Source organism: Paramisgurnus dabryanus, chromosome 20, assembly GCF_030506205.2.
Source record: "Paramisgurnus dabryanus chromosome 20, PD_genome_1.1, whole genome shotgun sequence".
Classification (NCBI taxonomy): domain Eukaryota; kingdom Metazoa; phylum Chordata; class Actinopteri; order Cypriniformes; family Cobitidae; genus Paramisgurnus; species Paramisgurnus dabryanus.
The window spans coordinates 4,043,993-4,114,466 of NC_133356.1; the positions used below are offsets into that span (position 1 = coordinate 4,043,993).

At 35.8% G+C, this 70,474-nt stretch overlaps 4 protein-coding genes across 4 annotated transcripts; 1 reads left to right on the forward strand and 3 right to left on the reverse strand.

Moving 5' to 3' along the window:
* Window positions 1-23,869: 23,869 nt before the first annotated feature.
* Window positions 23,870-43,703, reverse strand: ipmka (inositol polyphosphate multikinase a). Its single transcript, XM_065296067.2, has 6 exons — window positions 42,611-43,703; window positions 40,423-40,508; window positions 40,189-40,285; window positions 34,938-35,110; window positions 27,568-27,649; window positions 23,870-25,939 (listed from the first exon to the last, which is right to left on the reverse strand). The coding sequence occupies exons 1-6, from the start codon at window positions 42,723-42,725 to the stop codon at window positions 25,461-25,463; spliced, it is 1,032 nt and encodes a 343-aa protein (XP_065152139.1). The 5' UTR covers window positions 42,726-43,703; the 3' UTR covers window positions 23,870-25,460.
* A 139-nt stretch (window positions 43,704-43,842) lies between these two features.
* Window positions 43,843-46,448, reverse strand: cisd1 (CDGSH iron sulfur domain 1). The gene is made up of 3 exons (XM_065296069.2): window positions 46,275-46,448; window positions 45,489-45,694; window positions 43,843-44,661 (listed from the first exon to the last, which is right to left on the reverse strand). Exons 1-3 carry the CDS (start codon window positions 46,300-46,302, stop codon window positions 44,572-44,574), a joined length of 324 nt encoding a protein of 107 aa, XP_065152141.1. The 5' UTR covers window positions 46,303-46,448; the 3' UTR covers window positions 43,843-44,571.
* Window positions 46,449-47,033: 585 nt separating this feature from the next.
* Window positions 47,034-56,565, forward strand: polr1b (RNA polymerase I subunit B). Its single transcript, XM_065296070.2, has 15 exons — window positions 47,034-47,243; window positions 47,344-47,511; window positions 47,769-47,915; window positions 48,004-48,136; window positions 48,204-48,340; window positions 48,450-48,673; window positions 50,398-50,569; window positions 51,729-51,897; window positions 51,996-52,277; window positions 52,386-52,519; window positions 54,173-54,343; window positions 54,485-54,641; window positions 54,814-55,010; window positions 55,092-55,342; window positions 55,627-56,565. Exons 1-15 carry the CDS (start codon window positions 47,070-47,072, stop codon window positions 56,507-56,509), a joined length of 3,399 nt encoding a protein of 1,132 aa, XP_065152142.1. The 5' UTR covers window positions 47,034-47,069; the 3' UTR covers window positions 56,510-56,565.
* Window positions 56,566-57,155: 590 nt separating this feature from the next.
* On the reverse strand, window positions 57,156-59,305 carry nanp (N-acetylneuraminic acid phosphatase). The gene is made up of 2 exons (XM_065296071.2): window positions 59,153-59,305; window positions 57,156-58,675 (listed from the first exon to the last, which is right to left on the reverse strand). The coding sequence occupies exons 1-2, from the start codon at window positions 59,240-59,242 to the stop codon at window positions 58,037-58,039; spliced, it is 729 nt and encodes a 242-aa protein (XP_065152143.1). The 5' UTR covers window positions 59,243-59,305; the 3' UTR covers window positions 57,156-58,036.
* Between the last annotated feature and the right edge of the window lie 11,169 nt (window positions 59,306-70,474).

Here is a 70,474-nt window from a genome sequence, read left to right on the forward strand (position 1 = left end):
ACAATTCACCTAAAATTAAATGAAAACAGTACAGTAAAGAGTTAAGCCATGCAGTGTTGAGGCCATATCGCTGGAAAAACAGTAAATTACATTAAATTAATTAATTAAATCAATTTAATATTTTTTTTCTACTATGTCAGAAAATGTCAGAAACCTCTGTGTGAAGAAGAACAAGTTAGATGTTGGTTTCTATGTATTGTGCACATACATAAAGTTAAGTATAATATATTGACGTGTCTGTTGCATTTTGTTAACGTATTTAAAATTATTTGACAGTATTGAGTATTAACACATAATTACATTTAAATGTAATGTTAACCCATAAAGCTAAGTAGTTTCTTAAGTTTGATAATTATTCTGCTATGTCATGTTTATGACAAATTTGTTACAAATTATAATGTATTGGTTCATGTCAAGTTGTCATAACAAAAACATTTCAAACAATGTCATCTTAAAATTTATTAAAAATGACATATTTGAACAAATGACACTTAATGACTGTTGTCATAATTGTGCATAAAATCTTCTTCATGTTCATGACACGTGTCATGTCATGATTATGAATGTGTCATGTCAATCTTATGAACACCCCTTCAAGTAAAGTGTTACTGATAAGGCTGACATGTCCGAGATTATCTTGGTGATTAAAGCTACAGCCACAGTAAATCAATTTGCTCTTTTTAATCCCAATATTTTGACCCGTCGTCTACGAGATGGTTTGATGTTTTTGAAAAATCAACGGAAACGAAAATGCAGTTTGTATTTATCGGTTGAATGTTGCCTTAGACGGCAAACTATATAGAAAGATTACATTACAGGTAAACAAACAAATATTGATTGTATGATAGCAATCACACACTGGCCTACAGTATTCTGGTATACATAATCTGCATATATTGAATAAACTAAACCATGCATGTTATGTTCCTGCTTTTGTTATGGAAATATTGGAGAGGTTCACTCTTTTATGAAAGATTTTTAAACTTATTTATTATGCTGGATTTTATTGATTCTTCCCGGTTAGCTAATCAAAGTATTCCTCATCATTTAGGTCTTTAGCAACAGTGCAAAAGAGCACAATACGTGGGCCATGACATCCTACACTGCCCATCTCAACATTGATTTATGCTAATTTCTTTTTGTGATATCTCATGACATCTCTCTGGCTTCCTCTACTTCAACATTTCTTAACTGGTGGGATGTGGATCAAAAATGGGTTAAAAGGATAATAAGAGCAAATAAAAAAAATGCAACACTAGTGTAAAATCAATGAATAGTTAGGGCAGAATAATAAACTGACTTCAGCTATCAACTATAAAAACTGAGATTTGTTGTTGTGGTGTACATTTGTAAAAAGTTAGCAAAATAAACAAGATGCCAAAACGGACAGGTTGTGTAATTTTCTTCCTCAAAAACTGGATCAAAACTTTATGGTGACCTGCATTTCTTAACTCATTGCCCGCCATTGACGAGTTATCTCGTCAAGTAAGAGAAAACATTTGCCTGAAAAAACGTGTTCCTGATGAGTTTTTATAGTAATCTGTAATACCGCAATTATCCACTAGATTATCCACTATTTTTATATTTATAAAAATATTATCTCAATAATCCCAATTTATAAAAAACTGAAGCAAAAAAATATATATTTATTAATTTTACACACTGTGTATGTTTTGATAATCGTTCTGAATCTGATCTGCAGGAAATGCAATTATTATTAATTATTAAGTTTGCGCATGCCTTGGCTCCAAACTGACGTTTTTACGTAACATGGCGGCGACCGTGGTCGGACATTTTTGGCTTCAATTCATTACAATGGTGGGAGGCGACGTCGCGTTGTCCATCTTTTTTTACAGTCTATGGGTTAGATCGTAACAAGGGCGTGGTGATCTTGAACCTGCTTACGTCACGAGTCATTTTTTGGACCCACCATCCAATAGGAAAATTCAACTGTAGTAGCCACCGTTCAACCTGAAGAGGGCAGCACTCAGACGTTTTTACACCATATATTGTAGTATTGAAACACTTATATCCAAATGTCAAAAAACTTACTAAAATCAATGAACAGCACTAATAAAGCCCCATTCTTACAGATCATTAACTAAAAAAAGTTGGTTTGGGGTTTAGTTACTCTTTAACTAAAAAAAGTTGGTTTAGGGTTTAGTTACTCTTTAAGGTTTTTTTTAGAGTTAATCAGTTTTAAAATTTTACTGCTGAAAGACCATTTTTTAAGTGCACGGTTTACGTCAATAACTATGCATTTGTCGCAATGAATACTAACACCCAATATATGCTAAAAACACTTTTAGCTAAAAAATTTAATTGTGTCATGTTATGTTAATCATTTTAGATTACAGATGCAGTTTGTGTAAACAAATACTGTGTTGGGTCATCACTTAAAGGAGACACATCATGAAAATCTGACTCATTCCCCTGTTTAAATTCTATAATTTGGTCCCCAGTGTGTCTATAAACCTAGAAAATTTGAAAAAGATCCACCAAGCACCTTTGTTTTGGTAAACGATTTTCTGCAAGCATGTGAAAAAAATAGGTCATTTTACAATTTGGCTCCTCTTGTGATGTCAGAAGGGGATAAAACCGCCCCTTAATCTGCACTATCCAACCACAGCACTGCCATTTAGTGCAAAGATCAACTCATTTGCATTTTAAAGGACACACCCAAAATGGCACATTTATGCTCACACCTACAAAGTGTCAATTTGAACATGTTATAATAAATTATCTATATGGTATTTTGAGCTACAATTTCACATACGTACTCTGAGGACACCAAAGATTTATTTGATATCTTCTAAAAAGTCCCCTTTAAAATTCCTTGCTATGAGCAAACTTATACAAACATTTGGCTTTAGTTGCACTCCTGAACATCGCCACGCTCACACTATAAACGGCTGGTGATTTCTGCAGCATCCGTCTCTTAACAGCCTTTAAAAATGTCATAAAATCCTTGGCTGATTCGACTCATTTCAACAGTACTCTCGTTACTCTATGTTAAGTAGGACACCCCGAGGCCTGACAATTTAATGTTGAAGTTTATTGGTTGCAGTAAAAGACAAGCGAACGCCTCGTACCCTTGTCATCTTTAGCGGAGGGCCCTTCTTGTTTGTGTAGATGTCTGTATAACTAAATCTTTTTTTTGTTTTCAGTGTTGTCTGTGACACCTGCGCAATGTGTCATTTACCAAATGCCAGCATCTCGTCTCCTGATGTTCAAATGACCTGCTTGTCTGGATCAGAGGACGGGTTATGAATCTTTTCTAGTGTTAGGTCATCATGACATAAATTGCACGATGACCTCGTCCGTCCGACGGCTTCGTCTCTCTTTCTGTCTCAATAACACAAGCTAAAACCCATGCCCAGTTTGGCCAGCTAGTCTACAAAATAAACAAACAGCTCAGTCTGACAAAACAAGTCTGAAATAAGCAATCCTAGTTGAAGATTTGTCGATCAGATTTATAAAACACATATACATTTAACAAGGCTAAACTGCACCTTGTGGGATTTTGTCTACTTTCTAAGCACCGCGGTAATTAAATATTTGCTTGGTTAAGTCTAAAGCTCACATGAATTTACTGTACCTTGATAATCTTCCTTGAAACCAGTTTACTCGAGAGGAACCTTCGTGCAAAAAAACTCACAGCTACCTTCGATTTCAGACTTAGTCCCTAAATAATTCAGTTGTGTGGAAAGTCTAAACAGCATCTGAATTCACACTGTGATCTACCCACAAACAAACACCAGATCAAAAACCACAAGCAATAAAGGGCTGCCCATTACAGAAACCGAAACATTGATCCAGGACACACAGCACAAAACAGACTTATCACTATCTGCATAAAAGAGCTTAACGGCATATTAAACCCTCATTTGTGAGGTAAACACACTCATCTGCTGAGATTATGACAACACCGATACTCAGTTTACAGAAATATTGCAAGACACAGAATTTATTTACTGCGATTGTTTTAGGTTAAGGCTAATATAATGGCAGATACCCCAGAGTTTTTGGTTTTATTTATTTATTATATATAAACACTTTGCAATCCTAAAAATGGGCTAAAAAATTCAATACTTCATAAAAAAAAGTATTATTTATTCTGTTGCATTTTTGACACTTTTTTAAAAATATATTTCGGAGATGTTTGCCCACACACATCTTATTCTGATAATTCTTTTAATCATTTTTGTAAACCTGTCATCATAATGCTTTATATTTCCACCGTTTAAAAAAACCTGAGGCCATACATTAAAGTAAATTTACCACGATTAACTGGGTTATAAATCTAGAACAACCCATCAATGGTAAAACAAATGTCAAGGTTATGTTTTACTCACATAAAGCAAAATCAGCTATCAAAACATGGTAACGTATAAAAAAGATTATGAACAATATTATAGTGCCTGCAAGGCAACACTGATATTCCTTATACATTTTGGAGACGTTTGTCTAACACTACATATTAAACTTTTCCAAATAATCCAGTGGAGATCACTTAAAGTACAGACCCTATTTAAATATTCATGCTTAAAAAAATAATATCATTGGATTTTAAATGCTTAATGGTCTTTTTGTGGTGTTGTTTTTCCTTCATATATTTATTTATTCTCATAAAGGTACTTTTGTGTCTATATACTCATTATATTATACTAGCTACTTTATTATATCTATAGCTGCTTTTCCATTTCCCTTCACATTGCACAAATTGACATCGGAATTTGAAAATACGGCAAATGGAAAAACGTCAATTTCGCAATAACTCCCATATATCACAAAAAAACGCCCGCATGAGGTAGCCAAACTGGAAACTATTTATTTGCATTTTAAGGGTCACCTGATAAAAGTCACATAATTATTATTTGAAGAGGACGCGGCATTAAAACCACAATTCAATACGTGCATGCTCCCAAGTAAAATAAGTTTTTCTTGGCATTAATGTTAATACTCTTACATCTCATCCGGTTAAAAATAGTATCTAGTGTGGTGGATGTGATATTAGTAAACCTACCAACATCATTCTACATGATGTGGAATGATGTGAGAAAAAAAGTTTCAGTCGCATATCATCAGTTAATGGAAACGACGTCATTTCACAATAGTCTTTTGTCAACATTTAGAAAATAACGTTTTGCACAAATCTGTAATGGAGATGAAGCTCACAGTGACCTGTACTTTGATTCTCGCATGCAGTCAACTGAAATTAAAACACAACATTTTGTTGACGCATAACCAAAGCCTACAAACAAACCTAAAACTTGCCAGACAATTTTTTTTATTTGTACACAGATACCTTTCGAATTCTTCATGATTCTCATTACAGAATATTTGTGTATATCCAGCCTGATCTTAAGTAAATTTATATACAGATTTTACAAATTGGCTAATTTGGATCGAATCGAACAAAAAGTTCTAATTAAAAACTAAGTGAAACTCCATCCCTAACCTTGTCCCTAAATGCAAAATTTCGGGGTGAAAGCTAATCGTACAAGAATGAATGAATGGGGTCGTACGAATCAATATGAATTCGCCACTTTGTAAAATAGGACCAAATTGCCATGAGATGTGTGGATATCATAACAGTGACATCTACATCATTGATTTGTGGCAGCACATATCCTGTCACTGAGACACATTAAAATGACTGATAATAATCTCTGGTCTCATCGAAAAGGTCATCATGAGTGTTTAGTGGAATGCTCTCGCAGACGTGTTGAATGTCACTGAACTTCTAAAGGTCTCATTAATCTTATAACACACAACATACTGGACGTATTAACACAAGACACCGTATGCATTCAGTACATGTATGGTTCCTACTTTTCCAAAACAGAATGCAAACTGCACAAAGCCTAAAATGCCATTAAACTGATGAAGAAATAGTGCGAGAAAGTGCTTCTACATTTTTGCAACCCAGCTAGAAAATACATCGACATGTTTAAATGCCATTTAACACCTTCTTTCTTTATCATTTGGCATTAAATTTAAAAAAACAAAATGTATAATTATGAATGCACTGGAGACAGTAAATATTGGACAGAAAACATGTTGGGTTATAAATAAACCTATGCTGGGTTGTTTTAATCATGGTTGTGTTAACAACAACCCAAAATGTGTTCTGTCCAATATTAACCCAGCATTAATCATGCTAGCTTAATGCTAAATCATTCTAACATCATGCTAGCTTCATGCTAACTCATGCTAGCTTAAAAATAAATTAATTAATATAATATGCTAGCTTTAGGCTAAATCATTCTGACATCATGCAAGCTTCATGCTAAATCATGCTAGCTTGAAAATACATCAATAAATAAATCATGCTAGCTTCATGCTAAATTATTCTAACATCATGCTAGCTTCATGCTAACTCATGTTAGCTTAAATATAAATTAATGAATTAATGATTTAATTAATCATGCTAGCTTTATGCTAAATTATTCTAACATCATGCTATCTTCATGCTAAATCATGCTAGCTTAAAAATAAATTAATTAATATAATATGCTAGCTTTAGGCTAAATCATTCTGACATCATGCTAGCTTCATGCTAAATCATGCTAGCTTGAAAATACATCAATAAATAAATCATGCTAGCTTTATGCTAAATTATTCTAACATCATGCTAGCTTCATGCTAACTCATGTTAGCTTAAATATAAATTAATGAATTAATGATTTAATTAATCATGCTAGCTTTATGCTAAATTATTCTAACATCATGATATCTTCATGCTAAATCATGCTAGCTTAAAAATAAATTAATTAATATATTATGCTAGCTTTAGGCTAAATCATTCTGACATCATGCTAGCTTCATGCTAAATCATGCTAGCTTGAAAATACATCAATAAATAAATCATGCTAGCTTCATGCTAAATTATTCTAACATCATGCTAGCTTCATGCTAACTCATGTTAGCTTAAATATAAATTAATGAATTAATGATTTAATTAATCATGCTAGCTTTATGCTAAATTATTCTAACATCATGATATCTTCATGCTAAATCATGCTAGCTTAAAAATAAATTAATTAATATATTATGCTAGCTTTAGGCTAAATCATTCTGACATCATGCTAGCTTCATGCTAACCTATGTTAGCTTAAATATAAATTAATGAATTAATTATTTAATTAATCATGCTAGCTTTATGCTAAATTATTCTAACATCATGATATCTTCATGCTAAATCATGCTAGCTTAAAAATAAATTAATTAATATATTATGCTAGCTTTAGGCTAAATCATTCTGACATCATGCTAGCTTCATGCTAAATCATGCTAGCTTGAAAATAAATAAATCATGCTAGCTTTATGCTAAATTATTCTAACATCATGCTAGCTTCATGCTAACTCATGTTAGCGTAAATATAAATTAATGAATTAATTATTTAATTAATCATGCTAGCTTTATGCTAAATTATTCTAACATCATGCTATCTTCATGCTAAATCATGCTATCTTAAAAATAAATAAATTAATATATTATGCTAGCATTAGGCTAAATCATTCTGACATCATGCTAGCTTCATCAGTGGCGGCTGGTGCTAAAAAAATTTGGGGGGGCGCAAACACACTAAAAATCAAACTTTTACTGTAGTAATGCAGTACTCTTAATAGCCATTTATCAAGTGATGAGTATCATTAGCATTTAATGCTGAAAATGTTACAGTTGAAATCAAACGTACGAAATAAATGTACTATGAATCTGTAATTAACTAATATCAAGGTAATCATTCACACGCACGCGCGCGCGCGCACGCACGCGCGCGCACACACACACACACAGAGCAACGAGAGAGAGAGAGAGAGAGAGAGAGAGAGAGAGAGAGAGGTTGCGATAGACATTTTCAATCTCCGTCATTTTTTTTTTGAAAAACAGCGTTGTAAAGAGTCCTTCGCAGTCATTTATTATCCGTCATTTTATGTTTTAATTATTTTCATTTTCGTTCACATGTCCATTTCTAATCATAAACTTACAAGACGAGCATACAAGTCAAATGTGTTTATTCATTTGTTTAGAGAACAGATAAACGGAGACGGTGCATCACTTTACCATCACACGAAGCAGATGAATTAATGTTTTTTTTTCTCACAGTGACAGCGGAGGCAATACAACACGGAGCTTTATGCTGAACAGGCAAATATGAACAAATCAAATAACAAAATACTACTGCGATTATAATATCAATAAACATGTAAACATCTTAATTAAACTAAACTCATCTGAAACCATCTTATGTAATAAACGCATGAAGGCAGATTAATGCAGACTCTTATCATTAGATTTTGTATCTTTACCTTAGACAGGCGTCTTGTTGCAGCGCTCCTGACCTGTAGTGTTTAACTTCAGCAGCCATGCGCAGACCAATCAGTGTATGACATCAAAATATTGCGAGAATATCTAGAAACCAGGGTGTCATTTGAGCAACACACTGCCACCAACTGGACATACATAGGAATTACATTCTCAAGTTGAGTTGTATGGGCATCTGCCAAAATGGCGCTCATATTTTCTTTATCCTGCTTAAATTTTCTCCGTCAAAGACTTTTCGTTTAACGCGACCGAATACACACAAAAAGAGACACTAAAGTTGCCTAATCACAGGCTCGTATATTTCTTTTTGCTTTTATAGCCATAGCACAAGCACATTTTTCCCTCACAACAGGGAGTACATACAGTCCATCAGCTCAATATGCACGGTTCGTGAAGTTTCCTTAAAAACAGTGGTTTTCTCGTGGGTGCTTTTTAAACTCTACAACACTGTACAACAACAAAACTAACAACAAAGTAGACCAAGCCACGAAATATACCGGATTATATGAGCAACACTCGCTCTCATTATGTTCACGCAACACAAGCTCAAACGCGCCACAAAAGTTCATGTCGTGACGTGCACGTCTATCACGCATTCAGACTTTAAAACAGCAAACAGGGAAAAAATAAAACTCAAGAAGACTTACATAATATCCAGCTAGCCAACTCCGTTTGCCATGAGAAGTGGTGGAGAACACAGACTGCCATCATTTGACTCCGTTGGTCGATCTAATCCAAGCTTCTTAATCCTTTATTTATTCATCAATTAAATACCTTGTAAAGGGTGATTTTGTAAGGATAAAAGCATATTTTCCTTCATCTCAAGATATTTCACTTGCTTTCACTGATCTGTACTGTAGCTATCAGTTAACACAGCAATCTCCAACGCGGTTATGAGACTCTTCGAACCATCCAATCACAGGAGGTAAAAAACATTAAAAGCAATATTGATTCGCTTTCAACATAAGTGGGAGTGTTTGGGACGCACAGTCCTGCGCCCCAGGGCGGATCCGAAACCAGCCACTTAGAGCTCAGCCTCAGGTCACATGTTTTTACCCTTTTTCCTGACCTACATAGACACTCATTAGGGGTGCGCCCCAGACACACAAACATGACACACACACAACGAACTCAGTTTTGATTTTTAATTGTTTTAAATAAATTATAACATGACTAACAGTGAAATAGTATAACTAAATGAATTTATTTTGTATTAATTTGCACTATTTATTTAACTTTTTGGTAACATGTTAAAGTAGCTTTCCTCTCTGGCCAGCTTTAAGGGGGCGGCGCCCCAGCGCCCCCTAGTGACCAGCCGCCACTGAGCTTCATGCTAAATCATGCTAGCTTGAAAATAAATCAATAAATAAATCATGCTAGCTTTATGCTAAATCATTCTAACATCATGCTAGCTTCATGCTAACTCATGTTAGCTTAAATATAAATTAATGAATTAATTATTTAATTAATCATGCTAGCTTTATGCTAAATTATTCTAACATCATGCTATCTTCATGCTAAATCATGCTAGCTTAAAAATAAATTAATTAATATATTATGCTAGCTTTAGGCTAAATCATTCTGACATCATGCTAGCTTCATGCTAAATCATGCTAGCTTGAAAATAAATCAATAAATAAATCATGTTAGCTTTATGCTAAATCATTCTAACATCATGCTAGCTTCATGCTAACTCATGTTAGCTTAAATATAAATTAATGAATTAATTATTTAATTAATCATGCTAGCTTTATGCTAAATTATTCTAACATCATGATTTCTTCATGCTAAATCATGCTAGCTTAAAAAATAAATAAATTAATATATTATGCTAGCTTTAGGCTAAATCATTCTGACATCATGCTTCATGCTTACTCATGATGGCTTAAATATAAATTAATTAATTAATTAATTAATTAATCATGCTAGCTTTATGCTAAATTATTCTAGCATCATGCTATCTTCATGCTAAATCATGCTAGCTTAAAAATAAATAAATTAATATATTATGCTAGCTTTAGGCTAAATCATTCTGACATCATGCTAGCTTCATGCTAAATCATTCTAACATCATGCTAGCTTGAAAATAAATCAATAAATAAATCATGCTAGCTTTATGCTAAATCATTCTAACATCATGCTAGCTTCATGCTAACTCATGTTAGCTTAAATATAAATTAATGAATTAATTATTTAATTAATCATGCTAGCTTTATGCTAAATTATTCTAACATCATGCTATCTTCATGCTAAATCATGCTAGCTTAAAAATAAATTGATTAATATATTATGCTAGCTTTAGGCTAAATCATTCTGACATCATGCTAGCTTCATGCTAAATCATGCTAGCTTGAAAATAAATCAATAAATAAATCATGCTAGCTTTATGCTAAATCATTCTAACATCATGCTAGCTTCATGCTAACTCATGTTAGCTTAAATATAAATTAATGAATTAATTATTTAATTAATCATGCTAGCTTTATGCTAAATTATTCTAACATCATGATTTCTTCATGCTAAATCATGCTAGCTTAAAAAATAAATAAATTAATATATTATGCTAGCTTTAGGCTAAATCATTCTGACATCATGCTAGCTTCATGCTTACTCATGTTAGCTTAAATATAAATTAATTAATTAATTAATTAATTAATCATGCTAGCTTTATGCTAAATTATTCTAACATCATGCTATCTTCATGCTAAATCATGCTAGCTTAAAAATAAATAAATTAATATATTATGCTAGCTTTAGGCTAAATCATTCTGACATCATGCTAGCTACATGCTAAATCATTCTAACATCATGATTTCTTCATGCTAAATCATGCTAGCTTAAAAAATAAATACATTAATATATTATGCTAGCTTTAGGCTAAATCATTCTGACATCATGCTAGCTTCATGCTTACTCATGTTAGCTTAAATATAAATTAATGAATTAATTAATTAATTAATCATGCTAGCTTTATGCTAAATTATTCTAACATCATGCTATCTTCATGCTAAATCATGCTAGCTTAAAAATAAATAAATTAATATATTATGCTAGCTTTAGGCTAAATCATTCTGACATCATGCTAGCTTCATGCTAAATCATTCTAACATCATGCTAGCTTCATGCTAACTCATGTTAGCTTAAATATAAATTAATGAATTAATTATTTAATTAATCATGCTAGCTTAATGCTAAATTATTCTAACATCATGATATCTTCATGTTAAATCATGCTAGCTTAAAAATAAATAAATTAATATATTATGCTAGCTTTAGGCTAAATCATTCTGACATCATGCTAGCTTCATGCTAAATCATGCTAGCTTGAAAATAAATCAATAAATAAATCATGCTAGCTTTATGCTAAATTATTCTAACATCATGCTAGCTTCATGCTAAATCATGCTAGCTTAAAAATAAATAAATAAATAGATCATGCTAGCTTCATGCTCAATCATTCTAACAATGCTAGCTTCATGTTAAATCATAATAACATCATGCTAAACAGAGGCGTCATGCCCATTCAAACTGAGGGGGCACTTGCCCCCTTGGTTTTTTGAGCCTCAAAATCAAAGAAGCGTCCATTAATCTGTTATTTGTCTTTTAATCTGTTTAATATGCACAATATTATTAATTATGTGCTGCATCCTTGTCACTTTTCGGAGATTTTCGCCGCTTTGATTGTGTTACATTACTTTATGCTGGCGGCAGGCGCTGCATTCAGTGCAGTCAATGATGTCATCAACGTCTGAGCGCGTTCACGAGCTCTTTGCTGTTGCTGCTGCATTTTGCTATCTGAGGAATTAAAACGTGGAAGAAACGTTCACAACATTTCCAAACCCCAGTACGGTAATGTGCAGCTAACCCCCCTCTGTGTATGGTTGTATGGTTTAAAATGTGACCGTCTCAACGTTATATTAGTAGAGATTTTAGATTCATCTTCTTGGTACAACGCCAAAGTTCGCCAAATTTCACGGGGACGCGGAATATCACACATGTTCACATGAGGTAAAGTTGAATGCAAAAATCAATTTCTCTAATAATTTTTATCTAAAATTATTTTGAATCATTATTGAACATTAAAATCAATCTGGCTATAACTTATGTAATTTTCGTTGTTTATAAACTTTATGGATTTAAAATTACATTAATTTTATAGGATTATGCAGTTGTTGTGCAAAATGTATTGACACAATTAAACAAGTCATTAAACAAAACGTGAATAAACAAAACATGCCGTTCCAGATGTAAATGCCAATATGTCATTATTCCGATTGAATAGTATTTGATATGAAAGTCAGTCAACACTTTTATTTTGGAAGTTTTTGTCATGAAGGCAGGAAGGCTCAAAATAGTGCCATGGAAAAGACTGAAAGCTTTATAATATTTCGTTTGATGTCCGTGTATGCATACATTTCTGTATCTGTGCACACTGTGCCCCCTTAAAAAAAATTGGTGCATGACGCCCCTGATGCTAAATCATGCTAGATTCATGTTAAATCATGTTAAACCATACTACCAGCTAGACTACTAAACTCAACTTTTTAAAACTAACAAGTTAAACCTGTTGAACTCTTGTCTAACTGTTTTATACGTTTAGGCCAGGATTTGTCAAGCCAACATAAAGTTATACAATCTTTAGCATTTAGTTTTCCATTACACCCCAAGAAAAAAGGTACTGTAATTGCATAATTTTTGCAGTCTGTGAAATGATGAAAGTTACAGATAAATTAGTACAAGTGGCTCAACCTTTTTTTAAACAACTTGTAATTTAATAAGGCAGTATACTAAAATCTGCAACAGGGCTCAAGCAGGTGGAACCAACCAAACCTGTTAGCAGAACGAAAAATAGCTAGCTTCCTGCGTTGATGTTGTGACAAAAAGTAACCGCCATGTTTTGGATGATAAATGTTATATTATTACCCTTTTTTAGTATACTTACCAGGAATATTATTACAGTTACTACTGCTCAACACTATGGACCAGTTCAACAGATGTAAACAACACTGGTCCAGAAGAACTTCCTGTTTCCGTTTTTTAACACTAGATAAACGTTGGGATAAAATAAACCAACAGAACATATAAACCTGAATTAACTGAAGTTAAACAAACATCTTAAAGATAATAATATATGTAAAATAAAAAAATAACTCTCACAAACTGTAACAGGAAGTGTTTCTGGACCAGTGTTGTTTACATCATTTGAACTGGTCTATTGATTACTTATATAACCATTAATGACAGATCAAAAATATATATGTCATAACTTTTTATAATAAATTTAGTAGTAACAGAGCAAAATTTATTCAAAAATGACAAAAACCTTCAAAAAGTATATGCAACATGGACTGTATTTGTATTTGGGGATTTTGGTGAAGAGGTGTTACAGGATTCAGACCTTCATCAATATACTGTAATGAATATTTCATCAAATGATGCTGCACAGGTCCAGTAAAACACAACCGCTCTAATCTATGTCAATGAAATCGTCTGAAGTTTTTAGACTTTCTGCTACATCCAAGACAAAGCTTTCACATGGGTTGAATCCTACAGGTCCAATTCATTGGCACATCTCTCTGTATCTCACAAACAATACACACATTCTCCCAAGTCCACTCCCCATGTCAATTAAACGACAAATAGATTTCATCTCCTTTCCTGCGGTTATATTGAATCATTTTGACCTTTCCATCCCATCCACAGTGATACTGTGTGATATGTTTATTTGCAGTCTTGCAGGGATCTCTAACAGTATGGGTTACTTCAGTACAAAAGAACAACAACACCAATGCCCTTTACAAACCGTGCGCAGGGATGCACACCACTCAACATGCTTTTGAAATTCAAATTCATTTGCTTGTATGAACTGGATGCACAATTGTAATTTAGGGAAATTAAGTGGAAGTCGTGTAAATTCTAATTACTTACTGCTAAAAGTGTGGATTTTAATTATACATGCATTTTTTAGTTCACTGTCAGAAAAATTACTGTAAAAAAATATGGCCCAAGCTGTCATTGGAGGCTAGGGCATTTAAAAAGTCCTATTTAGGTCCATTTACAGTATGTATACATTTGGTACCAACATGCACCTTTGAGGTACCTTTGACCATTTTTCGACAGTGTATAAAATACATTCATTCCTTCCTTCCTATTATTCAAATACCAACGTGCATATTTGTAAAAAGGGAACAATTTTTCATTTTGTAGTATAGCCAGAATGCAGATTACAAATAGAGAAAGTAATTAGTACGGCATGATAAACAAATATTTAAAATTATAATATAAAATATTAAAAGCATATGCAGGGCATTGTGTGTGTGTGTGTGACGTTCATGAGCCCCGAGCATACTGCTGCTTTAAAATTCTGCTTTCATACTCTTGGCCGGTTCGCTGATAACAGCTACTTTACAAACCCATCACATACACATGCACTGCTACACCTATCATCAGAGGACTTTCTATTGACTTAATCATTTTAATGCTAACCTAAAGATCATTTCTGTCCCCTAACCCTAAACCACACGCCCCAGGAAACTTTTTTCTGCATTACATTTGCATTAAAAGATTATTTAGTATGTAACAAGCCTTTGGAATAACAAATATATCATTTTAAATCTCCTACACCGTGAGGACATTTTTGTCACCATAATGTCCCAAAATAATAATACATACTGACTGAATCTGTGTCATTTTATAGTTATTAACTAAATGGATGCATACAGGACAAAGTTCAAAGCCTCATTTCATGCATTTTGATGAGGACACCTTCATATTTATTAATTTTTTGCACCTGTTCGGATATCTTGACCTCTGATCTTAAGAAAGAGACTAAAGGGCACTCATGCCGTAATTTTATTTCCTGCACCTCCTTGTCCTGCTTTCATTTATTTCACCTTGGTTTTCCTTGTTGTCATCGGCTTATTGAAAATAAGAAATGCTTCATGGTTATGCAGGTTATTACTCTCTCCTTGACCCTCATCTCTTTGGTGGTTATAAACAAAAAAGTTGTAATATTTAAATTTCTACATTCGTGAGATTGTCACCTCATGCCACAGTGCATACTTGTCTACTATCACTATAATGTAATTTGTTGTGAAACGATGTCTTCTTTTTTTTACCGACTCAAATACGGAAATAAAATAAATTGCACACATGGCACCTGTCATAGTTGACATTGCCAACTACTTGAATTAGCCTTTGTATATACAGGATAACAGTAAAATCAAGTCTACATAGTTGTCCCTGATCATTTCTATAAAGATCAGTTGTTAGTTTACTTAGAAAGGTAGTCATGGTGATCTACTAAAAATGCATTAACTAAGGTCAAGTAAAGTCAATGCTGGTTGCATCATTATTTAAGTTATTAAGTTATTAAGTTTTATACAACCACATTATTCACATCATGTTAAATCCATTAAGATTCCTTTTTGAGTGGCATCTAAATTCGGAGTCAGTGCTGTGATGACTGCCATGATGCATCTTTGACCTTTTTTGCTGATGTTTGTCCTTGAAAGCAATAATGTAATTACCTTCGAGGAACTGCAAATCGTGCGGCTTTTCTGCGCTAGCTGTAATATTGAGTCAACTGGTGAAACTTGTAGAGGAAATTCAAAGATTGTTGGAAACGTCAAGGCTGTTCTTGTAACACTACAAGTTACACTTCAGGAGTTTCTCTACAAAAAAAAAATGAAAACAGAGCAGAAAATACATGAATATTATTTAATCTGCATAATGAATAGGAATATTAATTAACTTAAGCAGCAACAGTGTAGCAGATGAATAAGACCTGGTGTTATTCAATCAGAGCTTTAGAAGGACATAAAATTTTTTTTAATGATTAATCTTTAAGAAAATAATGATGATACAAAACAACCCAGAAACTATTTCATTTACAATGTATTATATTTCCACACGTACAATGAAATTTATTTCTATAACTTTCCCATAACAAGAGCTACTAGAGGATACTACTGCATGTGCTTGGATCAACGCAATATCATGGCAGTTCATATCTATTTTATGAGGTGGCTAATTCGCATGAATTTGTACATTTTAATTAGCTGTCACCCCTGTGATGTTGGATTAAAGGTACTGCGTGTAGATTTTAGCGGCATTCAACGGTGAGGTTGCAAATTGTCTCCACCGGCTCAGTCCACCGTACACCCCTCTATTTTGAAATGCATAGAGAAGCTACGGTAGCTGCAACACAACAAAGATGAGACAATACAGATGGCATAAAATGACGACTTTGAAGTAAGGGGATATGTGGTGTGTGTAAATAAACAAAACAAATTTCTATGGTAATAAAAACTAGAGATGTGCATTTATGTCATTTTTTCATTTCGATTAATCCATAGGTCTGAAGAACGAGTACTCGATTAACTGGGGGCTGGGCAATCAAAGGGGCAGGGCGTACACGTCATGGTGAAAATCAAAATATTTTTATTAAAAACACTCAAATAAAACTTCATTTCGAAGAAACTATGACAGAACAATGAACACATACTAGATTTTTAATGAAATAAATGTTTTTAACAGAAACCTCTAACAGGAAAAGCTGCGTGATGAAGTGAAACTAAAGGGTTAATAAACACAAACCGAAGCGCTTTCTATATGACGCACTCTGCATAATATTAAGCCTTTATACAACATAAATGTACAACGTGCAACCTGCATAAAATGCAAGACTTCAACTAAGTTTTCAACAAAAAAAAGGAAGGTTTAACTCCCTTTGTGGGTGTGCATCATAAACAGCGCACTTTTAAACACATCCAGTCAAAGCTCAAGCTTCATAACATTAAGCAGCTTTAAGTGTTTTGCTATCATTTTAGCGTTTAGCTGTGTCGTGTCGTCCTCTTACCTCAGTCAAGATGTAATGTTAATGCTCGTATGGCTCTCTGGTATTTCTTTGATGTTTAAATATGAGATGATAACCCATTGAACTTTGGACGGCGCTGTACATTTTGCACCTGACTGACTTTATTTCCGAAAATCACGGCATCCTTTTAAACCATTGTGCCTCAGTGATGTGAGTTGTGGCCGGCTTCACGGGATCGGCGGGCTGCCGCGCATTGTGCGGATCGGCGGGTTGCTGCGGCGCGGTCCCAGGGAATTATCTGTTTGTTTTTGAATCACGCATGGTAATGTTACTGATGTCATACATCGGTATGCGTAGCTCGACACGACGTCAAACACGCATCTCCAGACCCAGTCTTTACTACCATGTGCTTGTAACGCTAACCAGACATCCAAATGCCGCCATATCCACAATAAATAAATAAATAAACCCACATGATCATCGTTTTCGTGATCGATCATCGATGCCACGTTCGAGTACTCGAGCAATCGAATAAAAACATAATGGTTCATTCTGTAATACACCCCTGAAAACATCTATATTAGAATTTCTGTCAATAGATCCTCCTGAAATTTACACACTGCACCTTTAAGGGGTGGGGTATCTTTATTGTATTTTTAATAAATATATGTTTTCGTATGATTCACTTTGTACAAATTCATACAAATTAGCCACCTTGTAAAATACATAAAAATTCATATGAAATGAAAGGTGTGTTTCCCGACAACAACTATGGTTGCAAGTTCTGTCGTTAACAATAGAGTTCAAAAGGGCTGTCACGGTTTTTGCAATTTGGCTGACGGTTAATTGCCTAATAAATTGTGATGATTATGCCGATAAATTGCCTGTTTAGGGATTTGACGATTATGACGTTTTATTGCATTGACATTTTAATTCTCAAAAATGTTTTGTTTGTTCATAAAATAATTTTCACATTGTTTTGATTATTTAAGTTAAATATTTTGCAAGGTTTACCTGGCAGTAAATATTAACACACATATCACACATTTAAAAGTAATTATTTAACTGAGAAACTGAAAATTCTTCATAAGAAATAAACACAATAAAGTGTCTGAAAAATAACTGAAAATAAAAATGCAATCAAACTAAACTGACTATAACAGAACAGGCCTTAAATAGTAGCCAATCCTACTAAGGTCATATAAGTACTGGACCACATGTCTGTAGTGGCTGCAAAAAAATTAAGTCCTTACAGATCCTTAAGAATAGCATCCTTCAATTCCCTAAATTTGGAATTGCTTTAGGAAATGTATGTTTTACCTGGCAGTTCATACTGCTTTCATACTGTATCGCGTTACACTGTTAAGAAGCGCCATCTGCTGCAGCTCCCCCTTGTGTTTTTAGAGAGATGTGCAATCATTGCGGTGATCTGAAATCATTGCGATGAGGTCAAACAATCGCAATGAGACGATTATTTAATCATTGTGACAGCCCTGGTAACAACGACCACAGTTAGCTAACAATGCTTTTGGAGAAGGCACCCCAGGTTGGTTTGGACACCATATACTTAAAAATAAGTTGAGTACGAAGAAAGCTCAGCGAAATAAAACGGCAACATAGTTCTGAGTAGAAAAGAAAGGAAATTTTCTTTTTTTATTCGAGCACACTTCACAGTAGACAGTGTGAAACCTCTTACAACCAGAAGCTACTGATAAAGGTCTGTCTGAAACATCTGAACTCAAAATGTTGAAGCTTTTTGATGGCTTCTGTTTAAAGTACAGCCAGATATAAAAATAAATTCTTCCATCTGACCCCAGCGGCATACAAATACTCAATACAACAAAAAACATTAAAGCTGCAATCTGTAATTATTGTCTCTCTATCGCCATCTCTGTTTGAAACAGAAATATATAAAACTACTATACATACATTATGTGGCTTGATGTCAAATGACTATATAGATTATTATTATTATTATTAACCAAAGAAACTTTCGGATTGTAGTTTTAAGGACATACATTACATTACTTTATTAAGCATCAACAACATCATAACTGATCTGCAGCAGTGGCTCCATTAGACAGTGCAGTCCCTGTAATATAAAATATATGAACACAGGGAAAAAATGCTTTTCAAGCAATTTCATTGGGGCTTGAAGGGGGCAATCCAGTTTACTGGCACATTTCCCCAACACTTTTCATAACTACACAATATTGTACAGAACTGAACAACGGACAATGGGTCAGAAAGAAAAAGTAAAGGTCGCATCGCTCTCTTTAACTGAACAAACAATTTAGCCTGATGTGTTAAAGCTCTCTAAGCCTCCTGTCATCTTTATATTAAATCTTCTTTTAATTCATTTCTGACGTTTCCTCCTGCGCTCGTGTTTGATCCGTGTGATCGATTCACTTCCATACAAATCACATGAACACTTCCATCTGATCAATACACACATAGAAACACACACGCACGCACACAAAACATACACAAACAAACACAGAAACACACACAGAAGCACACACACACACACACACACACACACACACATAATCATACACACAAGACAATCACAAACAAATCATACACACCAAAACAAACATGTACGAACACACACCAACACATAAAATGACATACACACACGAAGATCTGTACAGAAACATGCCTGCAAACACACAATCAAACATGCAAACACACACACAAACCTGTACAAACACAGAAACACGCATGCAAACACACAATCAAACATGCAAACACACACACAAACCTGTACAAACACAGAAACACGCATGCAAACACACAATCAAACATGCAAACACACACACAAACCTGTACAAACACAGAAACACGCATGCAAACACACAATCAAACATGCAAACACACACACAAACCTGTACAAACACAGAAACACGCATGCAAACACACAATCAAACATGCAAACACACACACAAACCTGTACAAACACAGAAACACGCAGGCAAACACACAATCAAACATGCAACCACACACACAAACGCACACACAAGCACACACATAATCACACATGCAAACACACAACCACACACACAACACAATCACAAAGAAATCATACACACCGAAACAAACATGTACAAACACACACCAACACAGACATAAAAATGACACAAACACACACGAAAATCTCTACAAACACAGAAACATGCATGCAAACACACAATCAAACATGCAAACAGACACACAAACCTGTACAAACACAGAAACACGCATGCAAACACACAATCAAACATGCAAACACACACACGAACGCACACACAAGCCCACACATAATCACACATGCAAACACACAATCACACACACAACACAATCACAAAGAAATCATACACACCGAAACCAACATGTACAAACACACACCAACACAGACATAAAATGACACAAACACACACGGAAATCTCTACGAACACAGAAACACGCATGCAAACACACACACAAACCTGTACAAACACAGAAACACGCATGCAAACACACACACAAACCTGTACAAACACAGAAACACGCATGCAAACACACAATCAAACATGCAAACACACACACACAACCAAACATGCAAACACACCCTATCACGCATGCAAACACACACACACACAACCAAACATGCAAACACACCCTATCACGCATGCAAACACACGCACACAATCACGCAAGCAAACACACACACACACAAACATGCAAACACACACACAACCAAACATGCAAACACACGTTATCACGCATGTAAACACATGCAAGCAAACACGCACACAATCACGCAAGCAAGCAAACACACACGCACAACCAAACATGCAAACACACCCTACCACGCATGCAAACACGCACACAATCATGCAAGCAAACACACAAACATGCAAACACACATACAACAAAACATGCAAAAACATGCAAGCAAACACGCACACAATCATGCAAGCAAACACACACACACACACACACACAAAACCAAACATGCAAACACACACAACCAAACATGCAAACACACCCTACCACGCATGCAAACACACGCAAGGAAACACGCACACAATCACGCAAGCAAACATGCAAACACAACCAAAAATGCAAACACGCACTACCACGCATGAACACACGCAGGCAAACACACACAATCACGCAAGCAAACACACACACACACACACACACAGACACACACACACACACAAAAACATGCAAACACACACAACCAAACACAAACACAACCAAAAATGCAAACACGCACTACCACACATGAACACACGCAGGCAAACACACACACAATCACGCAAGCAAACACACACACACACACACAAAAACATGCAAACACACACAACCAAACATGCAAACACACCTTATCACGCATGTAAACACATGCAAGCAAACACACACACACAATCACGCAAGCAAGCAAACACACACACACAACCAAACATGCAAACACACCCTACCACGCATGCAAACACATGCAAGCAAACACGCACACAATCACGCAAGCAAACACACAAACATGCAAACACACACACACACACACAATTAAACACAACACAATCTTATACACAAACAAATCACAATCAAACACAGAAACACACACACACAAACAAACTCACAAAAACACAACCACACAAAAACAAACATGTAAACACACAAAGAGACACACAGAGACCCAACATATGAAGAGTAAGGTAAAACCACAATGTTTTTTTATTCAAACACAACTCTACCTATATGTTCATCTTAACCAGACTCACAGATGTGTCAAAAGCAAAACCACCGAAATCTATTAAACCACAGTCAATCAACAAACAGAAACCTCATCACATACACTACACACGTCACGTGTCATTAAGTGCTTTAAGATTTTTACTTCATTTCTTACCCAAGTTTGATATGACTGACTGAACTCACCTCAGCGTCCTCTTCTCCCAGTCAATGCACGCTGATGAATAAGAAACACAGCGCCTCCAAGCGAAAAACAAGCGGAACTACACTCACACATAACAACCAATATCAAATCTCTGTTACACGTGTTATTTATTTGTTGTAAAGTGTGCATTGAGCGGATTATAAGTGTTAACAACACACAAATGAGGAAGCATTTAACATTTTGTCAATAATAGTAGTGAAAAAATAGTAGCCTACTGATGAAGACTGTAAGCAACATAGGAATAAAACAATATTGTTTTATAGCTGAGTAAAGTTTTAAAGCTCTCTAATGGATGCATTGAGCTTTAGATTGTCTTCGTGTGTTTGCTTGAAATATTGGTTTTGAGTCTCCAATTATATTTCAAATTACATTTAAATTATTTATAATGAAACATCCCTGCAGTTTACAGAGGACTGGAGGACAAAATGACACTGGAAATTGAAAAACACCACAGGACAGCAGCTAAATAGCTGTTTTTCCAAGAAATGATGCACTTCATTTCATTTACTTATTTCTTGCCTGTTCATGTTTTTTGACATTATTAATAACCGTTATGCAACAGAAAACATTATCCTCGATTGCTTAATCAATTTTAACTATTTAAACTTTCTTTCATTTTGGAGATCAATTGCAAATAAAGTAGTAATGATGAAAAACTTTATCTCTGGAGCATTGAAATGCTTCTGTTTCTCCTCTGGTATTTTACATCAACATCTTCTCAGTCTCTCATAAACTCTGCTTTATCATTGAATTGCAATGTTATTGTGGCCTTGCTGTGGTTGATCAACGCTCAAATGTTCATGGTTTTTGGTAGGTATTTGTATTGTAACCATATGTAAATAAATATAAAAATATTTATAAAAATATTTTAATTTAGCATTGTGATACAAACATACATCAACAGACAGGCTCCGGGAAAATTACTCTAATAATCATTTCAATCACTAAAGCAAACAATTTTGTGTTTAAAAGACGTCTAATCTAGCCCTGATGTTGAAGCTAAAAGTTTTTTTTTTGTTAGTAAAAATGTTATAGACATCTAACCATATCACTGTAAAAAGTTGCTGTAGTTATGCAGCTGTTTGCCAGTAACTTACTGTAGATTTAAATTGATGTTATTTACTGGCAACAAACTATAAAATAACAGCTTCATGCAAAGCATTCTGGGAACCAAAAATCCTCATTAACCTTTTTCTGTTTTTCCTTCAGATTTTGTTTCCCAGAATGCTTTGCACGATGCTGTTATTTTAGATTTATTCTGTAAAGATAATGACTTGTTAATGTTTAATTTTCATTTAATTTTAAACAAACACTGGTTGCCAGTAAACATAAATTTAAATCTACCGCAAGTTATTGGCAAACCCTTACCCTAACATTGAGCCCAAAAATAAATTAAACCAAACACTTTGTAATCACCGTTGACTTTGCTTAAATGATCAGATATCATAAATATCACAAATTTTGGCTAAAATGACACATAACCAAATTTAAGGTTTTTTTTTTTTGTAAAAGTGGGTTACTTATAGCTGCACTATATCCTGCTATAGTTCACCTAGATGGTGAATGACGGCTATTGCTCGCTGGGTTCTTAGATAAACTTTCAGTATTTCATATGATAGATTATTCCATGGATTTAATCCATATATTACGGATTAAAGGTGGTTGGGGGTGGTCTGGCTGCAGAGAGGCGCTTTATGGAAAATAACATAATTTTCTCTGAACCGAAAACCCACAGCAGCCATAAAATGCATTAGACAGACCCATGGTCCAGCTAGAATATTGAAATGTGTAAATGTGATGCTTTCCACCAAACTAAATTTATCCGCAGCTGGCCGGACACTCAAATCCATTACGGACAAAATATTGGAGATTTTATCTATAAAAAAAGTGCTTGTCCTATTTTTAAAAGCTGTGCATGGCACCAGCATACATGAACAATTGAGTTTTCTGCTGGTAATTTGTGCTAAGATCAGTTAAAGCTGTAGCAGCATTTTATTGCAATAGATGTAAATATTTTATATATTTGGTACATTTAAGAGAAATACAGTGAAAAACATTTCAATGGGATCTTCAGGTGTACTTAAAAAAGCAACAAGAAATCTAGATATTTTACACATCTGGTGTCAACATGATGCATCAGTCTGCATGTGGTTTAGTAAACTGCTTTATCTGCTTTATTTAGTGCAACATTTGATATATGAAAATACAGTTAACAAATCTTTATGTGCTTTACATGAACCACAGTATTTAGTAATAGCATTATGCTAACTTTATTAAAAATGTAAATGTAAAATATTTACTAGGATACTTTTAACTCTTTTCCTTGAGTTATCTCGTCAATTAAGAGAAATATTTCCCTGCCAATGACGCTTTCCTGGTAAGTTTTTACTGTAATCTGTAATTCTGTCCACTAGATGTCACTCTTACCCAATTTATAAAAAAAACTGAAGCAAAAAATAATTTTACAACATTTTAAACTCTGTGTATGTTTTGATCATCGTTCTGAATCTGATCCCTAACAAAATTCCTTTACAAAAAAGCAATTATTTCCGCTTTTTGCTCAAAAATTTGGTATTTTTAAAGAAACCTAACCATATTTATATAAAGAAAAAAAAGATAGAATAAAATGTTTTTTCCCGTTTTGTTTGTTTGTTTATTTTGAAAGCAGTCTGTTCTTTCATTTGATATATTTGTATGTTTATATATTTATAGAAAAAAAAATTTCCTGGAAGGCATTTTGTGAACCTTTTGTGAAAATCACAAAATAAAAATGCTGGCAGGCAAATAAAAAAAAAAGGCTGGTGGGAAATGAGTTAATAAAAATGAAAATTCATTCCTCACATTTTACTGTGATTTTTACTGTATAGTTTTTATGGTCCAACCTGACATTTTTGCTTAGTGGCTTTGCTTCGGCTTATAGTGGATATTTTTGGCAGTGAGAAAAGGTTAGCATTAATGTTAAAATCTAAGTAAAATTTAGGTTGAAATTTCTATTAGCTTTTTTGCATAAAGACACAGTGCTTTCATTGGTATTTCTTTTGGATAGGTCAGTAAGTGTTCTCAATTTGCTAATAACCTGATTTAAAGCAATAGTTTACCCTTTAATTGCTGTATTTATGTATTTTTTAAAAAGTTTTTAAGAATTCTAATAAAGTTTTTCAAGCAAAGATAATTTATAGTGATCCTTACCATCCCGCTTGATCTCACAGGAATTCGTATTTACCGAGATGGCAGTGTGAATCGTGCAAAAATGTACGATTATTAAAGAAAAAACAATAATGAAACCCCACCGCTAACCCTGCCTGTAATCCCACGTCACAGGGATGAAACCAAATCGAACAAAACGTACAAATGTGATCCTACGAATTAAGATGAATTAGGACATGTTAGTCCTTTAATATTTCCTCTAAGTTTGAGAGAAGGTTCCTCAGTCCGTACATGTAGCTCTCATCTGGACTGTCACTAATAAACACATGGGCGAAATCGATCATCTTCACCTCCACTCTTTTTTCCGGTTTCTGATGCTCCATACCAATGTCCTCACTTTCTCCACAAGTTCCATTGATGTTCCTCTCACTCTGGATGCCATGAAGATGATCAGTGTCGTATGGTTGACTGCATGGACGTCCTGATTGGGTTAAACTGGTATGGTTGCACTCTGACCCCTGCAAAAGCTCAATTCTCCTGTGTTTCGTTCCATTGACTCCGTGGGGAAAACCTTCATATACCAGCAGCAGAGAACTGGCATAGAAATGCATCTGAGTCTGGTTCTCAAACCAGCGGAGGATGCTTTGGATTTTAGAGATGATCAGGGAAATTGCATCTCTCCTTATGTCTTTACCATTATAGAAGAATCTAGACAACCCTGTGAAAAAGCAAAAAAACATAAATTTTTTCAACCATTTATTTTTAATGTTTTGTTTTTTTCAATTTACTCACAAATACCATTTCTAGCCATAGAATATTTTAGAGTTGAGTATACACAGGCAAAAGTAAAGTATGAACTATACTTAAAATATATGTAAATATATAGACTGTAAAAAATATGGATGTAGTGTCCGTGACATCACCCATAGGTTTGTGAAGAGCTTTTTTGAAGCCAGTAGTTGGGGCGCTTGCCATCCCCATCTTGGCTTTGTGTCACCGTGCATCATTCACGAATAACCGATAATGGTCAAAGAGGCGGGACGTGGGTGAAGCGGCTGGTTGCCACGCCCTTAATTATGCAAAACTTTAAGGTTCAATCAATTTAAACGGATGAGGAAATTGTCATGAAAGGCCAAATTAGCTAGACCAGAAATACATGCTGTACAAGGCTGTAAACACATTTATTTCTTTATGTAAAGTTGGGTACTTTAACATGGGGGACTATGGGGATTGACTCCCTTTTGTGAGCCAGCCTCTAGTGGCCAGTCGATAAATTGCAGTTAAAGTCATTTCCATTTTGGCTTCACGATAGAGATCCCTTGGTAAATACCAACAAGTGCATTCTCATAGCAATTTGTGAGGTGGCTAAATCGTATTAAAGGCAGGGTGTGTGATCTCTTAAAGCCAATGTTGACATTTGAAATCACCTAAACAAACACGCCCCTACCCCAATAAAATCTGGACCTTCTTTTGATAGACCCGCCCCACACATATGCAACCCAGGCAATGATGTAGGTTAGTAGACACGCCCCTTACTGCTGATTGGCTACAAGTGTATTTTGGTAGTCAGTCCGACTCTCTTTTTCAAAGAGTTTTTTTAAAAATCACTCACCCCGCCTTTAATTTGTATGACCACATTCGAAAAATTTTATCCCATTTTTACCGCTGTGATTTTGGGGTTAGGGGCAGGGTTTCGTTATTGTTTTTGTTTATAATAATCGTATGTTTTTGTACGAGTCACTTCAGATAAATTAATATGAATTTGTCAACTATACGTGAGTAAAATACTAATTCTCGTAAGATCAGGTTGTTTGTAATACATAGTTATTTTGTGCTAAATAAAAATGTAAAAGTTATACACTACAAATATACTTAATTAAAAGAATTCTTTTACTTTATTAGTACTTAAGTGCATTTAAAAAAATATATACTTAATAACAGTACTTAAATTGATTTTTAGTGCATTGAAATAAATTATGTCTCAAAATTGCTCAGATGAGTACACTTAGATGTTCTTCAGTTTTTTTTTGTATATTAAGTACAAAATTAATGCATGAAACAGTACATGTACTTAAATAAAGTGTATTTTAGTGCACTATTTAACTGGGCATTACAAAAAAAAAACAAAGAAATTTATGAGTTAATTTATGATTTTGCAAAAAAAAAAAACTTTTTTACAATGTCTGCATAGTTCCAGATTTTTCATGACCATGTGATCCTGAGCCAACTAAATATTTTTAAGATATTAACTATGGTTCGTTTTGTTTTATTATTGTGTTTGTATGGTGATATAAAATGTACAGCACTTGTGCATTTAAGGTTATATTTTAAGGTATAGCGACACACCGTTTTTAACTGTGTCCTTCTCAAGACTGCGTCCATAGAACTGATCATGGGTAATGTAGCTCTCTGAGTCCATCTGGTACACCTGAGACAAAAAAACATATAAACATCAAAAGCACTGTTTTAAAATCTAGTGAGCAACCTTGTTGTCTACTGCCTACATAGACAGCTTAAACAGCATCCTAACAAAAACAGAATTAAAAAAAATGAATGATTTGTGACATTTATGGCTGCTTGCAGCTTCTTTAATTCTTTTTCCACCAACGTTTAAAAAAAAAGTTGCAATTCTTTTATGATTTTCACAAAAGTTTAATGCCTTCCAGAAAATGTTCTTCTTTAAATATATAAACACACAATATATCAAAAGAAGGAACAAACAAAAAAAAACTGTTTCATCCTACCTTCATTTGTTCTTTTCTTATCCCCTTTCAAATATGGGTAGGTTTCTTCAAAAATAAAAGTTTTTGAGCAAAAAGCTGAGATAATTGCATTTTTGCGAAGGACTTTTGATAAGGATCAGATTCAAAGCGATCCTCAAAACATACACGGACCTTGAACTTTTTTAAAAGTTGGGTAAGAGTGCCACCTGGTGAAAAATAGCGGAAATACAGTTTGCCGGAAAAACTTGTCATTGGCAGGGAAGCGTTTTCTTTTAATTGATGTATTAAGGGTTAATTTTTGTTTCATTTTGATAGCATGTGAAAGTTGTGCAAGTTTATTTTACCAATTGCTCTGAAATATCTCTGAAATCTTTTACATATACGTGTACAAATCTCTGTGCAGCATGTTTACTAACCACACAAGCAGCGGACTCTGATAAAACATATAGTGTGCATCAATTTAACCCTGTCATTTCTGGGCACAAAAGGGATGAATTAAAACACTAAGAGCCCTATCTTGCACCCAGCGCAATTGACTTTGTCAGTGGCGCATGTATCATTCGTATTTTGCACCGGCGCACAGCGGGTTTTTCCCTCCACAGACGCACGTCGGTAAACTAGGGAATGAACTTGCGCTCCCTGGGCGGTTCAGCGCAAAAAAGGAGGCGTGTTGCGGCGCAAACCATCCCTGATGCTATTTTGCAGTTTCAAAAAACAATTGCGCCACTGACCAGAAAAAAAAAGTTTAAAGTCAGTGGCGCGTTGCGCGTTGTTCATTATGCTGTTTTAAGGGCGCATGCTTGACCGTATAGCTTGCACAACGCGCATACACTTTGCATCTAATCTACACAGATGCAACAGTTATTTTTGCAAATCATAAATTGTTACACTAAAAAATATTAACACATGAGATAAGGGGAATCATAGTGGTGAGCATTGTGGTGATAATTTTTATTTATTGTGTGGCTGCGTTAAAAAATTCTCATGCAAATAACGATTAAAATATTTTTATAAGTTTGTTGTTTGGCTGTATTACGTTTATTTTATGTAAATAATAATTTAAATGTTTTCATAAGAAACCTTAATGTATATGAACTTGATTTGTTAGTCTACTTTGGGGTTGGACCTTGCGTTTCTTGGGTCCGATTTCAAAGCCCCCAAACCCTTTTAGCGGTGAGGGTGGACGCAGCAATGTCCTCTGCTGGCGTCAAGTCCTGAGGCAGATCCACCTCCCGTTACACGGCGTGCCCGATTTATGCTGGCAAGCATGGGATTCCCCCATACAAGGACGTCGGTCTCCTCGGCTGTGAACCGCTCCTGGCGTGCGCCTGGTAAATCCATCATTATAATAGCAACCCGCCATGGAACTTGCACCCTTGCGTTTAAAGGGAATGTTGGCTAGCGTTCTGATTGGTTTATTTGACGTTACGCCCAAACCACACCTATGAATAATGAACCTACTTCAGACCAACCCCTTATTGATTTGCGCCCGGCGCAAGAGTTATTTCTCACGCCGGGAAAATAGCAACAGCGCCCAAGATCCGCCCACAAAGTCACTTGCGCTTTGTGCTTCGCACTTGCGTTTCAGATCGTTAAAATAGGGCCCCAGGTGTGAAAGAACATGCGTCTCTTTCGTCCACTTGTGATCTGATCGATCAAATCGCATGTTAAGCAGGTGTAAATGTGTTCTAAAACAATCTCCACCCTTAGAAACCGACTGCGCTTCAGACTCCTGCTATCAACAAAGGCAGCTCACTAGGTTTTGATACAGAGACTTACATGCCAGCAGGCCTACAAATGTAATGAGCAACTTCTACCGGCTGGATCCTATACCCTCCCATCAGCCATACTACAAAACAAATGGAAATAACATGGAAAGGAGAGCGAGAGAGCGAGCGAGAAGGAGTCTGTGACAGCAACTGGCAACTGTATCGCAGCCTAGAGACACCCAAACTAATTAGGTGGGAAGAAACAAGAACAAGCCGAGAGAAGAAACAGAAGATGATTTACTCAGAGCCAGCGATGGAGCTCATCCACAAGGTAATGAATTATGAGCTATAAAAACCTTCAGCGAGAACCTCATGTAACAAAACACAAAATAAGAACATTTTATCGATATGACACAATAAACTTACAGTCAATCAGATCATGTCTGAAGTTTAATATAGAGCTATTTAAAGCATGCAATATGTTAATGAGTGGTTCACACTAGAATTCCAGTATGCAGATATTTTTTGGACATTATACTGTGAATATGGGCAGGGAGCGCTTTGTTGAAGTTATTTGGCTTTGTACATCTTTGCATTTATGTAGAGAATAGGTCACATTGTGACTTACCGGTTTTGTACTTGTCACATGTCAAACGCTTTTATCCAAAGTGACTTGTAGTGCATTTACAAGGTATTTTATTTATTTTTGGGCCATTTTTCGCTGTATTTGATAGACAGTACTTAAGGAGACAACAGGAAAGAGAGGGTGAAGAGAGGGGTATGGGACCTCGAGACGGGATTGAAATTGGGTGGCTGGAAGCACCATATGTCAGAGCACGGTCCACTACACCATCAGCTCCGACAGATATTATACATTTTTTATATGTGTGTAACCTCGGGTTCAAACTCATAACCTTTCATGCTGCTAATGCAATGCTCAGTACAGGACCATAGTGGCAAAATAAAAATAAAAATGTTGTTCATGTTTTGAACTAGCTCTTACTATTAGTGTCATGTTAATTTTAGTTACATGTTTAGTCATTTTGCTATGACCCTTTCTCATTTTATTAATTGTTTTATTTTATTTTTTTACTAATATTTTACTAAATTTATTTCCATTTATTGCTAAGACAACATTTTAAATTGCTTCAAGTTTTTTAACTAATAATTTGAAATATTTTTACATATGGGGCAATTTTCCGGACAGGGATTAGACTAGTCCTATAGACTAAAATAAATGTAAGAACTGTCCGAACTTATACTATCATATCTTAAAATACATCTGTGCCCTTTGTTTTGCCCTTAAAATGCATAAAAAAGAAATTTTTTAGTAAAGCATGTTTGTTAAAACGAGTTATATTTCCTAAATAAACTAAGGCCTAGTCCTGGCTTAAACTAATCCTTGTCCAGAAAACCACCCAAAAAATGTATATATTTATTTTATATTTTTAGAGTTAGTTTTAGTTAACAACAATAAACCTGGCAAAGCAATGAATTCTCAAAACTGTCTCTTTACCTTACCATGACTCATAACGGTAAGCTGATAATAATGATGAATAAAGTATGCAAATTCACTTACAACTGTATGTTTCAGATATGGCAATATAATTGTAAGTAGTTGTGGATTGCAGCATTAAAGCAGGAAATTTCTTTAGCTCAATGGTTATGTGTGGTCCTTTAAAGGGACAATTTGTATTTTTTAAGTATTTTATTAGTCAAAATCAATGTCTTCATATAGAAATATGTCCTCATTGGTGTCAAATGACGTCTGCCAATGATCTGACTTTTCTTTGTAAGCTTTGTAAGAATGTTTCTCTTTACTTACATTGAATGGGTAAGTCCAAGGATGTGTTCATGTCATTCCGCCGTATTGATAAACTATAAAAGTATGGAATTATATTTTTATAGAATATTATGGAATTATATTTGTGTCAAATTAAATGAATGCAACTTTTGCAAAAACAAACAAAAATATACATTGATAAAAGAAAAAAACACTCTGAAAATAAAAACAATCAACTAACTAGCAAAAAAATAACATCATCTTTAAATTTACTGCATTCTTTGTTTATGGTTTTCTAAGTTTCATTTTCACTAAACATAGTTTTGAATGTGCTGCAAGTGTTTTAGTTTCACTTTCCAAGTTTTCGTTTGCGCTTCGCAAATTTACGTTCTCTATTTTGACACAAACATCTCTACACAGCGGTTCGCTCTTATTGGCTTGTGAGATTTTGATTGACTGCTCATTGAACCGGAACCCCGGAACAGAAGGTGGCGGTAGTGCACCAATAAGCTGGATGTCAACCGCTGTTAAAAATAACAAGAAGAAGACGATCGGACGCTGTTTTTCAGCGGAGCTGCAATTAGTCTAAAAAAACGGTAATAAGAGTATATTAAAGAACATTAATGATAAAACACGGATATTTTACACATCAGCAGAAGAATAACAATAGTTCAAGATGAGTAATCGGGAGGCTCACGGTCTGGAGCATCAACACCATCCTCCTCGGCCGGCCAAACGAGGCAGCCTGCATTTGGAAAAGCGAGGCGCTAGAGAGCACTATTCCTTTGAATGCAAAATACAATTTCACCACTAGATGGGGAAAATCCTACTTAATGTCCCTTTAATATTGTCAAGGACACATCAGTGTTACTCCACCAAACTAACTTTGTGGTTTGGTTTCCAACTAAAAGCAGTAATTGGTACACAAAATGCTTCAGAACACATAAAGACCTGAATTTAGGACTCGCCATTTATGAATAGATCATGATAGATGCATGGCATGGCCAAAGTATCCGCCACTTTAAGCAGAATAAAAAGTTATTTGCATTTCTTACTCAGTCAATTGTATTATCCCAAAAGGTCTGTGTTAGGATTAACCCCGTGTTAATTTGTGCCCCGCTTACCCTTATCTCCAAGACATGATTTATCTCATTGCTGCTGTTTACAAACTAGATTTCAGGAAACCCAACACTTACTGTGATATTAAAACAAAGAGCGTCCAAAGAGTGAAAACAAATGGACATTAACATTCACTCCCTGAGCACAGAAACTCAAGCTGTTCTTGAAATAAACAGATGAGGTCAGGATGAGAAGATCTTTACAATCATTGATTCTGAAGTGAGAACCCAGATGGAATTAGTTGCATCCGTCTCTGTCTTAAAGTTTGACCTTGTTTTACAATCACTGCAGCACTGCTGGGTGGAGAAACTAAGGAGTGTATGTTTCAAACATCACAATCTTATCATCTCTTATCAGAAATTCTCAAAGGTCATTAACAAAGTGCCTGAAGAAGATCTGAATATTGATCAAGGACAGACGATGGGATTTTTGTTCTGGGACCGCAGTCAGGTGATCTGAAGCTTATACTATCGGAAAATCACAAATTAAATCTCTTTACACCTCAGTGCTCATGTATAGCTCAGTGGTAGAGGATTGCATTAACAGTGCAAGAGGTCATGGGTTTGAACTCTTCAGGGAACACTTCAGATGTTAAAGGTGCCTAAGAATGCATTGAAACAATCTGTTTAATTGTTCTCTGATATCTACACAGAAGGTTTGTGGCTTTATTAAGTGCAAAAATTAATCAGAGATGGTTTTACATCCATTTACAACCCTAGGATTTGTCCCAAGTATGAAATTATTCTATTAAAACCTTATTTAAAAGGGTCATGAATAATAATGAGGTGCTCTGCTCTGATTGGCTGTTTCTCAGAGCTGCTCCTTCAGTAGCTCTGTGTGTGTGTCATAGACTGTAAAAAAAGATGGACGACGCCTGTTCTCTCTCTTCCATTGGTGAAAAGTGAAGCCGCCAGTGTCCCAATACGGCGCTGACATCTTGGGTCTTGAGTCTGCGCAGTAGCGATTTCGGGACGAGTCATGCGCAGTAGAGGGCAGGAAGTGAAGCCGCGAAATCAAAACCCCGCCCTCGCTCTCGTAGAATGCGCATATCACACGATATCACAGCTGTCAATCATGACGTGACACCACCGTTTTTATATCATTAAATAACTAACTAAACACAAACCTATTTTAAAAAGAAACATTTGAATGTACATCAGCATGATAAAAACTACAGTAAATGACAGAAACCAGCTTCGGAAAAAAGATAATTGAAGTGTAATTAATTTTTTTGTTGGTCTCAAGTCCCATTGAATAACATGGGGGAGGCGGGGTTTATGACCTATACTGGGACCAGTCACTGGGGGGCGATCGAGACGTTTTGGCTTCACTTTTCAGGGCTTGTGCGGCACGCTTGGTGTGTGTAAACAGACATTATGTTTGAGCCTGGATCAGATGAAGATCCAGAATTTGAGAAATAATCCATTGTTTGGAGATTGTTAGTGGACATTTCTGTGTAAGTTTGTGTTTTTTTTTAATATGGACCTGCAAAACGTAACTGTAACATCAATAGTAGAACTTAAGCTTAAACGCTAGCATATAGCATAAACTAGCATATAGTGCTAACTCAGCAGTCACAACTTGGTTTTTAACATTGTAACAACGTTGTACTTAATTTAATGTTGGGGCGTACATCTCAACTGTAACGTCAAAGTCGGTGTTATGTAGAGATTAGGGCTGTCACAATGATTTAATAATCGTCTCATCACAATTTTTTGACCTCGTTGCGATGATTTCAGATCACCAATGATTGCACATCTCTTTAAAAACTCAAGGGGAAGCTGCAGCTGCACATCTCTTTAATCAATTAATCGCAATAACCAGCACAATTTATTAGACAATTAACTGTCAGCCAAATTTCATAATCGTGACAGCCCTAGTTGAGATTGGCCTGTTGCCCAGCGGTCTTTGCATGCACATAAGAAGGAGGAAACAATCGTGTTTGATGTTCACGCTATACTGTTATTATCATGTATAGAAATCTTATTATTCATCTATGCCTAGGTAAATACGTAAGGAATAATTGAAGATGGGCCGTTGAATTATAAGAACATTTTAGAATAATTCAAATAACTGGAGTCAATTATTCCGCTTACCAAAAATATAGCTTTGGTGCCTATTTTTAAGACATTTTAAAGGTTAGTTGTGGGGTTATTGAAAAATAATCAACACCCATAGAACATTTCTCAACCAATCAGAATAAAGCATTCCACAGCCCTGTGGTATAAAGTTTTACATTCTATGGAACCATGACATCATGAACACCTTTATTTTTAAGAGTGTACCTCTGAGCAATAACATTTACGCTGAGTTAATATTCCACAACACTTCATATAAATTAAATATAAAAGGACCGACACACAGACGGGCACAGATGCTCACCCTCATTCCCAGTAACAGAAAGCCGATCTCCTCCATCAGAGGATACTTCCTGATCTGCTCTTCACGTTTCTCTTGTGATGCAAACGGATCGTAACTTCTCCTCCCGATCTTCACATCCATGATGCAGGGCCGTAAAAACCCCTGTGTCACATCCTCCAGCTTTAGATAGACCTCTGAGAAACATGAGATACTGATCTGAGACATGAAAACTGTATCCAGTAGAAAGATTGCTTTAGAATCCTTTATGTACATCTACTGTAAACAATAGACTATTTGCACTGAGTCATCATCGCTTTCTCCCCCTCTCCATCTTGGGGCTCTACCATAACTTAAACGGGTCATATAATTTTTTTAAGATGTAAAATAAGTATTTGGTGTCCCCAGGGTGCTTATGTGAAGTTTTAGCTGAAAATACCCCACGGATAATTTATTATAGCATGTTTTGCCACTTTTTAGGCCTGAGCAAAAGGCCAGTGCTGTTTTTAGGTGTCCTTAAAAATGCAAATGAGTTGATGAAATGCAAACACTGATCACCATAATAGAGGTTTGTTGCAATTAAAACTCAATTGTGCTGTCAATTATTCTCTCTCTCTCTCTCTCTCTCTCTCTCTCTCTCTCTCTCTCTCTCTCTCTCTCTCTCTCTCTCTCTCTCTCTCTCTCTCTCTCTCTCTCTCTCTCTCTCTCTCTCTCTCTCTCTCTCTCTCTAAATGGCAGTGCTGTGGTTGGATAGTGCAGATTATGGGGTGGTGTTATTGTAACTGGACTTGCTACCTACCTCACAAAACAGGGGAAATCTGAACGACCTAATATTTCACATGCTTGTAAAGAATGGTTTACCAAAACTAAGTAATTGGGTTGATCTTTTGTCAAATTTTTTAGGTTGATAGAAGCACTGGGGACCCAATTATAGCACATAAACATGGATGCTATGACCCGCGACAGCTTTGTTTAATTTCAAAACTTAACAATGGCACGAAAGAAGAAGTCATTGGAACAAGTCTGCATTCTACAGTGTGCCAAAAGTGATGTCAAACTTTGAACAATTGACATCTTCGCTCTTTATTCAAACATTTGATTAAAAGATGCATTCTTATATAATTGATGTGTTAATCTCAAGCTCAGTTTTGAGAAGAGTTGGATTCCTCATGCTAAACATAGGGAAAGTGTCAAAAAGCAGTTGGAGTATCTCTGTGCCGAATGCACTTCGCCAGGTTTCGGAAAGTTTTTTTTCAAACATGAAAGATTCATACGTAAAAATCTTGCTTTATTTCTTTTACCGGCAATTTCAGTGCAGGAAGTACAGTGGAAGTCCTTATATGGGCACTTTAACCGGAAAAGCACACACACACCAACCAAGAGCTGACACGAAAAACTTCAGCATTGTGGAAACAATGGATATAGTTTGTTTATCCGGGGTAGCAGTGTAGATGTGCGTGTGTTTGTTTAACGGTGGATTTCGTTGAAATGGGGTGATCCCAACCAGGTCATGAGTCACAGGCGGTAAGTAAAACTGCATTAAATGTCTGTGTTTTGTTGGCAATTGGCACGTAAGTGCATATAAACTACACAAACATGCAATGAATCATAAGTTATCCAGAGATAGTGGGATAATATTTTGTATGTGTTGCTTGTTTTTGACTCGCTCCACCCGCGGTACGCCTCCAGGAGCTTGGGTTAATTCGGGATGAATCGGTACAGCTGATCTGTCTTTTATAGATATAATAAAACAAAAGACTGTTGATATATATGAAGGATGTAATACTATAGGTACTCAAGATTAACATGAGATTAGCAGGAACAGCATGTGTTATGTGAGCTTTAAAGACATTCCCCAGGAGAATTACTACAAAATATTTCAACAAAAGAGGATCAACAAATGAGTAATGATGTAACTTTAACTTAACAAATTAAGTTAAACAATTTCAAATTGTTTTTTAAGTTATGTGACCACATGTCAAAACTTTAAAAAGTAGGGTGGAATTGACTTGCATAATTTGCAAAAGTTGTTTAAACTTTTTTACAGTGTGGTTTGCCTTTATGCCAAACTATTTTGTCCAATAGGGGGGCCTTAAATGTTTAGTGTTTTTCCTCTTTGTATACCATTCATCTCATATTTTGATGGTTTAATCTAACCTGAAGGGGCAATACAATGCAAATTTTGTACAAATATTCCCCAAACATAATTTTAAGGCCCTACTGTATGTATTATCATCTCCTAAACAATATTAGACTGCCACCTTGAGGCAGATGTATGCATTGACAAAGCATGAGTTTTCAACAAGTTGACACAGGAGATGCAAATGTCTTTGCCATTAATGTTTATGAATTACTATATAAATGTCTTCAGGCTTGACATATTTGGTACTGCCTTTTGTTTTTCAATTATCTTGCTGTGAGTCTTTAAAATACAAAGCTCATTGACTTTGAAACCATCATTAAGCAGCGCCGAGGTCATTACTTCATTACAGAATCACATCGAGCATTGGATCGTTGAGATGGTGACTAATGTACAGACCAAGCATAAACCTTGCGATCAGCACTAAACCATATCAATAATTTCAGGAGACTTGTACTGTAAAGCTGTCAGCTGACGGCAGCATTATAACCACAGCTCTCTATTGTCCGCTGTTGCTGAACGGTCACACAGAAGCAGATATGAAGAAGGGCAGTTTAAAGTCCAGTACTGATAAAGTGAACACTCCTTTATTGTACATACAATATAGAGCGACTACACAAACATTACACTCATTGAACACATGTACTTTGGACGCATGGCAACACCCACATTAACGCCAAGGATTTGTGAGTTTCTGCTTTCTTTAAAAGAGCTACTGATATACATCCAATACCAAACTATTGATCAAATATTAACTACATTGTAACCTTCTGAATTCACCAAAAATAGATAACACTAACCTGTATTGACCTTCAGGAAGAAGTCAAAATATAATGGACATGACTGTTGAGTTTAACTAGGATTGACTCAAAAGTTCATTATGGTTTAACAGGTTAACCAGGTAAAAATAAAAAAATAAAATTACTCTTCTTGTTGTCTTACTGCTGTACTACTGTAGTTTAGTAAGGTATTATAATATTATGAGTATTGTTGGCTCTTGCATTATAAATTGTTTGTGATGCATGTAAATTATTAAAGGGCACTAATTATGCAAAAACCCTTTGGACAAAATGTGTGTTGGCAGTGTGTGAACACAACCACCCTACGATGATAAAAAATCCACCTGCTTCTTGTTTTTTAATCCCCATTAAACCAAAGCAGTGTCATTAGACATGCCGTTTTGATTCTCCTATCAATGTGAGGTCACACTGATAAAGCCCCGCCCACTTACAGTCCTGCATTACCATAGATTCCACCCTCAGCGAGTTGTACTCTGTCCAATAGATTCTATTGTCTCAGACTGTATTTATTTGATCTATTTTAACTGAAAGCACTCACTGTCTGTTTGTAAGGGAGTGAGGAGCTGCAGCTCATTTGCATTTAAAGGTACAGACATTAAAACAGCACGTTTCCCACCCAAAAAGGGGCATTTTACAATAAATTATCTGTGGGGTATTTTGAACTGAAACATTACAGACACATTCTGGACACACCTGAGATTTATATTACATCTTGTAAAAAGGCCATAATAAGTGTCATTTAAGTTACTTTGGATAAAGGTGACTTTTAATGTAGGGAATTAAGAAAAAACATTAGGAATTTACTTTTTATATTCACATTCCTGGTTTGATGCATTGGTGCATGTTACATAACATGAAGTAATGTTAGAAAACATATGTTTTTAATCTTTTATCCAGAGATATTCAACCTTTCAAGCCAAGGACCCCGTAATGGATAAGGAGGAGGAGCAAGGACCCCCAATACATGTAGCAAATTAAGACTGGATTTACATTTTTTATGATGATGCTTACATTACAACTATATAAAGTTATCATTTATTTTGTATAAACAGATAGATACTGTTAACATATTTTATAACATTATTCATTTAATGAATTGATTTTAATGAGGAACCTTAATTTTAATCAAGTTTTATATTATTATATACACTCACCTAAAGGATTATTAGGAACACCTGTGCAATTTCTCATTAATGCAATGGTGTAATGGTGTGGGAGATGTTTTCTTGGCACACTTTAGGCCCCTTAGTGCCAATTGGGCATTGTTTAAATGCCACGGCCTACATGAGCATTGTTTCTGACCATATCCATCCCTTTATGACCACCATGTACCCATTCTCTGATGGCTACTTCCAGCTGGATAATGCACCATGTCACAAAGCTTGAAGCATTTCAAATTGGTTTCTTGAACATGACAATGAGTTCACTGTACTTAAATGGCCCCCACAGTCACCAGATCTCAACCCAGTAGAGCATCTTTGGGAGGTGGTGGAGTGGGAGCTTTGTGCCCTGGATGTGCGTCGCACAAATCTCCATCAACTGCAAGATGCTATCCTATCAATATGGGCCAACATTTCTAAAGAATGCTTTCAGCACCTTGTGTAATCAATGCCACGTAGAATTAAGGCAGTTCTGAAGGTGAAAGGGGGTCAAATACAGTATTAGTATGGTGTTCCTAATAATCCTAATTTAGGTGAGTGTATAAGAAACCTTTTATGTACATTTTTTATCATGTCTGTTATTAGCCTATTAATGCATTTTTGATTGATGTCTAATTTCATTTTTCAAAAAGTTTTATTTTGAATTCAAACAATATTTGAAGGACCCCCAGTTATACCAACACGGACCCCCAAGGGGCCCACGATTCCCCTGTTGAAGACCCATGCTTTAATCAAAAAGTAATAACTTGCTTGGCACCTGAGACAACATTGTTTTTGGCTACACTATTTAAAAAAGTGCTTCATGGTGCCATTGAAAAACCATTTTTGGCCGCATGGTTCTATAAAGAACCTTTAAATCTCAGTTTCAAAAAAGGTTATTTGTGGTGAAAAAAATTCTTCAGCTAAGAAGAACCAATATTTTTTCTATGGCATCACTGTCAAGAAGTCAAGTACCTTCATTTGTCATTAATTCCTTATTTTAAACCCCTCTTCTCCAACAACCTGGCTCCATTCTGTTATGAAACATCCACTTATCACCATCTAATTAATTCCGATTACAGATAAAATAATGTCCACCTCTACTTCAATTCTCCTTAAATATCATGTTACAGTCTGATTCATTTCAGATAAACCAGTAAAATAGGTTATACATATATCTGTGATATATATCTCACCGTTTGGGGACTCCTGTGGTGCCCATGTGCCATAGAACTTGGGAAGATGTTGCTGCAGATCCAGTAGCTTTACATCCGTGCAGTCTTTAGCATAAACCTGCAGAACAGATGGATTTAACTGTAAGATCACTTTAATATAAAGAAAAGATTCTCTTCCATTTCACAAGACGTCATTAGCATGATTTGGGTAACTTAGGCGAGGTCTGTCCAGAGCGTATAGTGAAGTTTAGTTACCTGTTTGTAAAAGAGCATCTCTCGTGGGCCTCTCGGAGGAGGTTGTAGCTGTTTGAGTATTGTGCCATCAGGATGCTGCAGAACACCTGTACAAGAATAGTGAACCAGAGACTGAAATCCTGTAGACATCCACGATATTTATGATCATCACAAGTCGCAAAAATTAAGGTGCTTAACGATGCCATACAAGAACAATTTTTGGCTGAATGGTTCCATAAAGGACCTTCAACATTAAAAAAAGCACAAAAAAAAAACGGTTCATTAGATTATAAAAGGTATGAAAGAAAATGGTTCTTTGAGGAACAAAAAATAGTTATTATATGGCATTGCTATAGAATTGCAGGATGGTGCACTGACTGTATTAGAACTGCATTACAATTCATCGCAACTAATCGTTTGCAGAATAAAAGTTTTGTTAACATCATATATGTGTGTGTGTGTACTATGTTTAATAATTATACGTATAAATACTAGTGCTGGGCAAAGATTAATCACGATTAATCACATACAAAATAAAAGTGATTTTGGCATAATATATGTGTGTGTGTGTACTGTGTGTAATTATTATGTATATATATGTATTTAAGAAACATTTGTGTATATATATTTATTAATATTTGTATATATTCTATATTATATATAAATAAATAAATTCTAAAATAAATATATGTATGTGTGTGTGGTTAAATACACATAATAATTACACACAGTACACACACATATATTATGCCAAAATAACTTTTATTTTGTATGCTATTAATCGCGATTAATCTTTGCCCAGCACACACACATGCATGTATAATTTTAAGAAAAAAAATATGTAGCCTATATATTAAGTATTTATATTATAGCCTAAAAAAAATATATATATAAATATAAAAATGTATATACACATGTAAATATTTCTTAAATGTATACATGCATGTGTGTAATGTCTATTTATATATGCATAATCATTATACACAAAACACACAAATATATGATGTAAACAAAAACTTTTATTTTGCAAACGATTAGTTGCGATTAATTGCTATGCAGCAGACTGTATTACATATGAATTATATAATTAGATCACAAATCAAACAATCTATGGTTGCAACCCACAACACAATACATTTTGTAAAGGTGACTTGGGTCCAATAAAATGTACATTTTTAACATTTTTGTGACTCTTCCACTATGTAGGTAGCCTATAGCACTTAAATATAAAGTCTGTCACTATCTACCCACCCCATGAAACACAAGAAAACTAAAGTGCTGACCACTCACAATCTGGCAGGCAGTCCGCACAGTCCATCAGATAACAGTTTACAGTGCCTAATTCATCAGGTAATCCTCAACCAGAATCACACATCTGAGTTACTATAGCAGAGTAGCAGAGGAACTGATGTCATCATCTGACTGCAGGCGTAATTATTTCTTCTCATCTACATCACTATGGGAATATCCCACAACATCCAGTGCAAAATCCCTCTAAATGAATGTAAATCATCCTTAATGAATGTGGAATTTCTCATAATTTAATTAGAATTTTAGTTAGTTAGTCATAATTATATCTAGACCTCAGTGCTTAAATAGCCCATCCTTATGGGAATTTTCTCATATTCCTTCAGAATACTAAGAGGATAGATTCCACTGCGACTATCCAAGCATAAATTGCAACTTTAGGATATTTTAAACAAATCTTTTAGGATTTTAAATCTCCAACTCACAATGAGATCTTTCACTGGCCAATAGCATAAGATTTTATATGACTTATAGGATCAAATAAGAATAAAATTCCTACAGGAATTTTTGTTTATCCAACCCAATCTCCTTTTATCCCTGTGTTATCCTTTAGGATTGATTCCAAATTTAGATGTAAATTCCAGCAGGAATCATTTGAAGACTTTCTATACATATTAACTAATGTAACCGACCCCTATGTTAAACCCAGTATTTCCTCAGTTTTACACAAAATGATCAAAGAAAGACTAAACTCACGTTGTTTCGTTTAACCTTTTGGTTTTAGAATAAACTCAATGCATTTATTTCATGAAGGTTCAAAGTTCAGTTTCAAACTTATGACAACTATCTGTATGTTTGAAATGTCGCATTTTCTATACAGGTTTGTTGCTCTCCGATAAGAAAATGAGCAGAAATATGATCTCACGATGAATATAAGCAGTTGAGATGTGTCCACACTGACCAGTGTTATTGATTCCGCATTTATGTCCGGCCACCTGATTTGAGAAGGGCACACATCCATCCATCCGCACTATTGCCTCAAACTCTTTATTTCTCTTTTTCATTGTTTCCAGCATTAGATGGTGAGTCCATGAACCGCTAGTCCGCTAGTTAATGATCTTCCAGACTTTGTGTATAATTCATGACCATTACTTAGGTAACTAAACTACTCAAAATCTCTTCCATCAGAAGTTCGTCTCACCTGGAGCTCCGCACAATCGCGCTCGTGTAGGCTACAACTTGCGCGTGTGAATGCCGGGGGAGTCGTGACGTCACTCCTATTATAATTAACCAAACTGTTAAACGCTTCACGCCACGGTGTGACCTTTATTATCAATAAAATATAAACAAAACTGTTTTTAAGTATTTTAATTTAGTTATTTAAGGAAGAAACGAAAAAATATATACTTTCTCTTTTTAAAAATATCCGTATGAAAAGGGTCAACCTAAGTTGTTTATTATTTAATGACAGTCTTCTTTTTTGCGTTATCAATTTATGTATTTCTTTAACAAACTTTCATAATATATTTTAATATGTAAAGGACTATAATTTATTATAATTTTACTGGCATAAAGGAAAAATTGTTTTCTCATGATGTTATTTTCAATTGGTTAAATCTAATAACTTTCAACATTTCAAATTAGTACCTTGCATTTCAGGGACTGATCATACAATATGGGGTGGTTTCCCGGACAGGGATTATTTTAAAACATGACTAGATCTTTTAATTAGGAAATATAACTAGTTTTTTTTACAAACATGCCTTACTAAAATGTGCATTTTGAGGCAAAAAAAAAAGGGACACTGATGTATTTAGGATATGTCAGTGCAAGTAGTTTTCAGTTTGGACAGCTCTTACATTTATTTTTGTCTAGGACTAGTCTAATCCCTGTCTTGGAAATCGCCCCTATTATTCATACAATTTTAATTTTTGCTTTTAATCTTCGCTTTCTTTGCGCATGCGTCTGACTGGCTCCGCGCTTTAGGTTCCCCTTTTATAAACATCATTTTGTTGCACTCGGTTACGCTGTTTTATAACGCAGAAACGCGTTCTTTTTTAAAACTTTAATTAGAAAACAAAAATTAGACTTTACACAGCTCCCATACTTTTAAGAAGAGTGACGTCATATCCAGCTGGGTTGTGCCTGTGCGCGTCAACATCTTACACAACTGCGCAGAAACTCATCAGAAAATCTGTTTGACATTGTTTATTTAATATCAAACATGACAGTGTACTTTTATGAGAAGAATAAACATACAATCAAACCCTCAAAACCTGATTTACTGGCCTGCTGGGGCAATTACCTCACACACCAACAAATATAGAGAGCTTTTCCACAAGCACATCTTAATGACAGAGGCAAAAATATATATAATTCAAGTGAATAAATGATCAATTACACACCAGATTAGACTACAGTTCAAAAAAATAGAGTAGTTTGAGATCACTTAAATCTTTAAATACATATTAGGTGATTCATTAAGGTCACGGGTGACAATTAAGGGTGCAAAACCGTTTGGTTTTCACACTGATTTTACATTCATATTTACCTTGTAAAACATAACATCCCCCTTATATGTTCTCTGGGATCTGATATGAGCAGTAGTGTAACAACTTATTATCAGTGTTTAAGCCAAGAAACATCACATCAAGTTAAACATTTGGATAATCCAGCACACATTTGAAATCCTAAATCTATGAAAATGAAGAGGGGAAAAGATATGTATTCCTAATTTGTACCCAGATTTAAATATACTATGAGCAAAGTTCACTCAACCCTGTCAACTATACATTACCAAACACGTAAACACAGGATAACATAACCGGACAATTAATTTCACCAAAACTGACCACACATGTAAAGACACACTAATCTCTATCACTGAGAATGGTTATGAGCAGTGGAAATGCTCAACACGTCTCAAGCTTCCTTGCGTTTTATGATCAGAGGACCAACGTTGTCTCCTGTTTCCTGATTGTGTTTCGCATGTGCGCCGTCACAGAGTGGAAACTGTAAGAGAAACAAACAAGCAATAACATTATAAACCATAAATTCAGAGTCTAGCGCATGCAACAGTATTGTATGTTTTTAGAATGATCAATGATAGATGTTGGTTCTATGTAGCACCTTCTCATCCTTTATGGATTTGGGAGAATAAAAAAACAATCAAATGCATTTTACTGTATGTTGAAATGAAGCTTAGACATTGTGCCAAAGATCAATTTGGTGTTGTGAAAACGGAAGAAATTAATATGCTGTTGGAACAACAAAAGGCTATTTAGTAAATTATAAGAAAACTTTCCTTTAAGATCTGTCAGTCTTGTGATTTGGCCAATTCATTTCACAACATAAGGCAAAGTTTCTTACAAGTTTTTAATAAAACATGCAAGTTTCAGTATCCTACTGTAAGTCTATCTGTCTGTCTTTTCTCCGAGGTCTACTCATGCCAACTAATGATGACTACAATGAGAATAATATTACATTGCTTCATTAATCTTGTCCACAATCATATTTTGCCTACAGTATCTGCCTATAGTCGCTTACTTTCCATGTAAACTTGTAGCTTAGCTAGACTTTACAAAGAAGTACTTTTTCTCTAACAACACCTTGTTACACGCTTCTGACCTGACAGCTCTTAAAACCAATATAAAATTAACATAGGCTTTCCCCCCACCTTTTTTGCCATCTCTGTTTAGAATATAATTATTTAGTAGGCTATATAATTTATATTTCCTGGTCTCAGTTATTTCTTCTATCATGCTAAAACTATATATTACTTTTTATTGATTGACGAATTGATTGATTGATTGATTGATCGATCGATCAAGCTCTCTCACCTTCTTGGATCTCCAGCATCTACAATAAACAGCTTTGTCGCCCAGGTCCTCAATGTCAAATGCATGTACCACTTTGGGGTTGTCTTTCTGCAGATCAAGGTTCACCTTTGGCTTCACACATTTGTCTTTGCTGAAGAATGATTTGTAAATGAGGACTCCAACTGCGGCAGCTCCAACTGATAGAGACACTGCAGTGATGACCTCAGCTGGACGAACAGAACAGATTTTAACATTCAAACATTTTATTACAAGTATTAATAATAATAATAATAACAACAACAATAACAATAACAATAACAATAATAATAATAATAATAATAATAATAATAATAGATATATAGCTAAACAAAATAGTTAAATGCACAAAAAATACATCAACTAAACTATATTATAACTATAAAAAATGCAATGTCGCAAAATGCAAAATAAAATGTCGTTTACATACTTTGATCCAGCGAATTATATTTAAAACATTTTATTATTAAATACAACTTTTAAAAAAATCACCAGCAGCAGATTCGACAGGCGTTCTACTTCAATGACATCAAGGACAAATGAGTTGTGTTTAAAACGTGCGCGTGAAGTGTCTAAAACACTCGTGTTATTAATAGTTACTAAACATGTGTCACTTAAAAATGCAACAAAGAAACCAAACCACATTAAAAGAATATAACCACACAGTAATACTGGGTTACCATACAAACACAAAGCATAATCAAAACACCACCTGCCTTTCCCAAACACACTTATCTTTACAAAGAACCGTATCGTTTATAAGAGATTTACCTTTATTGATGGTGCTTGACGCGCTCATGTTTGACTGTATTGTTTGTTTGGTTTATGTATGTTAGTATTACTATTCGATCATAGTTTAAAGATCTACAAACGTCTTCAAGGCCAAGGTTAAGTTTCGAGCTAACTAAAAATGCGCTAAATGTGCGCAGCAACGGCACAGAATGTGAAAACGTTACCAAAGAAGGACTTTTATTTTGGCGTGTAGTTTTTTTCCGCACATGTGTTTCGGCAAACTCTTTGGTTTCGGTCAGTGTTTCGGTAACATTGAATTAAGAGTCACACTTTATTGTCTAAACTGCTCGGTTTCTTTTTTAATATATATATATAAATAACAATCTTATATAAAACTTTTAGGCAGTAATTTATAATAATTATTATTATTATTACTACTACGGTTATTATTATTATTATTATTATTATTATTACTACTACTACGGTTATTATTATTATTATATGAAAAATATGTAATCTATAATATTTGTTTAATCTCAACAAGAAAGGGTTTTAACTAACCCTTTATTAGGGTCATTATTTGTATCTAAATCGTTCCATATGTTTACAATATTATGAATGTAAAAAAATCATGTCAATAAATTATTACAATTGGCTCTATAATATAAAAATATTGTCTATATCATTACGCAATGAAATAAACTATTATAATGCCTTAAAATAATTCAAATAAAAATACTACCAAGAAACCTTTATTTTGAAATACCGTAACAGGAAGTTGTGCTTTCCTCTGCTGGGCTCACGTTGACAACACACACGTGTGCGCACAGCAGCATGGATCTCTCGAAATGGTGCAATTTATTGTCGGATCCGAGTTTAAAGCATTTGACAGAGGCAGGGTTTGGTGTGCCTAAAGAGAAACAGCACGTGCCGGTGCAAGAGCTGGTAAAAGCGCACATTGAGTCATTTGATCAGGCAGTTACTGATGGATTGTGTCGAGTTGTGGGGGTAAGTTAAGTTATATATTTTTTGAGAGATCCCAGATACATTTGACTGCTTTCTCTGATCAGGACATTTAAGTTAAGTCTCCCTGTGTGTTTGGTTAAAGGCTATTCCTCCACTGGAGTTCATGTACAGGGAAGACAGGATCAGTCTGTCGTTTGTTGAGGCTGTGATTCACCCCCCAGCAGTTTCTAAAGGGGGAATCAGCAGAGATCTGCGGGTCTTTCCTGCTGAATGCAGAGGCAGACGATGTACATACAGAGGAAAGCTGGTGGTATGTCTGTCACATACATATATTTGTTTTGTTATTGTCATTTTATGTTATCTTGGGGCTCCCTCGGACATTTGTTTGGGGCCCCTGTGGGGGCAACATGAGCCCTGCCCATCATTGTGCAGAACCTGTATTTGTGTACTGCACAACGCCAAAAGAGTTCAATCTAATGTAATCGAATCACCTGACCGGTCCGACTATGGTGAGGTAAATGAATCATGGTCTCTTTAAAGAAACAAGATTGTTTTGTTTTTTCACAGGCGGATGTGAGTTGGTCTGTAAATGGAGTTCCTAAGGGAATCATCAAGCAGTCTCTGGGTCAGGTGCCTATCATGGTCAAATCCAAACTTTGCAACCTTCACGGTCTCTCGCCCAAAGAACTCATCGAGCATCACGAGGAAGCCGAGGTACAAATCACACCTCACGGATCATTCGCAAAACTACATGTAACAAAATGTTATTTGTATACCATTTAATCTTTTTTATTACCTGCAGGAAATGGGCGGTTATTTTATCGTGAATGGCATCGAGAAAGTGATTCGTCTGCTGATCATGCCGAGGAGAAACTATCCCATCGCCATGATAAGACCGAAATTTAAGAGCAGAGGACAGGGCTACACGCAGTATGGTGGGTACCACCTATGACCTCCTGAAAATATTATATGCACAGGCTTGATTGGTTATTTTGTGTACAGGTATTTCAATGCATTGTGTAAAGGACGAACACACAGCCATTAATATGAATCTTCACTACCTGGATAATGGAACAGTCATGCTGAATTTCATTTACCGGAAAGAGTTGTTTTTTCTTCCCTTGGGCTTTGCGCTAAAGGTAAAATAAATGTAAAGCATGTGGATAATGGATCAGCATTGCTAATTAATAAAGAAGACTTGATGCATTTGACTTTTCACATTAAACTTTATAATTATGGCTTTTCTAGGCTCTGGTGGACTTCTCAGATTTCCAGATCTATCAGGAGCTGATTAAAGGTCGAGAGGAGAACTCTTTCTATAAGAGCTGTGTTTCTGAAATGCTGCGTGTGGTTATGGAGGAAGGCTGCACAACTAAAGACAAGGTGCTGAATTACCTGGGCGAGCGTTTTCGGGTCAAACTGAACCTCCCTGATTGGTTTACTCACAAGCAGTGTGCCAACTTTCTATTAGAGTGAGTGCCATGTTTAATTCATCAGCATTGGGGCGATTTTATATAATTGAAGGTACATTTGCCCTGTGTCCCAATCTTCGTACTATTTATCCTAAATATTATTTGAAATTAGAATTAGTATGTCCTTATTCATAGTATGTTAAAATGAGTACTGTTTTAAGTGAAAATTTGAAGTATAGACGGGAATAATTCACTCAATCGGCTTATATTACCCACAACTCACCACAAGAGGGCGGGGTTTAGTAGCACTACACAGAATTATTGCCTGCCGTGTAACATCTTGTGATCGATGACGAGGAGTTCCAAATTATAAAAAAGCTGTAAAAATGACTCTGGACATTTGGTAATGTACCTGCAATCAGAATCTAGAATAATCTTTTTATAACTAGGCCTGTCGCGATAAACGATAAATCGATTAATCGCACGGTAAATAAAATGAGCTCGATCATTTTTTTAGGCCGCGATAATTCACATTTGCATGCTTGTTTGTTTTCCTTGTCTCTCTCTCTCTCTACCAAAGAGACTGGATGACCGCTCCGTGCAACGAGTGACAAGGAGTGAACCCTCGTCAGTCATTTGTCAGTCGCATGATCTGTGTGGGGAGGGGGGACTCCTGGCGTAGCCTATCACAGTAGGAGTACTGAGGAGGATGAGAGCCGCGTGAGAAGTGTAGCAGGAGAAAACACTAGTTAAGACGAGAGTTGGAGAAAAAGATGGATTTACTAGAGGCTGTTTACACTTGTCATTAACATGCGTTTTTATCGATCGGATCACAATGTTTTACGTCTTTTCTGACTTTTCTGACACAAGGTGAACAGTGCTATTTTAGCCTTTCATTGATAAACTAAAGCGGGTGATCTCCGCAGTTTCATTTTGCAAGCGTGTGAAAGTTGCGCGATCTTATTTCATCAATTGCGCTGAAAATTCAGAGAAAGCTCTAACATATAAACGTACAAAACACTGTGCAGCATGTATACTTGCTAAACAAGCAGCGGACTCCGACATAATATTAGTTTGCGTCCATATAAACTCATAATTACTCCCGCTGGCGTTCAAATGACAGCGGAGAGACTCGCCCACCGTCTCACGGACCGTCCCCTCACAGTATTCAGCACAGAAGCGGTCGAAAGTGGACAAAAGAGACGGATTTAAATACCAGGTGTAAATGTGATATGTCTCTCTCGTCCACTTGTGATCTGATCAAAAACACATCTTGATACCAAGTGTAAACAGCCAAGTTTCAAAACCAAACGCTACAGCTGCAGTGTGGGAGTACTTTGGATTTAAACCTAATGACCGAGGTGAACCACTAAACCTGAACGAACCACTAAACCTGACCGAGCCGTTATGTCGCATTTGTGGTAATAACGTAGCACTTAAAAGTGGCAACACGACAAACATGCATATGCACCTAAAACGCAATCATCCTGTTATTTTGTTCATTTCTTGTGGATATTTAAAATGTCTTCCAGTTCCAGTATTACTTATTGTTTAGAAATAAAAGTTTATAGATCTTTGAAAAGGTGTATCTGCATTATTATAATGGTCCCGGAGCATCAATGTTATCGCCTATCGCGATAAATTCCGAGGCAATTTATCGCCTAGCAAAAGTTGTTATCGTGACAGGCCTATTTATAACAACACATTTCAATATCTTAGTATTTATTTAACTTTACGTAAATGTCAGTTTTTTGTTTGATGTGCAATATGTTTTCTGTTTGCAGCGAATGCTTGTGTATTCACCTGAAGTCAGACGTGGAGAAGTTTTACATGTTGTGTCTTATGACAAGGAAGCTCTTCAGCTTTGCCAAGCAGGAGTGTATGGAGGAAAATCCAGACAGTTTGATGTGTCAGGAAGTCCTCACACCTGGGCAGCTCTACCTCATGTTCATGAAAGTAAGCTCACCTTCATCTGTTAACACATCTGTCCAATCAAATATTAGAACACATGAATGCATTCAGATGTACATTTGTGACCATGAACCACAAAACCAATCGTAAGGGTCAATTTTTTAAAATTGAGATTTATACATCCATAGATACAACTGAGATAAAATGATTTGAAAATCGGGAATCTGAGGGCCCAAAAAAATCTAAATATTAAGATTGCATTTAAAGTCCAAATGAAGTCCTTAGCAACACATTATTACTAATGAAAAGGTTTGTTTTCTATTAGGGTAGTTTCACTTGCATAAAGACAAAATACTCTCTATAAACCCTCCTTAATTTTTTTTTAGATTTAAACATCTTCTATGAGTCTCTTAAAACAAATGTTAAAAATAAAAAAGGATGAAAACATCTCTTATAATGTGAAAAATCTTGAATGGATTATTATGGTCTAAATCTTGTAGACTCGGAAATGGAAATGTACTATTATCATTTTTTTTTCTTTATCTCTTTGTGTCATATGTATGTTCATTTAGTAAGGTCTGTTATCAGTTTTATCTTCATCACCTGCTTTCAGATGGAGCGGCATTTACTACACAGAGTCGTATTTCACAGAGAAGCTCGGCAAAATCGCATACAATATTGGAGGCGATTTTCCACGATTATGAACGCGGTTTTGCAATCTTCTCTGTGAAATTCGGCTCTGTGTAGTAAATGCCGCTCCATCTGAAAGCCGGTTATGGCGATTTACTACTAATCACAGAACCAGCTTTAATGATGAGACACGCATGAGAATCGCAGGCATTTTTTTTTGCAATGCTCTAATTTACAGTTGGAAATTTACTAATTATCTTTACATAAATACGAATGTTTTTTGGTATAAAAGAAAAATGTATCATTTTGACCCATGCAATGTATTTTTGCCTTTTTTTTTACAAATATACCCATGCAACTTACAACTAGTTTTGTGGTCCAGTGTCTCATTTACGTTAATTGCAGATGCTTTTATCGAGTGCATTACAAGCTAAATGTTTTATTATTATGTGCATTCCCTGGAAATTAAACCCATGAGCTTTGCATTGTTACCTTAGCGTTACAGTTCAATGTTACTACCAGCTGAGCTACAGGAACACTGTTGGTACATTAATGCATTTCCAACACTGTTCAGGAGAAGATGGCGGGGTGGCTGGTCTCTGTGAAACTGGCCCTCGACAAGAGAAGTAAGAGACTTGGAGTACTGACTGCAGATAGTGTGACTAAAGTCTTCAACATGGGTACAGATCTCACCAAAGCTTTTGAGTATATGTTAGCAACCGGAAACCTCCAGTCAAAGACGGGTATGAATCAACATATGCATCTATCGCCACAGATTGCCTTTACTACCTGTAATAAAGTAATGCATGTTGGAAACATTTAACCCCTCGCTGCTTTTCAGGTCTGGGCATGCTCCAGGATACAGGACTGTGTGTCGTGGCGGACAAGCTGAATTTTATCCGGTATCTGTCTCATTTTCGCTGCGTGCACAGAGGAGCCGCTTTCGCCAAGATGAGAACCACGTCTGTGCGAAAACTTCTGCCGGAGTCCTGGGGTTTCGTGTGCCCCGTACACACGCCCGACGGAGAGCCGTGCGGTCTCATGAATCACTTGACTGCCCACTGTGAGATCGTAGCCCCAGTGTATCCCACCAGCACCCTGCCGGCCCTGCTCTGCTCTCTGGGTATTAATGAAAATTGATGAGAGATTCGTACACCAAATCATAGTACATGATAATAATCATGTATATATTTTCGAATGGTCAAATAACGGAATCTGTCTTTATCACTAGGTGTGACTACAGCAGATGGGACCCCGAGTCAGCCGTACTCTGATTGTTATCCTGTTATACTGGATGGAGCCATGATCGGCTGGGTGGAGAGAGAGATGGCACCGTCTGTTGTCGAGTCTCTCCGCAGGTTTAAAGTAAGAGATGATTTACTTTCATCTTAAGAGATGTTTTTTTTATACCAAGATGAACATTGGTCCATCTTGTGTCATTGTTAATAAAAAATCTAAATGAAAAATGGACGCAAAATGTTTAATATAAGTCTTTGTATTAAATAACATGATGTAAATCCACTTTTTATCATGCAAGGTTTAAAGTATTAGTCAATTTTCTTAAAGAAAAATCCAGATAATTTACTCACCACCATGTCATCCAAAATGTTGATGTCTTTCTTTGTTCGGTCGAGAAGAAATTAAGTTTTTTGAGGAAAACATTCCAGGATTTTTCTCACTTTAATGAACCCCAACACTTAACAGTTTTAATGCAATATAAAATTGCAGTTCCAAAGGTCTCTAAACGATCTCAAACGAGGTATAAGGGTCTTATCTAGCGAAACAATTGTCATTTTTGGCAAGAAAAATAAAAAATTTGCCCTTTTAAACCACAACTTCTCGTCTGTCTCCGTTCCTGTGACACGCCAGCGTGACCTCACGAAATTCAAGAAGTAACGGATGACGTATGCAAAACTACGCTCCAGTGTTTACAAGTGTAGAGAAAGAGGACCGTTCCGACGTTGTTGTATGTGGAATGATACAAATTAAAGTCTTTGTGTCAGTTAATTGTTTAAAATGGTCCGCAAATGTGCGTTTGATGTATGTAATACGTGACCTTTCCACGGCATTACGCAATTACGTGAGGTCGCGCTGATGCGTCACACAGCCAGAGGAAGACGAGAAGTTGTGGTTTAAAATTGCATATTTTTATTTTTATTGCCAAAAATGACAATCGTTTCGCTATATAAGAACCTTATGCCTCATTTGAGATCGTTTAGATTCCTTTGAAACTGCAATTTTAAAGGTGCAGTGTGTAAATTTTAGCGGCATCTAGTGGTGAGGTTGCGAATTGCAACCAACTGCTCAGTCCACTGCCCAACCCTTGCTTTTGAAATGCATAAAGAAGCTACGATAGCCACCACCGGACAAACATTTCATCGTCTGAGACAACTTAGTAAAAAAGTTTGTCCGTTAAGGGCTTCTGTAGAAAAAATGGCGGCACAAAATGGTGACTTCCACGCAAGGGGACCCTCGGTGTTTGTAGATAAAAATGTCTCATTCTAAGGTTATAAAAACATAACGGTTCATTTCAAAAGGTCTTTATACACCACTGATAATATAGTTTTGTATATTATTTTGCATTTCCTTATAGAGATCCTTCTAAAAATTACACACTGCACCTTTAAACTGCATTAAAACGGTTAAGTGTTGGGGTCCATTAAAATGAGAAAAATCCTGGAATGTTTTCCTCAAAAAACTTAATTACCTCTCGACTGAACAAAGAAAGACATCAACATTTTAAATGACATGGTGGTGAGTAAATTATCTGGATGTTTTTTTTTTTTTTAAGAAAATTGACTAATCCTTTAACTAAACTGATATGTTCTCCCGAAATGACCTTTTCACTAATTGGATGAAATTGCAAACATTTCCATACCATTTTTAAATGTATCAGTATTCAAATACTTTTTAAAAACAATTATAAATTATTACTATTCTTTTATATGGAGTTAATAAATATGAATACCACATAACACCCATCATAATTTTAATACTGTAAGTGTATTTTGTCCGTAGGTGCTGGGAGAGAAGAAGGTGCCACCCTGGACTGAGATCGTTTTAGTTCCTCAGACGGGTAAAGCCAGCATGTATCCCGGCCTCTATCTGTTTACAACGCCCTGTCGCATGGTGCGGCCCGTCCGAAACCTCGCCCTGGGCAAACAGGAGCTCATTGGCACCTTTGAACAGGTGAGAAGAAGCAATTGTAGAAAATGGGTTGCTATTGCTAGTAACATTTTTAACAAGAGGTTCTTTATAATGGATGAATTATTCTTGCCAAAACCCAGAAGTTGGGTCTCTATTTTAGTTTATTCCCTCTTTTTTTTTCAGGTGTACCTCAATGTGGGAATCTTTGAGGAGGAACTTGAGAAAGGAGTAAGCACACATCAAGAGTTGTTTCCTCACAGTATGTTAAGCGTGGTGGCAGATTTCATCCCGTTCTCCGACCACAACCAGAGTCCCAGAAACATGTACCAGTGCCAGATGAGTAAGAACAGCATGTTATTTTCTGTTGAATGATAACTTCAGTCATGACACATTCACAAACCTTGAACTAGTGCAAGCCAATGCTTGCTTTATGGCTGATGTCAGACTATGAAATCATTGAAGTGTCGTTGGATCCAGTTCAGAATATGATCTCATCCTCTTCTTCTCCGAAGGTAAACAGACCATGGGCTTCCCGTTGCACTCGTACCAGGACCGTGCCGACAGTAAGCTTTATCGTCTCCAGACCCCTCAGAGTCCGTTGGTCAGACCTGCGATGTATGACCACTACAACATGGACAATTATCCCATCGGCACCAATGCGATCGTGGCCGTTATTTCATACACCGGCTACGATATGGAGGATGCTATGGTGAGCAGTCATCCAGTTACAAGTTGATACAATCCAAACATGTCTTTGTTCATTTATAAATGCTTTTATGACTTTTTCCAGATTGTAAATAAATCCTCGTGGGAGCGTGGCTTTGCTCACGGTTCGGTTTATAAGACTGAACTCATAGATCTGTCTGAGAAGTACAAAGGTGAGGAAAGCATTGTATTTGGGGTCAAGCCAGATGATCCAAAAGTGATGAATCGACTGGATACAGACGGACTGCCGTTTATAGGCTCGGTGCTGAAGTATGGAGACCCTTTCTATAGCTGCATCAATCTCAATACCGGCAGGAGTTACGTGACCTTTTACAAGTAAGGCCTCACTGTCAATCATTATTTTTGTACACACCAACTTTGCATACATCCCTCCCAAAAATCTGTACGAAAATCAGGTCCTGGACCTCAATCGGTTGCAATGTCCAGCTCAGATTATCATCTAATGTGTGACGGTTACACCTCCAGATGTGCACACAAGCAATTTGGTGCCAAATATCAAACATTTTTGATAATTCCTGTTTGCAACCACCATAGTCCCCTATAGCTGTACATTTTAAGTCTTACTGGTTTATGCACATTGGTACTCTCTTTCTTCCCAGGAACCAAGAAGATTGCGTGGTGGACAATATCAAAGTATGCAGCAATGACTCTGGAACAGGCCGCTTTAAGCGTGTGTGCATCTCAGTCCGCGTTCCCAGGAACCCTACGATTGGAGACAAGTTTGCCAGTAGACACGGCCAGAAGGGAATCCTGAGTCGGCTATGGCCTACGGAGGATATGCCCTTTACTGAAAGCGGCATGACCCCCGATATCTTGTTCAACCCTCACGGATTTCCTTCCAGAATGACCATCGGAATGCTCATCGAGAGCATGGCCGGAAAATCGGCGGCCCTGCACGGCCTGTGTCACGACGCCACGCCCTTCAAATTCTCTGAGGAACACTCTGCGCTGGAGCATTTCGGCGAGATGCTGAAGGCGGCGGGGTACAACTACTACGGTACAGAGCGGTTGTACTCCGGATTGAGCGGTTTGGAGCTCGAGGCGGACATATTCATCGGTGTGGTTTACTATCAACGTCTGCGGCACATGGTTTCTGACAAGTTCCAGGTGAGAACTACAGGATCCAGAGACAAAGTCACGAATCAGCCGCTGGGAGGGAGGAACGTGCAGGGAGGAATCCGGTTCGGAGAAATGGAACGGGATGCTTTGCTGGCCCACGGGACGTCATTCCTGCTACACGACCGGCTGTTTAACTGCTCTGATCGGTCCGTGGCACAGGTTTGCGTGGACTGCGGCAGCATGCTGTCCCCACTCCTGGAAAAGCCGCCACCTCATTGGTCGGCCACACGGCATAGAAACACCATCTGTCTGCTGTGCAATAAGAACGACTCCATCGAGACTGTGTCCGTACCGTATGTGTTCAGATATTTTGTAGCGGAGCTTGCGGCAATGAACATTAAAATCAAATTAGATGTCAAGTAAAATGTATTGTACTGTAGTTTCTTCACATTTATGAAAAATTAAAGTGCCTAAATGAAGATTTCCCTTTTTTGAATTATGTTTGAATGTAATGGTCCATACGGAGTATGTAAACTGGTACAATGCTGGTTATTACCATTGATCATTCTCATAGTGCTTTTGAGGAAGCAGCCCAAGTAATTTGTTATTTAACAACAATATTTTTGGTAACAACATGCTTGATGCTTTTTGAATTAAAGTACCTTTTTTTTCAACACGTACTTTACTCTTATTCTGGCGTATTAATCAAGGACTTTTCTGCCGTAACATTGCTGCAGGAGACACTATGATATTACGCAGTGCCCGTAAATAGTCCCCTGCTATTCAAAGTTACGGCAGCAAAACGGTAAAAATCAAATGTTTAACTGTAGGGGAGCTGGAACATAAGAATATTTTCAAAAAAAGTGGAGTGTCCCTTTAATTAAATTAATTTAGGGTGGCTAAGATGACAAACAGGGTGGCTGAAGCCCCCTAAAAAGGGTCTAGAACTGCTTCTGCATGAACCCTATATACAAGATAGAGACAAAAGTTTTTTCAACAAATTATTTGTAATTGGTTCCAAAAGTTTTTGCAGCAAAGATAATACATTAGAAAAATGTTGCACAACAAATTTGCTCAGACTTTAAAGATTGATTAAATTTTATTTAGACATTGAACGTGACCGTCAGTTTAAATCAAGATTTAAGATTGTTTTAAAATCATTTAAATATAAAAAAATCAAATCAGAGGTACATTGACATTAATTTTAAATGATTTAACCATCAATGTCACCTATCATTCAAGTAATCCATTTAATGTTTCCAGTTTGTAATATAATAATTATTTTGCAGATTAATTTAGTAAAACTAGAGGCAGTGTTCGAGTTGAGAGGGGGGGGCTAGGGTGGTCCAGACCTCCTATAAGCATTGAGGGACCCCCAATAAAGCAGAAAAATATCAATTAGAGGGGTCCCCTCGTTTTTATTAAAATTAAAAAACTACATAAATTTAAAAATCATGCTGCGCAGCCACAAAGCGATAATGTCCATTAATTTGTCCCAAATGACCCTTTGCAAAGAAAATGTTGCTCCAGAATCATATCTTACTTTGTGAAATCACGGCGACCCTATAATAATGAGGGGGGATAAGCTAGGGGACCCCCAAAATCTTTGACAATTTATACAATGGCTAGAGGTGCAAAAACACTTCACTTTAGGCTAGAGGTGCAAAAACACTTCACTTTATGTAAAGAAAAAAAAACGACAGCTGTTAAATTATTTGGAAAAAAACGCACAGTATTTTCACCTTGGGTGTGCATTATTTAAAAAAAATTCAAAAGACCGGACTCAATTATTATGCTTATACCACGGTTACCACAGAAGACATTGCTCTGACGGTTATTTTAAAACATTTGGCAGGTTCGGTGTGCGTTTATCGAAAAATAATGCATAGCCGTGGTGGAACATATTTCATCCAATCAGAATAAAGCATTCAATAGCCCTGTGGTATAACGTCAAGACAGTTTAGCTAGAACATCCATTAGATTCAATACGCTAGGTATGGTGTAGTCTGGAGTCACATGACTCTGTGGGATACATTTACTTCCACTGTTTATCCACACAGTTGCCTTCACTCCTGCATTGATGCCACCCTGGATGTCCGTACTGAGAGAATCGCCCACCATGATGCAGTCCTGCGGCTGAACTCCCAGACTCTCAAAACAGTAGGTAAAGATTGAGAGAGCCGGTTTCTCCTCAGGGTGATCTCCACTCACGACCAGCGCACTAAAGAAATCCTCACATCCCACCGCCTTTATCTTCTCCCACTGGGTCTGAGTGTCACCGTTGGTGAGCAGCAGCAGTTTGTAGTTTTTCTGGAGTTCCTTCAGCAGAGATTGAACCTTAGGAGACAGATTCAGCACCTGCAAGCGTGTGTTTTTCCACGTGTAATAGCACCTGGAAGCCAGATCTGGATCCGGGTCTGTGCCTTGGGTCTCCTGCAGAGCTTCGTACCAGTGATGGATCCTAACGTCGTCTATCGTTCTGCCTTTTGATGGGTCGAACTGTTCATGGAGAAGCTTTTTTAAAAAGCGTTCACAGATGTGTCTGATGTGGTCTTCCTGCACAGATGTAGACTTCAGCAGATCGCAGACCTACATCGAGAATACAGTATTAAATAAAGAGGATATGAGTAACATCAGGAAATACTCTGAAAGCATGGTAATACCATGGTACTTTCTTCCCTACCAGTACAACACAGTCCTTTATATTTTTATTTAAAACCAAAATACAATTCCATTATAACCAATTGCTATAATGGTTGTTATATTTGCAGGAGTAACCATGGTTTAATTATAGTAAAAATATCTTGGTATAGAAAAAGTAACTATGTTTCCCGGTTAAAAACAGCTGTGTTTTGTGTGCTACAGCTTTGTGTTTACCATGGTTTTACTATTACTACAATGGTAAAACTATGGTAATCGTAGTAAAAGCATGGTTAATTTTCTTTAAGGTTGTTTTACTGACTTTATGTACAGCGGTCAATTGTTTTATTGGCATGAGACGATTTTCTTTCGGTTTGTCTGTGTAAAAATGTCATTGTGTTTCATTCATTTTATATTTTCGTTTACCTTCTGAATGGCCACTCGTCCCGCGCCGGCTGTATCGATCAGTGTATTGTCCAGATCAAATATTATCGCTAAAACTCCTCGGTTTTCCATTATGTTACAGTAACACGCTTATTATTAACTGCATTTCCGAACACGCGGAACTCCGGTTGGTGACGTCGTTCAGGTGTGGTTACGTGGTGTGTAGTTGCATGCTGGGAGCTGTAGTTCTCCACATAAAAACTAAGCTACGGGGCTAAGACGAGTCTTTCAAATGTCATTATCAAAATAATACAACTTTTATAAGTCAGTTTAAAAATAATATTATTAAAAATATATATTTATTTTATTTAAATAAAAAATGTATTCATAAAAAAATTAAATGGATTACTTGTACCAAATAATGAAGAAAAAGCAGCATACAAGAGTCCAAAAAAGCAAGAAGCTTTTACCACAAAGTTCGATTTTGCATATTCTAGGCAAATGCACTTTGAACATAAAATATATAAGATATAATATATATAACAATATATATATTTTTATTGATTTGTGATGTTTTAAGTCATATTTCCCATAGTTACATTTATATTACTCCATAGTGTTGATGAGTTTAGTATTATTTGACAAGTAAAATAAATAATAAATAAGAGTAAAAATTAGGGCTGGGCATAGATTAATCTAGATTAATCTCATACAAAATAAAAGTAATATTTAACCACACACACACACACACACACACACACACACACACACACACACACACACACATATATATAAGTATATATATATATATATATATATATATATATATATATATATATATATATATATATATATATATATATATATATGTATGTATATGTATGTATATGTATGTATATGTATATGTATATATGTATATATATATATATGTATATATATATATGTATATATATATATGTATATATATATATGTATATATATATATATGTATATATATATATGTATATGTATATGTATATATATATATATATATATATATATATATATATATATGTATATATATATGTATATATATATATATATATATATATATATATATATATATATGTATATATATATATATATATATTAAAGAAATGTTTTATGTATATATAATTTTTTATATACAAATATAAATAAATATATATACACATGTAAATGTTTCTGAAATACAAACATGAATCCAACGTGTGTATTTATATATACATAATAATTACACACAGCAGAAAACTCATATATTATGCAAAAAATTACTTTTATTTTGTATGAGATTAATCTAGATTAATCTATGCCCAGCCCTAAAATTGTACAGTATTATTCTTCTTATATACAGTGTGTATACAGTAATATAACATGTACAACATAATACAAATATGCAATGATACATAGAACTTGTGTAATTAAATTAAAGTTTATTTTTAAAATATGTGCTTTAGACATGGGTTTACAAAAATCCCAGGAAAAATACAACTGACAAACTGAAAAAAAAATGTATTAACTGAATCCACTATAAGTCGCTTTGGGAAAAAAATGTAATCATATTTTTGTACTAATTGTTGGTTAAGCAACTTGGCACACAATGGGTAAACTGAGACTGTACAGTAGGCCTATGTGCTTAAACATAAATAAATTTAAGAGATAATAATCACTGAAATTTACACACTAGAGTAAGCACGACAAAGTGAAAAAAGTCACTACGAAACATTTTAATAAAAAAACTCTAGTTACCTTTGAATGCTACATTTATCATTAAATGCAACTAGTATTTAACAAATTGCCATGAACGTATAATCAAACAATCTATTAAACAACTGATATGAAAAAACACACAATATGTAGGCCTATTTTACAACATTTTTATTTGATATTAATGCTTGAGATTTTCAGGATGACTACTGTATATAACACAGAAGACTGTAATCAGGTATAATATCAACAGGTGAACGTAGGCATACGTGCGAGGTTACTTGGACTCTCAGGGTTGGCTTACAGCAAACATGCTCTCTTTCACGTTCTGATCAGTTATATGCACCGGCCTTTGAGAAAGCGCCGTGCGTGAACTTCATGCTGAGGTTTCATCTCAGGGTGTACGTGTGAGATGTGCTGACTTCAGAGAAGTCGTCTCATCTACGGCACGTACATTAAATTTGCAACTTTATAGTAGTGCAGATATTAAAATAAACGTTTAAAATTTAAATTGAAACACATTTTGTATTATATAAATAGATGTTTAGAACCAACTTAAATGCACATATTTTTTTCAATGTATAAAACTTGTGTTCTTATAATAACAAATGTTGCTAGAAAACAATTTAAACCAATGTTGAGGCTTTGACAGGAAATTGTTCATTACATCTGACACTCACTCACAGTTTTTAACTGCTGTGCACCAAGCCAAGACATGTTCAGTTTTCAACACTCGCCTTTATGTCCCAGTTTGACGAGATATGCTGATAGGATGCGTTTGTTTCGTGTGAAGGATTTTAGATGAGAACGGTTGGCATGACAGAAATCTTAAACTTCTCTCTATCCCACAAGGAATTCAGATGATGTCAGATGATGTGCCTGTAAAGAAATTTTCTTCTGTACCAAGGTGTAATTTTAAGCAATGATTGAACGGGACGGGAGTTATCAGCTTTCAGAAACTTCCTAAGCGTCTCATTTATTTTGATGAATTATCTGCAAACAGATTTTGAGAACAGTAAATCTGGGGTTTTAAGTTATTTGTTTGCTTATGAAGTAATCACAGTTGCAGCTGAGCATAGAGGTTTGCAGGGTTGACACATTTCAATACCCATTTAAAACAATAAATCAACTTCATTTCATATTAATCAATATTTATTGGAATGTTACTAGACAGAATTGAATCAACACTGAACAGACTAAAGTTTGCATAATTGTTTTTTCCTTATTAATGTGAAGCTGCTTTACAATACATGAAAAGATAAGAGATTAATACAGATGCATGTAATATACAGTATATTATAGTGCAAGAATAGGAATGCAGTATTATGCAAACAATACAAAACTTACAATCTAAGCAACAACATTGTGTTAATAGGATGAAAGTTGGTTTGCATTCATGTATCACACAATTATGCACAGCACTGCATTGAGTCCCAAAAAGAAACAAAGAGGTCTAAGTTCCCATTAATGCTTAAGTGGAGTCAAAAAAAGTAAGGATCCAAGTCCTCTTTCAGGGAAATCTTGGACATTTAGTTAAACTTTTGGTCCACTTCAATGGGTTTGGTCCTTTTAAAGAGGCTCAAGTGAAAAAACACTGACAATTGTGACCACATGAGGGCCTCCAGTCATCACTGTAACACTGTTTGTCCAGCATCATCAAGTTGAATGCAATAGAGACACGGTGACATATGTGACCACTATATATTTTTGTTGTATGGAAAGACATTGATAAATATTAGTAGGCCTACAGGTATACGAGATTGTAATACCATGGAGGTGATCAATGATAATGCATACAAAACCTAGTGCTTTGTATATATATATATATATATATATATATATATATATATATATATATATATATATATATATATATATATATATAAAGATCAAAGCCTTTTAGGAAACATACATTTTTTCTTTATGTTTATGTATCACATTAGTTGTGTTGTGCATAATTGTTCATTTTCACATAATTATGAAGTCAAAGCCATGAAATGAAGAGAAACAGGTTGTGGCCAAGCACATGTACATGAATGAATTACCCATCATTCCATTTATCAGCAGTTTCTAGAGCAAACTCACCTCATATAACCTTGCAGTGATTTGAATTGCTATTTCTCACACTCAGCACAAACACACCTTCGGGGCTTTTCACTCCTCATTCCTACATAGTATTCACATTCAGTTTTTCTTAAAGTAAATTTTTCAACCAGATATAAACATTTCATCATCTGCTTATCCACATGTCACTTAAACCTGGTATGACTTACTTTCTTCCATGGAATAAACGCTAAACGAAGTTTAAATAGAAAGCACTGCGTTTTGCCAGCCACTTGGAATAAATGGGGATTTTTATTCTGAAAATGATATGCACACAAAGTAACAAAAATATCATAAATTAAATATGCATCACTTTAAAAAAAATGCTGGGTTATTTTCAGTCCAGGGTTGAATCCAAGGGGAAACCTTTCGGTCTCTCTGATGAAGCCAACACTGAAGTGACTTAAAGGATGGCATGAAAATCTGACTTTTTTCATGTTTAAGTTCTATAATTGGGTTCCCAGTGCTTCAATCAACCTAGAAAGTGAAAAAGATCAACCCAGTAATTTAGTTTTGGTAAAAAATAGGTCATTGAAATTTGGCTCTCCTTGTGATGTCATAAGGAGGTCTTATTATAATAATATCGCCCCTTAATCTGCACTATCCAACCAGGCCACTGCCATTTTGTGCAGAGAAGAAGAAAGAAAAAAACACACAGCACAACTGAGTTTCAATTACATCAAACCACCATCATTGTGATCAGTGTTTGAATTTCATCAGCTCATTTGCATTTTAAATGACACACCCAAAACTAGGGATGCACCGATACCACTTTTTTGGAATACGAGTACGAGTACTTGCATTTCAGTACTTGCCGATACCGATACCGAGTACTTAATAAAAAAACATGATTTAAATTTACAGGTAACAGCTTTAGTCATATAATTTAACAAAAAAAAAAAAAATGACTAGTTTTCCAGTTTGTTGTAAACTCTGCCTCTTTGGACAACACGAGGCATTAACCCCTTACATGCCGCTCAAACATAGACATTTCTCAGACCGTGGTATCGATTCCAGATATCGGGGGACTTTTAACAAGTACAAGTACTTTAGAAAATGTGCTATCGAGGCCGATACCAGTATCGGTGCATCCCTACCCAAAACGCCAAATTTTTGCTCCCACCTACTAAGTATACATTTTAACATGTTATAATAAATTATCTATATGCTATTTTGAGCTAAAACTTCACATGTGTACTCTGGGGACACCAAAGATTTATTTTGCATCTTAAAAATGTCCCCTTTAAATTGGAATTTATCGAAATTTTATTAACCAACAGCCCAAAAAAGAACACGTTAAACCAACAACATTCCCCCAGATTTTCCAAACAGACATGCGTACAAACAGCACATTTTCCATTGAAATGCAACGCGCTGCCAAGATGGTGACAGCAGGCCCCGCCAACTAATGGCTTCAAAAAAGCTCTTCACAAACCCATGGGTGACGTCACAGTCGGACACTACCTCAATATTTTCAAAAAGAAAAGTCAAAAAGGGACGAACCCACTGCATTGTACAGTAATTTACTGAAATGTGGGGTGCACAGTAAGTTGTACAACCAATGCTGGGTTGAAAATACGCATTTTAAGGTGTAAGACACAAATGGATCTTTGACTTAATGTTTCTTTGAGAAATCAAAAATGGTTCTTCTATGGCATCGCTGCAAAAAACCCTTTTAGTCCTTTAAAAAAAATATATAATCCAACAGTAGAGATCTGTGTATGCATATAATTTCTTAACGTCTGTGCTGATGAACTGATTGATTTGCATATTTAAATTTAACAATTGACCGTACTTATAATGTTTTTATTAATGCATTCGACAAATGCAAAACCCTAATAGCTATAATATAAAAGCATCTTTAAATCACAGGTTACAATGTTAGGTTCGATTCCTCCACTTCCATGAAACGAATTACTGAAAATCTCCCACTCTTGTAGGGATGTATTTTGATACTCGTAAATCAAAATACCCGTCTGTGTTATGACAATAAAGAGACACGCATGCAGTCCTGTTATCTGTTCATCGCATACGCGCAGCTCGCATGAGCCATTGTCAGTATGTACCGTATCCAGAGGAAGTGTCATGCTTTGTTACTCAGAGCTATAAAATGACACTTCTCACTCTTCTGTATCGTTCCTTATGTAACCTTGCGTGCACCTACACCTGGCCGAGCGCCAAACGTTGACACGCAAAAATGTGTCACTGCGCTCTGCTCTCGTTCTAGGCACGATCAGAAATTGGAGCATTTCTCACGCATGTGGATTCTGCTCATAGCACGGATACCAGCCTCTGTTTAAACAATTCCTGTTCATGTACTGTCCCATACAGAACGTGCTCTGTAAACAGAAGTTTCTGGGAGTGGAAGTGTGAGAGAGTTAGAGAGTTTGCTGATAGCTACCAAAACAAACACTGCGGCAATTATAGTTACACTAAAGCAGATACAAGCGTGCACGCTCAAATCTCGGCTCTCTTTGTCTACAAGCTATTTATCTTTCAATGCCTCCACTGTCCATCTTACTCAGTCAATATTAAGGTTATTTTCACACAATGTTCTTTACATTATGTAACATGGTTTGATGTAGAAAATGGCTTTAGTTGGGTTTTCATAGACTGAGTCACACATATAGGCTTAAGTACAGTTATGATTTATTTTATTACAAATGATGGGTTGTTTCAACCAACAGATAGGTAAACATGGACAAACCCAGCAGTTGGTTTAAAATAACCCATACATTTCCATATTTGACCCAAATGTGTGTTAAAACAACCCAGCACAGGCCCAAAGGTTGGGTTTGTCCAAATTTTACCCAACCATGGGATGAAACAACCCCCTAAACAGGGGTCTCAACCCTGTTCCTGGTGTGCTACCGTCCTGCAGATTTTATCTCCAACCCCAAACAAACACAGGTGAAGTATATGTATAATAAAGGCTAGGTCGACGTCCGTACCTGGCGGCCATCTTGTCTCAGTCAGCTCGCTCACTCATATGTGTTTTAATGGTGCATGTATTTTTAAATAACCATAACTTGCTTAATTTTCAACCGATTTCCAAACTTTTTGGTTTGTTATAAACGTCAGAGATGTACTTATGACCCTGCATACTTATGAATAATGTTCATGAAACATGTTTAAGCATCCAGAATTATAGCCACGTTAATAACGTTTGTAGTAAGATACATATGATATATTATTAAAATTAATTCCTATATAAATTTTTTTTGTTTTACTTTATTGTTCATATTGCATTTTGTAATTTGTATTAATGCTCATTTTAAGCATCTCAGTTTTGCTTATGTAAAGCGCTTTGAGAAATTATCATTAAAGGTGCTATACAAAATAAAGTTATTATTATTATTAAAGGAACACGCCCACATTTTGGGAATTTAGCTTAATTGCCGTATCCCCCAGAGTTAGATAAGTCCGTATACATACCACAGCCCCCGCTAGATTAGCTTAGCACAAAGACTGGAAGTAAATGGCTCTAGCTAGCATACTGCTCCCACTGGTGACAAAATAACACGAAACATTTTCCTATTTATGTGTTGTGATTTGTTTAGTCACAGCGTGTACAAATAGCAAGGTCATATGAGACACAGCCATCTTTTAATTGTGTACATACTGGGAACTATATTTTCAGAAGGCGAAGCACTGCTACGGCGGAGTGATTTGCACAACTCTGACCGAACTCTCTGCTCCTCACCAGGGGGCTTCTCGAGTGCTGTGAGGAAATCACTCCGCCCAAGTAGCAGTGCTTCGCCTTCTGAGAATACAAAAGATGGCTGTGTCTCATATGACCTTGTTGTTTGTACACAGTGTGACTATACAAATTACAACACCTAAATAGGAAAATGTTTGCGTTATTTTGTCACTTATTGGGAGCAGTATGCTAGCTGGAGCCATTTACTTCCAGTCTTTGTGCTAAGCTAAGCTAGCTGGGACTGCGTCAGACAGAGTTACAGCACGCACAGAGATGAGAAAGGTAAGTGTGGACTTATCTAACTCTGGGGGTTACTGTCAGGATCCGTCAAAATCATGTGTTTAATTATATCTAGTCTTTGTGTTCGGGGTCCTGGCAGTACCATGTTCTATGTGGGAAATGCGTGGTTTTAGTATTGAATTATTCTGACCACGCATTTCCCGGTCTCGTCACTTTTTCCCCGAAAAAGTTTATTGAAGTGAAGTTTATTGTTGGGTTAGTTTAGTTTAGTGTTCCACTTATCCTGTCTTGTTTTGCCCCCTCGTGGGTTTTGGTTTTCCCCTGTTTTTGTCAATAAATTATTATTTTGTGTCCTGTCCGCACTTGGGTTCGTTCTTTGTTATATCCTTACAGTTACGGTGAATAAGATAAATTCCCAAAATGTGGGCGTGTTCCTTCAAAAACAGCTCTGTATTTTTATAATTATTAGTCAATATGACTTGCTGCACTGCCTGTCAAAAATGGTCAAAAAAGGTCCCTAGCTGTCACTGGGGCGGTAGCCTTTCAAAAATTACACTTTGCACCCAAAGAGTTCATATTAAAACTTCAGAGGTACATATTGGTACCAAATGTATAGAAATGGTACATATTAAGACCTTTCAGCCCTTCCAGAAAAGCGCAGTTTTTTTGTAATTGTTGCGAGAAAAAAAAAATTCTTAAAAAATGCGTTGGAATATGTGGGATATTTATGCAATGAAATTGCGGGAACTTGAACTTGAAAAACTGTGTGAACTTGCAAAAACTGTTTGCAGCTTTTATTGATGTTCAGGTCGCGTAATTACGTGACTTCCTAACGTTCCCATGACAACAGGGGACATGTCTTTGCAAGTGTGAAGTAAATGCAATATTTTTCAACTTTCTGCTAAGATATATGACTTTTTGCTACGAAAATGCTGCAATTATGAAATCATGCAAGCCCCGCATATTTTGCGAGAAGAAATCTGATTTTATGCTGTGAAAGTGCGGCGTATTTAAAAAATGCGGCGTATTTAAAAAAATGCGGCCCCCGCATAAATATGCGGACTTTTGGCTGATTATGCATTGAATCATGCGATCGCATAATCGCGTTTTCTGGAGGGACTGGATAATGCAGTTACTGTAACAGCTTAAAAAAATTGGTGCTAAATAGCCAACGCTATCTCACGAGAATTTGTATATATTTTACGAGTCGGCTAATTCATAGTAATTCATACGACCACATTTGTACGTTTTTGTACGATTTGCCTTGACCCCTGTGACGTTGGGGCTAGGTGCGGGATACTGTATTTTTAGGTACAGTAAGGCAGTTTTCGTCAGCATCAAGCTCATTCGAAAATCTTTTGCCGTTCTTCTCTGTCCTATAGACACACAGCTCTATGTTTTGCTTTTCATCTAAGTGGGTGGCCATGGCTTCAGTCACACGCGATCTCTGTGTTCAGCTCAAGCCTCCCCCACATACAAGCTCTGTACTTGGGTCACTGTGTGTTTAAATATCTCAGATAACACCTGTGCAACAAGACATGCAGCATGGGGGCACGGATCCTTTATTTTTGCTTCTTAAAAGTCTGGTTTGACAGTCCCTGTTCCTTTTTTATCAGAAGTGTCTCACATACCACACGTACAAGCTGATCTAAAAAAAATTAAGTTGCACTTTTTTGCGGTGAGATATAGAAACTTCTATTGGTTCTACAAAGAATGATTTAGTTCTTGAAAGAATCATTTAATTTCTCATCTTTTTTTGAGTTTTATACGATTTGGTTTTGCCCTTGTGAAGGGGGTGGACTATATAGCTTTTTGTACAATTCACTTAGCAGAAATTCATATAAATTAGCCAGTTTGTAAAATAAGTACACATTGTTGTAAGATCAGGTTGGTTAATCGATTCTGGGTTTGCAATTGCTAATATTGAGACTGATTTCTAGAGATTGGACCGGGTTTATTGCTCGACAAAAGAAAGCCCATGAGTGCAACATACAAAACACATCCATGTGTACTGGCTCATACTGGATCAAAGTTTCATTTATGTAACATGAGATCTACAGGTGTCATGTACTTTTCCACACCTTGCATCAGCATGTGGTTATGAAATGGATATCAATGCACACTTACAAATCTCAATCATGTAAAAATCAAAATGCCTCAGTCCTCAGCACTGTTAAGTGAATTGTTATGAGCAAGTCAAAGTACCTTAAAATAAATACAATGAATACAATAAACACTAACAACGGAAATTATCCAGCCCACGCAGTGTGAAAAGTTGTGCAATACATACACCAAATTCCAATTTTGCGTGCATATGATACGCCAGTCCTTCCTGTTCACTTAATACGGTGCATCTTTTTGTGTTGTTTTATGTATTGGTTTCTCTTTATTTATTTATTTTTTACCATTGTCGCTTGGGTTTGGGGTTAGAGCAACTTTTTGTTACATAAAATGACATCCAAACCTCAATTCTAACCTCAACTCCATGGCTTAAAAATAGAGAAAAACCATCAAGAAACCTGTATATTAAATGACATCCTATCCCAAATCTAACCCCAAACACAAGCAACAATTTATAAAACTGAAAAAAGAGAGAAGCCAGTACATAAGAAAGGACTGGCGTATCACATGCAAGCAAAATTGAAATTCGGCGTACGTGTTGCACAACTTTTCACACATCATGCTATTTGTACGCATTTCATGAGAATTGGTTAAATTATCACATGCTATCAAATAGTTGGTTAAGATATGACAGAATGTACTTTCTTTACATCTGATGTGTTTAGAGATCTGATCTGAAGAATGTTGTCTGATATTAGTTTTGGATGAAGGTTTCATGCCATTACAATATAATCCTTCCCTCATTCCAGATTTTGGGTTTGTTTTACTGTAAAATTTTCATTTTATAATTATAGAAACAAAGAGCAAATAAAGTCACTAACTGTACTCATGCATGAGATGACCTTTGTGTTTTGGCATGGAAATGTTTTGTTTTAAAACACATCTTTAGTGGGGAATAGTTCACACAAAAATAATTTACTTTCCAGTAAAACAGCACAAAGACCACAATATAGAAAAATATATTCTGTGCATGTAAATGCACTCATTGAGTACGTTTACATGCACAGAATAAGCGGATAACTATTAAAAATCTGCTTATTATTATAAAAAAAATATTTTCATGCATTTACATGCAAATCAATAAACCGGCTATGCAGACAACTGCGTTTACATGGGACTTGGAGATTTGTCAGGTTTCTCGCAGGTAGTGACGTCATCGCCTATAGGTCATAATAGTCGATCAAAATAAATTAAATCAGATATATCAAATATAACATCAGTTTTTATTTTCGCAGTTTCTCTGCCAACTGCTTTAGTAGAGCAGAGACTTTTATGCGTTACTTTGCGCTTACTTTCGTGTCTGACGTTTATCTTTCACACGCGGAGACATGCGCACATGGACAAAACCGTGAAAAAGCCGGTTAAGGTGTTTACATGCCACGTGAAATCGGGGTAATGAGCAAATAACGATTGTTTTTTGCTTACTCCGTTTATGGGCTTTCCCTGATTAAAGAAAACCGTTATACGCGCTTACA

Coding starts and splice junctions, on each gene's coding strand:
- ipmka (XM_065296067.2), bottom strand. CDS start 42,725: ATGCTGGAAACAATGAAAAAGAGAAATAAAGAGTTTGAGGCAATAGTG. Junction 40,286..40,422: donor AGATGCTCTTTTACAAACAG/GTAACTAAACTT, acceptor TCTGTTCTGCAG/GTTTATGCTAAAGACTGCAC. Junction 35,111..40,188: donor ACCACAGGAGTCCCCAAACG/GTGAGATATATA, acceptor CATGTTTCTCAG/AGGTCTATCTAAAGCTGGAG.
- cisd1 (XM_065296069.2), bottom strand. CDS start 46,302: ATGAGCGCGTCAAGCACCATCAATAAAG. Junction 45,695..46,274: donor GTCAAGCACCATCAATAAAG/GTAAATCTCTTA, acceptor CTGTTCGTCCAG/CTGAGGTCATCACTGCAGTG. Junction 44,662..45,488: donor GATGCTGGAGATCCAAGAAG/GTGAGAGAGCTT, acceptor TTTCTCTTACAG/TTTCCACTCTGTGACGGCGC.
- nanp (XM_065296071.2), bottom strand. CDS start 59,242: ATGGAAAACCGAGGAGTTTTAGCGATAATATTTGATCTGGACAATACA. Junction 58,676..59,152: donor GACGAGTGGCCATTCAGAAG/GTAAACGAAAAT, acceptor TTCTCGATGTAG/GTCTGCGATCTGCTGAAGTC.
- polr1b (XM_065296070.2), top strand. CDS start 47,070: ATGGATCTCTCGAAATGGTGCAATTTATTGTCGGATCCGAGTTTAAAG. Junction 48,341..48,449: donor CCTTGGGCTTTGCGCTAAAG/GTAAAATAAATG, acceptor TGGCTTTTCTAG/GCTCTGGTGGACTTCTCAGA. Junction 52,278..52,385: donor GGCCCTGCTCTGCTCTCTGG/GTATTAATGAAA, acceptor CTTTATCACTAG/GTGTGACTACAGCAGATGGG.